Source organism: Muntiacus reevesi, chromosome 7, assembly GCF_963930625.1.
Source record: "Muntiacus reevesi chromosome 7, mMunRee1.1, whole genome shotgun sequence".
Classification (NCBI taxonomy): Eukaryota; Metazoa; Chordata; class Mammalia; order Artiodactyla; family Cervidae; genus Muntiacus; species Muntiacus reevesi.
This window is the reverse complement of record NC_089255.1, coordinates 28,455,362-28,527,450: the sequence shown is the minus strand read 5'-3', so window position 1 is coordinate 28,527,450 and position 72,089 is coordinate 28,455,362. Positions and strand designations below refer to the sequence as shown.

General features: G+C 41.6%; 1 protein-coding gene across 1 annotated transcript; it reads right to left on the bottom strand.

Annotated features, from left to right (window-relative positions):
• Positions 1–38,364: 38,364 nt before the first annotated feature.
• On the bottom strand, positions 38,365–53,265 carry LOC136172422 (transmembrane and coiled-coil domain-containing protein 5B). The gene is made up of 11 exons (XM_065941782.1): positions 53,231–53,265; positions 52,407–52,556; positions 51,985–52,102; positions 51,646–51,696; positions 50,994–51,062; positions 49,645–49,701; positions 49,096–49,155; positions 48,461–48,525; positions 39,987–40,062; positions 39,679–39,722; positions 38,365–38,563 (listed from the first exon to the last, which is right to left on the bottom strand). Exons 1-11 carry the CDS (start codon positions 53,263–53,265, stop codon positions 38,365–38,367), a joined length of 924 nt encoding a protein of 307 aa, XP_065797854.1.
• Positions 53,266–72,089: the final 18,824 nt, after the last annotated feature.

Genomic DNA, 72,089 nt, shown 5'->3' with positions numbered 1-72,089 from the left:
GAGGAAATCACCGAAGAAACCATCTTAGCCTGGATGAGTGTGAACAGACACTCATATGGGCAAAAACAGAACCACCAAAAAATAAATAAATAAAAGAGAAAGAGAGGGGAAAAATCGACAAAAACAAGGCAACCATAGCTAAAGAAGAGCAGCCATGCCCTTCTCCGTTGGTTGGATTTTTAAATACTAGTCTGCAGGACATCTTGTATTCTTCGTGCTTCTTTCACAAAAACGTGCTAGAGAGCTCCTACTGGGATGGCAGTACTTATACCTTGACAGAATTGTGTGTTGGAGAAGACTCTTGAGAGTCTCTTGGACTGCAAGGAGATCAAACCAGTCCATCCTAAAGGAAATCAACTCTGAATATGCATTGGAAGGACTGATGCTGAAGCTGAAGCTCCAATCCTTTGGTCACCTGATGTGAAGAGCCAACTCATTGGAAAAGACTCTGATGCTGGGAAAGGTTGAGGGCAGGAGGAGAAGAGGGTGACAGAGGATGAGATGGTTGGATGGCATCACTGACTCAATGAACATGAGTTTGAGCAAAATCCAGGAGACAGTGGTCAGGGAAGCCTGGTGTGCTACAATCCATGGGATGGCAGTGTTGAACACAACTTGGCAACAAAACCACAACAACAGCAAGCAACATAACGTGTCCCCTGCCCTGCACTCACAGCCTTATCCACCACCTGCCCCTCGGTCAGTCTTCTGACTACATTTGTGGCTCATCCTTTAATGCCTACATTCTGATGACCCACACAAATATTAAAAAGTCCTGCCTACCAATCTTCATTCTGGTTGCTGGATAGGGTGCTCAGAAAATTCCCTGGAATACCTCATGCCATCACCAGGGATGCAGAAACTGCAGACCAGGAAATTCATCAAATTGACATTGCCTGTCCTCGTTCTACCATTCAAGGATGCTTCAAGTCCAGTATCTAGAAATCTTTTGGACCCAACTGTCCTCTGGACTCAAAAACTGGGTTTAGAGTTTGTTCTAACCATTAATCTTTGTTTTCTCCTCATTTCCAATGAAACGTCCCTTACTAAGTGGAGCATTTATCACACTGTATAGAGGCCTAACTTAGGGGTCACCTTACTCCCACCTACTCTACCACCTCCTGAAATGAGACACAACTGTTTACCTGAACTGACCTGTTCCAGGACTGAGAGAACGACTCAGTGAACCAGGGCACTGCTTTAAATCTGTCCTTTTCTTCTTTCTCATAGATTGTTCCAATCTGTGTTGTTACTCTTGTTTTCTCTCTCCCTTTGTGCATCTCTAATCTCACAAACCCAAACCAGAATCTCCTACAGCTACCAGCTCGATTTTGATATATAAAACCTCTTCCAAAAAAAAAAAAAAAAATGAAGTGTTAAAGGGCAGAATGAGGGGTACCAGAATATGCTACTGCAAAATATGCCTCTTTGGCATGTGGATTACTTTGAGTTAAATACCACTGAATTAAAAAAAAAAAAAAAAGCCACTGAGCACCAGCAGATGCAGGAAAACTCTAAAACCAATGCACATGTTTTCCTTTTATAAGGAAATTTACATTTGTATAAGAAATTTCTGTTTGAAAAAGGTATTTCCTTCTCTCACAAAGAGAACTGTTTAAAATTTTTTTTCAATATTCATTGATTAGTTGTAACAAATGTACCATAGTAATGTAAGGAATCTAAGATGTTACTAATATGGGAAACTGATTGTGGGGCCTATGGGAGCTCTCTGTACTACCTTTACAATTTTTCTGTAAATCTCAAATTGTTTCCAAATAAAAAGTTCATTTTTAAAACAATGCTCCAGTTAAATCATCCCTAAGGCCATTACTGTCTGCAGTTGTTATTTAGTCGTGCCTGACTCTCTGCAACCCTATGGACTGTAAGCCGTGAGTCTCCACTGTCCATGGAACTTCCCAGGCAAGAATACTGGGGTGGGTTGCCATTTCCTTCTCCAGAGAACTCAACTCTTACCAATGGAGAAATTACGGACTGAAATCTGCATAACCTTATTAAAACAACCCTCGTTTACCAAAACTTTTCCAGGTTACTTTCTCATAACTTGCCTCGCCCACCCAGAAGCCCCAAATTCCTTTTCCTTTAACCTAAAATGATCTCAAGCCCAGGTTCTAACTGCCCCTTGGGGTAGCTCATGTCTGAGTCTTCCCATATGTAAGCTCCACACACATCCTAATAAACTTCTGTTTATTTTTCTCTTGTTAAAAAAAAATTCTATCTCCCTCCAAAATATTTCCCCCAATAGTCTGTGACTCAGAAGACCAAGGTAAAATGCATTTAATTTGAAAGATGTTGGTCTTCAACAATGATCTGACAATTTAGAAAGGAGAAACAGATACAGCCCTAATAAGATGGAACATAATACAGGTCAGTTTCAATTAAGGTAAGGATATAGATGAATTGGTTTAAAAAAACAAAAACAAAAAACCTAGCCAATAGCCTGCTTTCTGCAGAGGTGAATTACAGAGGACATTTCAGGAAAACAGTGAGTTGAAGTGGCCTAAAGGAAGACCAACTCTCTGGCCTACCCTAGCCTCATACAAAACTCTGGTATCAGGTGTTGAAAATCTAAAGAAATATAGAAATAAAGATTATTCAGGGACTCATTACACATCTAGCCAGAGAACTTGAGAAAACTAAGTGGGAGGGAATAGTCCATTTCCCAGAGGCTGGCTTTCATATGTTGACAAGGTAAGGAAGTTCTTAGCCTCCTTTCCATCTTTCCACTCTAGCAGTTATATTACAGGGCATACAGACGACTGCTTCGTTAGCACTTCTACACAGACACTAAACACAGGGATGTTTCAATTCCCTCCCATGGCCAGCCTGTTGGTGCAAGCTCACATTTGCTCCGTAAGGATACAATTCCCATGGTTTAGCATCTTTACAAGATCAAGCAAATCAGATTAATGGCTATAACTTCAACAACCCACAGGCTGGGACCTGCTGAGAATAAAGGTGATTTTTAACACAGTGCCTCTAAAAATAATGCTCCTGTTAAACAAAGTCCCAGCAAGAGGCTATGAGCAATCCCTAAACATGATCTACCAACAGTAGAATCACTGTATAGTATTAAATATCTCTGATAAATTTTCACAAGTATACACATCAGGTTTTAATAAGAAAACCATTAAGGGCAAGATCATCTAAAGTACCACTGCCTGGGATGACAGGAATGAGTCCAAAGCTTTAACATAAAATGATTTTGAATCACCACATGTGAGGCAGGAGAGGAGTGTTTCTGAATCCTCTATCAAGGATATTTACCTTCATCACATCAAGCTCTAGTCTGTTCCCATTCTTCCCAACCCTCCTATTTTGGGGACAGCTCTACCAATTTTATGTCTAGAGAGTAAAGAAGCAGATACACCCCCAGACAATCATAGGACCCAAAGGACCCCATCCTCTTAGCCAAGACCTTCATTTTAAACAGTTAAGTCTGTTACCAAGGACTGATGGATCACAGTTCTTCCCTGTGGATTCACTATGGAAATAAGGAGAAGGGGATTATCCTCAGGTTACAGAGCAAGATGGATGTGAATGTAGACATTATGAAGGCACTGAGAAGACAGGCCTGTGATAGGAAGGAATAAAGCCAAGACAGAAATAAGGGCAGAAATAAAAGAATTCAAAGGTATAAAGAAACAGAATGCAAGCTAGCAACCAGAAAAGCATTCGAATCTCAGAAGCTGGGTGTAGACCAACTTCCTCACCACAACATTAGAGTCTGGTCATGGCTCAGTTATATTAGCCACAGTGTTCATTTTTGCTTAGAATTCTTTCTAGCTGGGTTTCCATCCTATACAACAGAAAATACCCTAATGAATATTGATAATATACTCTAAATTTCAAAGTATCCCCAAGAGCAGTTAAGACTGTTAACTTCTCCTTCTACAAAAGAAAACTAAACCACAAAGATGTTCATGTTTTTTACATGAACAAAGAAAAACACACTATTCTTAGAGAACAAAAATACTGTAAAATACAAATTCTTCCATGCTGGCAAGTTAGAATTTCTTCTATTCCCAGGGGCATTTTTGAAGTAGTTTTGCTTTTTCTGGGCAGAAGCCAATGCACTCACTAGTGATTTTGTGAAAAATGCAATTTACCAAGTCAGTGCATTGAACACCCTGGGGAAAATGAGCAACCTAGGACAGGCCCAGAGGTCCAAACACTTTCTCTAAAACTACATCTCTAATGTGTCTTAACAGAGCTTGCTAAGCATTTGCTCAGGTGGAGAGAGAAATATCTGTCCAAACACACGCCACTTCTCTAAGATAGTCTCATGAGGAGCCTGAAGAGTGCCATCCCCCACTGGGATCATCTCTGAGACCAAAAAAGGAGGGAGAAAGACAATGGGGTAAAAATGTACTTTTTAGGGACAGAACACTGGCCTTTATTATCCATGTTGGTAAGTATTATTAATAAAATGTACATTCATTCTTCACTTACAATGTGTCAGGAACTAATGAGCATTTTAACAACATCCCCTATGAGGCAGGTAATATTATGCTCATTTTATAGACAAGAAGCTAAAATTCAAAAGGTTAGTGACTTGCCAAAACCCACTCAGCTAGCAAGTGGTTGAATCAGGACATGAACCCATGTGACAGGTCTCTAAGTTTAACCGTTATGATGTTAACCGTTATGATGCCTTCCAAATTTTATCTATTGTTTTCCTCCAGGGATGACCCTCTGCTCCTTTGATCCTGCAGATATCTAAAGCTGTTTCATTCATGGGTCCTACTGCACTATAAACAGTTGAGAAAAACAAGACTAATGATTATATATGGCTGCCCAAGAAGATCTAGACTTTCATAATACTTTTAAGGCACTATCTTCCATAATGAGTTAATCTGATATGCAACCCTTCGCTTTGCTGTCTTTCCTCCTAATAGTTAAGAAGCATGAGAGCCAAGTGATCTTGGGGTTAGCCCTAAGAACAGCTGAGCAACGATTGCTGAAAACCAGCAGCGTGCCCATAACATAAATCTCTCCCCAGGAGTTTCAATCTCCAAGAAGACACGGTGCATGATGGCACATACCCCGTACAGAGCCACTGCAGAAGAAAGTCAGACGCTAAGCTACTTGACCTGGTCCTCCTAAGGGATCTGAGCATTCACCTCTCCATGACTGAAGCCCCCATACTACACAGGCCTGTATCACTGGTCCACGACTCTGCATTCAGCCCATCAAGAATGTATGAATGCCAATACCAATGTCAAATTCTCCAGGAGCCAGCAAGCAGTAGTGTGAATGATTAAAACAGAGGGTTTTCTGTGGCAATCTCAACAACCCAAAGGGGGATAAAGAAACTCCTCCCATTCAACTCCGTTCCTAGCTACTTGTCCTTGAGTTAAAGGAGTACTTGGCTCTGGCCTCAGGTGGGGCAAGGTCATTGCTTATTATTTGGGGGTCAACACTTACATGCCTGAACAGAGTCTGCTTTTGCAGAACTTGAAGAGCTCTGATGGAGGAAGAGAAATGTTGATGGCGGTGGTCGTGGTGCTGTTGATGATGATGATGATGATGAAAGAAGAAAATACTGATGGTGAATGCCACCTATAAATATAAGCACAAAGCAGCAACAGATAGCCTCCTAGTCACTCCTGGTCAAAACCAGGAAGCAACTTCCGTTCCCAAACCAGCCCCACTTAAGTACTCCCCCTCAGAACTAAACACATCCAGCTTCAAAATACAGCGCTGCATCGCTCCCTCCCCCACCCGCCCTTCCACCCTGCCTGTGCCGAGGTGAGAACGAGACAGCGCTGGCGGGTCGGGAGGGCTGGGAGTTAACAGACAGTTCTGTAATGAGGAGCGTTAGGAAGACCCGGCTGGAGGGCCCAACAACGCACTTCGGAACCTCTTAGTTGCGGAGCTGGAAGAACGGACGCAGTAGGGGAGAGAGATAAGGTAACCGGGCAAAACAGATTTGACGCCTCTTTCCTAGAGCCCTTATAGTCTCAGGAGGCGGAGCAGGCAACCTTCGGTCGGGAAGGAGAAGAGGCGGGGCAGACCGCCAGCAGGACGGACAAGGCTCTCTTTACCTGACTAGGTGCAGCAGCGGTAGCCGCAGCGAGGATGCTGCGCTTGAGTCCGAGAGCGAGAGCCTGAAGCTGCCGCTGTGCCGGCCTCCGTCGAGGCCCCGCCCCAGCCCCACCCCCAAACGTGAGGCCCCGCCTCCCTAGCACGCGCTCGCCCGACGGGCTGTTTGGGGGAGGTAAGCTATGGACTGATCGGCAGGGCTGATGACCAATGGAAACGCGTAGCGGCTCCTTGGAGGGCGGATAGCAAGGTGGGGTGGAAGGTTACAGCGCCCAATCAGGAGCAGAGCGGCAAGATTATTGGGCAACGCATATCCAGGCAGCTGGGTAGGAGGTGATGGTCTCAAGGCTAGATCTAAGGTAGACCGCAAGGGCAACAGCCAATCGCTGGCCACGTGTCCCCAGCTTGCCAGCTCTGGGTTGCCTCTCAGGTGCACGCCCTAGACTGATTCGAAGCAATAGGGGGAAGGGAGCGGGTCCATGGCAACCACGGTTTCTGAGATTCCCACGCCTCGGAGACCCCACAAGGCTGTGCTGCTCCGGTGATCAGGTCACTGGCCACTGCCCTTGCAACCCTAGCCACCCCAGATCGTAAGTGCTAAGAGGAGTCAAAGCAGAAAACTCTAGAAATAGAATCTACAGGTAAACACAAGCTCTTAATGTTAGTTTCCCTCACACTCCCAGTTCCCCATCCATATTGCTTTTTAGCCAGAATCCATGGCAGGTAAATTACTTTGACCATTTGAAAATAAGAGCTAACCAGGTTTGGGCAAACATCTGAACAAGGGGACTTGGCAGTTCGGGAAAGGAAGACTGAGTCCAGATGTCAAGAGGCCTCACAGTGGAGGATACCTGCCTGCTGGCGTTCTGTGCTGGAGAATCAGCGTATTTAATGCCAAGATAAATTATTTTTCCCCTAAATAAATGTAATTATTACTGGAATGAACTACTCTAAAACGTTTCATAAGAGGATTTGAAGCCTGAAAGATACAGTGATTTGCTCTGTGATTTGGATGGCCTATCTGTTCCAAGTGGGTGGACAAGAAGGGGCATTGCCTTTAATCTGCTTCCTGATAAATGCAAAATGTATCATCCTTCCGGGACTTCAGAAGAGCATTCTATCCCAAACAAATTCTGTGCAGATAATATTCTCTTCAAATCATAAATAAATGTGAAAAAATTTGGAATGATATTTTAAAATGATTTTTATTCTTCAAATTTTTTTTCTAGATAATAGTTTATGGACACTGTGATGGATTCTTACTTATATTAGTCAAACACTGATAGGCACTTTTTAGTTATCTCCTTCAATCCTATCTATCTTGTGTAAATTCCACCTTTTAGATAAGAACACCAAGGCCAAGGTCAAGTAACTGCCCCAGGATCTTATAACGAATTAGGAATTGAGTCAGTACTTCTTTTTAAAGTCCATTGTTATCATTTAGAAGAAGAACAGAAAACATTAACACTACTCATTACTTTAAAACTTTTTTTCTTAACCTGAAAAACTGTCCTGCTGCTGCTGCTGCTAAGTCACTTCAGTCGTGTCCGACTCTGTGCGACCCCATAGACGGCAGCCTGGATTCCCCAGGCAAGAACACTGGAGTGGGTTGCCATTTCCTTCTCCAGTGCATGAAAGTGAAAAGTGAAAGTGAAGTCGTTCAGTCGTGTCTGACTCTTCACGACCCCATGGACAGCAGCCTACCAGGCTTCTCCGTCCATGGGATTTTCCAGGCAAGAGTACTGGAGTGGGGTGCCATTGCCTTTTTAGAGGGACCCAATTCTCACACTTTCTGAAACTTTGTTCAGAAGCACTTCCGAGAGTGAAGCATCACCTCTGAAATGTATTAGAAGCAATTGCAAGTTAGCTTTGCTCATAGAACACAAATGGATTTGATATTGATGGGGAGGGAGTAAACTTTTCCAGGGCTTGAATGTAACTAGATTTTAACTGAAGTAGGAATCTTTTAAAGTAAACCAACATGATAATAACATGGCCATAAGAGCTTAGTCCTGGAAAGAAAAAAAAGAGTCTATAACCCAAAGTCTTTCTCCAGCATTGTTTCAAAAGCTCCCTGGAGAGATTAATAAATCCTATTCTAACCTTTAGTCAAACTCAGAAATATGCAAACTGCTCTAAACTTGGGAGGGAGGAGTGTGTAGGAAATGACTTAAAGAGAAAGAAAAATATTTTTTCAAAAAGTTTACTTATAAAGACAAAATATAAACAAGTTCAACGTTGTAGATAATAGAAAGGTGCACACTAATTAACAGGTTAGTGGTATAGACGTTTAGGGTTGTATGTGCTCCTTGTTTAATAAGCAATTGCTAAGTGCCTAATAAATGTTAGTGGCTGTACTAGACTCTGAAAATGTCCATTTCAATAAAACCAATTTCGTGACCTCGATGAAGCACAGCTGAGTTGAGGACACACAGTCTGGATCAGGCTTGAAGAGATCACTTTGTAAACATCATTGCCAGTCTTCACAGTCATCTGGCAAGGTGAGCATTATCCTCATTCCAAAGATAAGAAACCGAGATCAGAGAGAAGGATAACTCACTTGAGGTTACACAGTTCAGAAAGTCTTCATTCCAAATCCTTCAGACCCAGAGGCCCACATTTTTACAATACACCATTCTGCCTCCCTAAGGGAAGAAGCTATCTCTAATAAGCCCCATAGAAATGCTCCTCTCTCTGAAATACGTGGTATGGATTTTAAAATACTGAATTTGGTCAGTTTATCAAAGTACTCCACTTTCTAAAGGGAAGCAAGAAAATACAAAAGATGGTTCCTGCCTATTTGGGCTTTGTGTAATGTTTACACGTCTTTTTTTAAACCCTTAGTATTGGTGGAAGGTTTTTATATAACTCCCCATCAATTTCAAAACTCTCTTTATTACCTTCTAGTTCACTTCTGGTGAAATGAGATAATGACATTCACTCCAATCAATGTATCATCAGGTCAACATCACCTCAAAGTTTCTTGGAAATGCAGAATCTCAGAGCCACCCCAGACCTACTGAATTGGAAGCTACAGTGTCATAAAATATCCCAAGTGATTCCTATGCACTCAAGTACTGTTTGTGTAAAATGTATTTAATAACTCAAGCAGCTTAATGCCCAAAGATGACTACTCCTGACCTTGGACTGGGGAGGGGAACATCTGCAATGTACCTGTTCAATTATGCTTCCACCATAAACTGTAACAGAAAGAATCATTACTAGTGCTCACTGATCATTAACTTCTCTCAAAAGATTAAACCATCCCTTTCTTACAAGAAAGATGGATGGATCTTCAGATGGGTCCTCTATATACCTGATGCTTCTCAGTCTTACTGTGACCTGCTATAGTCAATGAAAACCACGGATGTCAGGTCATCCACTAAGTGCTTCCATTCAGAGAATGAAATAAGCAGTTCCTTCCTCCATTATGCTTCAGCTTACAAGTCACTTCCTCCCTGAAGCCTTCCTTCCTTCCCTGTCAGAGTTCATGTCCAGTTTTATGCTTCTGTAGCACGTTGTCTGCACTTCTCTTATCCCCTCGTCCCTCATAAAGGGCTGCAGACATATTAATGTTTGTTCCCTCCTTTGGGTTCAAAGCAACTTGAGGGAGAAGATTGGCAGTGATTTACCTCTTTATCCCCACGTGTTAGTCGCTCAGTCATTTCTGACTCTTTGTGACCCTGTGAACTTAGCCTGCCAGACTTCTCTATCCATGGAACTTTCCAGGCAAGAATACTGGAGTGGGTAGCCATTCCTTTCTCCAGGAGATCTTCCTGACCCAGGGATCAAACCCAGGTCTCCTGCATTGCAGGCAGGCTCTTTACTGTCTGAGCCACCAGGGAAATCCTTTATCACCATCATGCCTTGCATAAAATAAGTGATCCACTATGTTTAATTACATCTCTCTCTTTCCCTGAGGTAGGTGACCTCAGTGGCAAATAAAAATCAGAAGTATTTGAAAAAGAAGCAGAGAAGCCAGGCACAGAGAAAAGGACGTAGACATTTTGGTGGCTCCCTTCAGAAAGATGCCACTCTACACAGGGAACAAGGAGATGAGATGTGGCAGGTGGCATCATCTGGGGCTCAGAGTCCCATATCCCACCCTCCCATCATGGGACCAGGCAGAAGCAAGGAGTTTCTTGTATTGAAGAACTGATGTCAGAGAACAGGCATCTGTGGATCTCCTGTGTGGATGCCAAGGGGAGACCAGTTGGAGTGAACATGGGGACTAAACACTGCAAGTGCATTCTGGAAGACTTGACGGGAACACGGACAGGAAGAGCCCCCCAGTGAGCATTCCCAGGGGAAAGGATTTGCCCTTCAACAGAAGGACCGTGCTCTGACAGGATACAGCCGCATAACATCATTCTAGAAAGGGTTACACTTTCAGTACACAATGTGGCCCAAAGCACCTTAGTCAGTCTGAATCTCAGTGTCCTCGCCTGTCCCAGACAGGGGGTGACACAATTATCTGAGAATGCCAACCATAGGACCGTTGATTTTAAATGCTGCTCTTTGTCCTTACTGAGCTGAATTTCTACATGCCACATTCTCCAGGATAGATTTTGTCTTTATTTCAACTCCGAGAAAAGCTGTCCATGGGAAACATTAAACCAGTGATCGCATCCCTCGGAAATGTAGGACACAGGGAGCAAACCTAATCTCCAAGATGTTTCCACCTCATTTGCCCTCGGCTGTGTAATCAGCTTTTCATCTCAGCACCGGATAAATGCATCTTGCCTGCTGCCACATTCATCCTAATATAGATGCTATTCTGTCAATTGATACCTGCTCATCACCCCCAAATTTCCTGAAAATACTCCATGGTGCTAAGATGCCAATCTCTGTAGCACATCCAGGGATCTCAGACACAGGAAAACAAGGCTCTGTGCTGCAACTTTGTCCTCTAATGTGGATTCACAGTCTGAGAAAACATCAATCAGCCATGGAAAACCAGAACTTAAATAAACAGTGATATTATACTTATACCCCCATTTAGACCACCAGAATCAGAGCTGTTTAGACTGAGGGGGCTCCATCCCTTCTGATGTATCATCTGTATTTATTTATTCTCCAACTCATTCCAAAAAGGATTTGAAATGACAAATAATCCTTGGAATGTTGCCATGTATAGGTGAGCATGTGTGGAGGCTGGTAAAATATTAACAGGCTGCAAAGATTTTTTTTTTAACCTGCCTGCCAGAAGTATTAAAAATATCTCAAATGCCACCTGAAGTGCCATATGGAGAAATTACTCTCACTAAGCTACAACCATTATTGCATTTATGCTGTCAGCTTGTAGGAAGAAAGTAGGAACTTGAGTCTCAAACTGAAACCATTAACTCTCTCATATTAATTCCCTGGAAAAGATAAGGTTTGACTCAACAGGAAAAGTCATAATAACAGTAGGTTTTGGGGTTTTTTTTAATAAAGGGGAGTGGAGTGAAGTGATGTGTGATGGTTTCATGCCAAGGGATATATCCTCAGACACTAGAGCAGAGCTTGAACTCAGTCAAACCCCACTGTCTCATTGTTAGCTGGCAAGACACGCTTTGCACACAGTTCTGTCCAAGAGTCATCTGCTGAGTCATGGGAGCAACCAGGCTGCACCTCTGAGGGCAGGAAAGATGTAACAGCAGGAGTCCAAAGCCTCTGCTTTGTGGCCAATAACTCAGAGGTGATGGGCAGGGAAGACTGTCTCCAGCTGGGGAAGAATTTCAGACAATGCAGCATAATCCTGTTCCATGGCTCAGGCTAGCCTAGAACAGTAGTAGTCAGAGGAATCAGTGCCAAAGGCAGCAGGCTCTGCCGAGAATAGCTGCAGCCTCAAAGGAAAGGAAAAGCTTTTAAAAAATGATTGTCTTTTTATTATAAAAGTATCCCATGATTGTTGAAATTTGAAAAATTCAAGAAAGTACAAAGGAGAAAATTAAAGTGGGTTTTAATCTCATTTACTTATTTAATCCACAAGTATTTCTTGAGCCCCTCCTAAAACTAGGTCCTTTTCTAAGCACCAAAAATGGAAAGGTGAACACAAACCTGCTCTCTTTGAGCTTACAGTTCACCAGAGGAGACAGATGAACAATATAACCACGAAAAGAAGAGGATCAAGACTTACTAGGGTAAGTAGCACAAGGAAAGGAATATAGTCCCTAAAAGTAGAGTATAAGGGAGTGTGTCCAGTCTTAGGGGGTCCAGGGAGAGGAGTGGTGGTCTGAGAAGGCTTCCTGGGGAGGTGACTCTTAAACTGAGGTCTGTAGGATGAGCAAGAAATGATTGGTGAAAACATGGATGAAGAACCACCCAGGCAGAAAGAATAACATGCAGCAGGGAACATGAGGTGTGTTGCGGAGCTGAGAGAAGTCAGTGTGGATAGACTCAGAGCTGGAAGGAGAGATGGGACATAAGACTGGAGAGGCAGACAGGGTCAGACTCCACAGGGCACTGTTGGCTGACATCTAAGTCCTTCAACTATTTGTATGTATGTATATATACATGTGTGTATATGTATATATATATATATACGTGTATGTGTGTACACACACATACACACACACACACACACATGGACTTCCTAGGTGGCCCAGTGGGTAAAGAATCTGCCTGCAACGCAGGAGACTCAAGAGACACAGATTCAATCCCTGGGTCCAGAAGATCCCCTGGAGGAGGGTATGGCAACCAACCCATTCCGGTATTCTTGCCTGGAGAATCCCATGGACAGAGGAACTTGACAGGCTACAGTCCAAAGGGTCACAAAGAGCTGGATCTGACTGAAGTGCCTGAGCATGCTCACATGCATACATATATACATTTGTTTATATAATGTGTGTACATATATGTATTTGTATAGTTTAATCATCACCATCAAACTGCCAAACTTCCTTCCAGAATATATGTACCAGTTTATTCTCTTGCACTGTATAAGTGTCAGTTTCACTTCATCTTCAGCATTAATTATCTTTCTTCTTACCTTCCACATTTGGTAAGCGAACCATGTATCATTGAAGTTTTCCTTTAACAGTGAACAAATATTTATTGCCTGTTGTTTTTTTTTCACTTGCCTCTCACAGAGCAGGACTTTTCTGTCTGTGAAATAAGTACGCTCTTGTCAATGTCAGTCAAAGGCAGCAAGGAATAGCCCCTCTGTTGAAGATATCGCTTGCAAAGCTTCAGCCTGGGTACCTAATGGACCCTCATCACTCATCCTTGAGCTAAGGAATTGAAAGGTGAAAACAATCCATCAAATTAGTGTTAACCATTAGTCTTTGCACAAATGAGGGCAGGAGATTAATTTCCTCCTGGCCAATCACATGGGACAGCCCTGAGAGTAAAAGGGAAGTCAGCTGCGACCTGTTGAGAGAAGGGATGAGGCAGGTCTGGGCTTGATGGGGAAATGAGCCAATCTGAAGGAGGTATAGGAATAGTGGGAATAAAGGGCCCCCTGAGGAGGCTGCACACTAAGGAGAAATGGGTGGCTGGTAGGTGAGAGGAGCTGCAGAGAGAAGCGATTTGTACCCAAGTTTGACAGCTTCCTGGTTCTGCCCAGGGAGCACGGGCGTTCATGAAATGCATCAGGTGTGAGACCGCCTCACTTCTGTGCTTCAGTCCCTTCTGCACAAGCTGAGGGTGCGTGAGGGCTGCAGGGGCTTACCCATAAATCGTGTGTAGTATATGTGGCATCTTCTGGGACTGAAATCACACCATGGCTGACAAAAGCCACACCTGTGGGAGAGGACGAGCGAGGCGTGGGGGTGGGACAGGACAGTTTACCTAGTTTCACACACCTGGGTCACCAGAATTTTGCCAGCCATGATCAGGAAGGACTTAGTCCAGAGAACAGCACTGGAATAGTTGTATAACTTGAGAACTTTATGAAACGAGGAGAGAAATGGAATTCTACATTTATTTTACTGTATAATCCATATGTCACAAACTACAAATACAATGAAATGTACTTCCTATATACGCTTCCACTTTCAGCTGATGAAGGAGGCTGGGAAAGGGAGGCTACTGTTCTCTCTTGTGGATGCACTGGATTCCTCTTCTCTTGCCCAGTTCGTGTTCTTTAAACGGCCCACCTCGGGTCTCAGTTCCATACTATAAAGGCAAATCCAAGTACAGCTTCGTGGGCACGTGGCCTGCATAGTCATATGGGGCCCCAGCGAGGAAGGCCCACACTTTGTGCTTTCATCCTTTCTGCTGCCTCTCTCGCTATTTTTGGTAATTTTTGGAAAGGGACCTCACGTTTTCACTTTGCACAGAGTCCCGTAAATGTCGTAGCTGATCCCAGTCGTATCCTGTTCCCGAGGCTCTTGTTTCCAAAACGGACACATTTTATTTATTCTTTAACTTTTTATTTTATGTTGAAGAATGGTTGATTGGGGCCTCCTTGGTGGCTCAGATGGGAAAGAATCTGCCTGCAATGCAGGAGACCGGGTTGGATCCCTGGGTAGAGAAGATCCCCTGGAGGAGGTCATGGCAACACACTCCAGTATTCTTTCCTGGAGAATCCCATGGACAGAGGAGCCTGGAGGGCTGCAGTCCATAGAGGTCACAAAGGGTCGGACAGGACTGAGAGACGAACACTTTCACTTTCATAGTTGACTAAGGATGTTCTGATAGTTTCAGGTGGAAGCAGTGATCAAAGCTAACACACTTCAGAGGGTTCAGTTTAATTGTGTGGTTAGAGGATGTGTTTGGAATGAAAGAGACCAGGGTTTATGTCTTAGTTCTGCCACTTCCTAACAGGGTGATTTTGGAGATACAAGACCTTGGTAAACCTCAGTTTTCTTATCTGTGCTTTCCTCATAATATGACTTTTCTGTTTTTGTTTTTAATTAAAATGTGACAAAGTACTTAGTACTCTGCTCAGCACAATGCATGAATATCAGAATTGTACACATTTTACTTTACTTTTGTGTAGCTATTTTGCTATTATAAGAAGACTTTGCTTCCTTACGATGTGGCTAGCAAAATATTTGCCCCTAATTGCCAAAGTAACAGCCTATCTGATGGTGTGTATTTCCTCTCTCCATCCCCGTCTGTCTCAGTACTCTGCCCACCTTGTTACCTAAGCAAGTTGCTGCTGGGTTTTTTCCACATTTGGCATTTTGCATTCTTTTCGTGGCCATGACACTTTAGGCTGAAAGTCTAACTCCCACATTTGATTCTAGGCAAAAAATGGATTCTGAGCCCCCAAGTCGCTCCCCAGAATCACCCACCTCACCCCCATCCCTGTGTTACACCTGTGTTACATGACAATTCTTGTGTAACACCACCCAGCTTTGGTTCTACCCACAGTAATGTAGCTTTTTAGGAACCAGAATGCACATTCACAACCTTCCAGATCCCGCTCTTCTGGATTTGCTTCACCTCGGATAACCTAATTCGTTCACTAACAGATATCACTCCTACTTATTTTGGGTTTTTGGCTGGATTTCACAATGGACCTTCTTTCAGATAAGCTGTTCAGATTAATTTTTCTCATTTAACCCAGAAGCATCTAATGCCTGGACACTGGAGTCACGTGAGATAGGAGGATGCTCCCAGTCAGGAAGAAGACAATGCTAATGATTGAGCTGGAACTTAGATTCCCTGTGGGAAAGGGAAAAGATGAATAAGAGCAAGGACCACCTAATGAGGATCTGATCTTTTCTTCTATCCACACTTCCTACAAAGGACTGCCATCTCTAAACCAGCAGGTGGTTTAGCTTTCTACTATAGCAAAACTATGCAGGTCAGAAACAACCGTTAGAACTGGTCATGGAACAACAGACTGGCTCCAAATCGGGAAAGGAGTACATCAAGGCTGTGTATTGTCACCCTGCTTATTTAACTTATATGCAGAGTACATCATGAGAAATGCTGGACTTGATAAAGCACAAACTGAAATCAAGATTGCCAGGAGAAATATCTATAACCTCAGATATGCAGATGACACCAACCTTATGGCAGAAAGTGAAGAAGAACTAAAGAGCCTCTTGATGAAAGTGAAAGAGGAGAGTGAAAAAGTTGGTTTAAAACTCAACATTCAGAAAACTAAGATCATGACATCTGGTCCCATCACTTCATGGCAAATATATGGGGAAACAAAGGAAACAGTGAGACTTTATTTTTTTGGCTCCAAAATCACAGCAGATGGTGACTGCAGCCATGAAATTAAAAGACTTTTACTCCTTGGATGAAAAGTTATGACCAACCTAGATAGCATATTAAAAAGCAGAGACACTACTTTGCCAACAAAGGTCTGTCTAGTCAAAGCTATGGTTTTTCCAGTGGTCATGTATGGATGTGAGAGTTGGACTATGGAAGAAAACTGATTGCTGAAGAATTGATGCTTTTGAACTGTGGTGTTGTAGAAGTCTTGAGAGTCCCTTGGACAGTAAGGAGATCCAACCAGTCCATCCTAAAGGAAATCAGTTGTTAATATTCCTTGTAAGTACTGATGCTGAAGCTGAAACTCCAATACTTTGACCACCTGATGTGAAGAACTGACTCATTGGGAAAGACCCTGGTACTGGGAAAGATTGAGGGCAGGAGGAGAAGGGGATGACAGAGGATGAGATGGTTGGATGGCATCACTGACTCAATGGACATGAGTTTGAGTAACCTCTGGGAGTTGGTGATGGACAGGGAGGTCTGGTGTGCTGCAGTCCACAGGGTCATAGTCAGACATGACTGAGTGACTGAACTGACAGCAAAAGGAAAACGTGTTTGTTCCTGCGACACTGGTATGCCAGCTGTTTTACCAAATGTGGTCACCAACAAAAGTACAATCCTGTGTGTGTTAGCAGTTCTTTTTTTAAAATTGAAGTATAGTTGATTTGGTGGCTCAGATGGTAAAGAATCTGCCTGCAAGGCAGGAGACCCAGGTTCGATCCCTGGATTGAGAAGATCCCCTGGAGAAGGGTATGGCAATCCACTCCAATATTGTTCCCTGGAGAATTCCATGGACAGAGGAACCTGGCAGGCTACAGTCCTTGGGGTCACATGATGGGGCGACTAACACTCACTTTCATAGTTGATTTACGATGTTGTGTCAGTTTCAGGTATACAGCAAGTGATTCAATTATGTATATTTCAGATTCTTTTCCATTATAGGTTACTGTAAGATATTGAATATAGATCACTGTTATACAATAAATCCTTGTGAAATGAAAGTTGCTTAGTTGTGTCTGACTCTTTGTGACCCCATGGACTATACAGTCCATGGAATTCTCCAGGCCAGAATACTGGAGTGGGTAGCCTTTCTCTTGTCCAGGGGATCTTGCCAACCCAGGAAGCAAACCGGGGTCTTCTGCATTGCAGATGGATTCTTTACCAGCTGAGCCACAAGGGAATGCCAAGAATACTGGAGTAGGTAGCCTGTCCCTTCTCCAGCGGATCTTCCCAACCCAGGAAGAGAACCGGGGTCTCCTGCATTGCAGGTGGATTCTTTATCAACTGCGCTATCAGCCTATGCATTTTATGTATAGTAATCTGTTAATACCATTCGCTGAATTTATCCTCCCCCCCTTCTCTAGCCTCCCCACCTTCCCCCTGTGGTACCCATAAGTTTGTTTTAACCTGTTTGTTTTCAACAATCTGTGGGTCTGCTTCTGTTTTGTAGATTAATTTATTTGTATACTTTTTTTATTCCGCATACAAGTGATATTATGTAATATTTGTCTCTCTGTCTGCCTTACTTCACTTAGCATGATATTCTCTAAGTCCATCAATGTTGCTACAAATGACAATATTATATTATTTTTATGGTTAATATTTTATTGTATATATATATTTTTTTACTCTAAGGATACTAAATTCATAAATCTATTCCACTTTTGAAGTGATAGGCAAAAATCCACCTGATCAATGGCACACGCTTCTCAATTCTGGCCACTAAGCTACACCCTGAGTTAGGATGAAAATAATGCAGCTTTCAAGCTTTAAAATGCCTACATTTAAATTGCCAAAAGAGTCATGAGGTTGTCTGCGCAGGACAGCATTCTCCATCACTTACAGAGTTATATTTGGCATGTCAAGAAGAGAGAACATAATCCCACAGCAGCAGCCATTTAAAATAGAAGGAGACAGTCACTAGGATTCATGTAGAATATTTTAAATATTCCCATTGAGCAAAATGATTTAATTGATTTTTGTGCAAGGGCAATGCTCCTATATGCATCCTCTGAAAAATGAAAGATCCTAGAGTAATGTCTTCCATGTGGGACATCTTAAAAGATAATATTTTGGTTTAGTGAGTTACACACCAGTCATTGATCATTTAGCAGGTCTGTTTAGTGACAGATTTTATTTTCTTGGGCTCCAAAATCACTGTGAATGGGGACTGCAGACATGAAATTAAAAGACACTTGCTCCTTAGAAAGCTATGAAAAGTCTGGATAGCTAGCGTATTACAAAGTGGAGATATCATTTTGACAACAAAGGTCTGTATAGTGAAAGCTATAGTTTTTCCAGTAATCATGTACATGTGAGAGTTGGGCCATAAAGAGGGCTGAGCACTGAAGAACTGATGCTTTTGAATTTTTATATATATCACATTTGCTTGAACCAATCAACTCTGGAGTATCATGTCTCAAGGGATTTTTTTTTTTTTTTTAAATATTATTTTATTAGTTGGAGGCCAATCACTTTACAACATTTCAGTGGGTTTTGTCATACATTGACATGAATCAGCCATATAGTTACACGTATTCCCCATCCCGATCCCCCCTCCCACCTCCCTCCGCACCCAACTCCTCAGGGTCCTCCCAGTGCACCAGGCTCAAGGGATTTTTAAAAAACCAAGCTCACACCTGGAATAGTGGAGGCGGGGTAGGACTAAAGTGACCAGGTATCTCTGCTAATCATCAGATTTCTTATCTTCCCTAGTACATTCCCCTGGCTCCATGCTGGAGCAGAGATTCATTGGCTCCTTGCCAGAGCTCACCATGACTTGAAATATCCATATCTTGCACAATTCTAGAATATGAAAGAGAGAGATGAGATTAATTGACTGGAAGATAGTCCTCACTCTTAGAATTTCCTTTCTCATCAAGTTTTATTTTAGAGATCTGTGTATCATTGATTTAGGACTGCAATCTAGAATTAGTTCATCCTGATCTGTTAAACTCTAAGACAAGACTCTCTGTGACCCCATGGACTGTAGCCTACCAGACTCCTCTGTCCATGGGATTTTCCAGGCAAGAGTACTGGAGTGGGTTGCCATTTCCTTCTCCAGGGGGTCTTTCCAACCTAGGGAAGGAATCCGGGCCTCCCATATTGCAGGCAGATGCTTTACCATCTGAGCCACCAGAGACTGAGGAGACTTTATCTTCACTATATGAAGTACACACATTCAAAAAGACAGGAGGGCTGGGAGGAGCCTCCTCCTTTTGTTTCATTTTCAGTAATTTTCCTCAATAAGCTAATGGGTTTATTTTAACTTAATGTTAAAAGTGTTCTTGCAATCTGAGTCCTTGGAGGAAATGACTGGGGAGGTTTACAAATTTTAAAAAACCCCACGTAAAAAAATTACATTTACATAAAGTTAGTAGTAGGCAGAAACTTCCTAAAAATAAACTTCTTTTATAGTATGTATGTGAAAGATTAGAAAGTCACACCATTGCACCAGGCGGAAGCTTTTATGTTGGTATAGTTGAAATGACTCGCTCTTCTTTACCCTTCATCCTCATAATGTATAAGGGGAGATGCTGCATTTGATCTTTGAACTCCTGGGAACCTGGAATCTGCCTAAAGATGAACCTGGTAAAACTGTACGTGTAGCCCTAAGGCTTACGTTATTCAACCACCCCAACAATCAGTGCTCCGACTGAGCTAGCAAATCCATTTGAAGTTTAAGTCAGCTATCCCAAATCCTTCAGAAACCAAATTCAGAAGGTGACTCCAACTGGCTAATTTGAAACAGAGACACTTGGACAAAGACCTGTGAACCAGAATGATGCACTTTAGAGGACAGTTGTGCCACAATTTGACTTGTTTGGGGGGGAGTGAGGCTTGATTCTGTGTCATCTTTGTGCTTAGTTTTGTTCTGTAAAAAGATTTTACAGTTGTTGTTAGAAATAAAAACCTGAGTAACTTTAGGTTAGGGACCATGGATTGTACAAGGACATAAAGAGTGAATATTTGCTTAGGATGAGAGAGGCTTGGGGAGGGACAATCTTATGGTATTAACAAAAGCAGTTCCCAGGATCCTCCAGAACCCATGTCCTCATCCAGAGAGTCAGAGAAAATAGCCCCTCAATTAAGATTAATATCAAAGCACATAAAGGATAATGGTTTCATTGAACATTCAGTTATAAGGACACTCCTTCTTTCTGACTGGGAATGCCTTGTCAATCTCATTAAGAATTTGACATCAGAGAGTAAGGGAACAAGTGCAGGCTAGACTAATTCATAAGAACAGAGTGGAGAGGATCCCTATACTGGTTTAGCTGGAGAAGGAATCCAAGGAAAATGAGCCGAGGGTTGGGTTTAGAAGTGTGTGTTTTTTTATATAACATTCAAATTAGGTCATAGATCATTACACAAAATCTCAGCTGTCTAGGGAGGTCATTGAGTTCATTTCCTTGACTTTGGAACAATTCTGGAAAATCATTTTCATGTTTTATATATCTAGTTGTCTCCTTCTGAATTTTTAAGTAAATGGTATATGAAGATTAACTTAGCCATATTTTGTGCAGAGTTCTTTCTCTGCACCTCACACTTAGCCATTGTGTTTTCAGAAATGTGATTACATTATGATTTACATTAGCCATTTCATCATGATGTTCTTTCACATTTCATACTCACATGGTATTAAGAATTTTCTATAACAGATTTATTCATAAACTTGTTGTTCTTATTTTCTTTGCATTTCACCTACAAATAAGTCAAACACACCAAAGTTTTCATTCTGCTGGAGTTTAATGTCAAGTCCCTGTGAGTGAAATACATATACCCAAGACTGTGGATCTTTGGCTCTTCCATTTATTTCCCCACAATTTTAAATAGGATTCAACTTAATCATGAATAACAACATGGTCATCCATTATGGCTAATATTGTTAAAAACCTGCTATCATCCAGTGAAAGTGTTGGTTGCTCAGCTGTGTCCAGCTTTTTGCAACCTCATGGATTGTAGCCCACCAGTCTCCTGTCCTTGGCATTCTCAGGGTAAGAATACTGGAGTGGGTAGTCATTCCCTTTCCAGGGAATCTTCCCAACCCTGGGTTCAAACCCAGGTCTCCTGCATTGCAGGCAGATTCTTTACCATCTGAGCCACCAGCCAGATACTATATTTCATGGGAGAAGCAATCTGCCATGTATTCTGAGCATCCCTGCATGTTTGCTGAGTGTGCAGAGAATGCAAAGCCAAAGCCATTCCTCAGAGTTGTGTTTGTAGCACATAACCTTGAGTTCTGAGGTAGTTACTCCCCCTGGACCAAGAGCAAGTTTGCTTCTGCTTATAAGAAAGTGGTAAATCCCCAAACTTAACTTAGTGGTAAGTCCTGCAACTTAACCCATTGTGTGTGCAAGTGTCCCTCACAGGCCTTGTGTTGCCCCCATAGGACTTGGAGAACAGAGAGAACCAATCCAAATGAACGGGAAGTTCTGGATGAGTAATAAAGGTGACAATAAAGTAAAAAATAATAAAGTAAATAATAATAAAGTAAAATAAAAAAATAATAATAAAGTAAAAAATGTAATAAAGTGAGTAGTAAAGGTCTCTGTTTTTGACTTAAGAATCTTGTCACTTCTGCCAGCAGGCTAACTGGGTAGCTTTTAAGCAGGGTAAAATTGCAGACCCAGACTGCACAGCGTCCACCAAAGTTTTGTATGTTATCACATGTAACGCTCGTGAAGCCCCTACAAGACTTTTCCCCCCTGACTTCTCTGAAGTTATTCTTGACAAAAAGTTAATCAATGGTCATTCTAAGAAAGAATGGAAAATTTTATTTGTACCACCCTGACGATTATAACCTGGGAGACAGTCTCTCGGAAAGCTGCGAGGACGGTTCTAAAGAAGTGAGGTGAGGGGGGCAGCACAGACACGATTTCGGCAAAGGGGTGTGTGCAATCACGCACACGTCTTGGCACAATGGTACTTCTATTTTCAAGAAGCATATATCTTAGTTAATGGTTTTAGGGCTTTTCTACTTAGGGGAAGATGCAAGAAACTGGGCTCGTAAAATTTTCTCCTAAAAATAGTCTGAGGGCCTGTCCTGCCAGTTTTCCTGGAGCACAAAGTGTCTGCATCATCCTGATCTTGGCCCTGAATTCCTTTCAGAGAGTACTTATTGTAGGTCAATGACGTCAAGCCCTGGAGAGAACTGGATGGTGGGCAACATTCTTTATTTCACAATCCCTTCCCTTTCGGTCTTAACTTCATCCAGGGTGTGGGAGGCATTTCATGACCAGTTTGTCCCACGATGCCAAAGTGTTTAAGCTAAAAACTTTCACTGGGTTCAGCCCAGCATCTCCCCAGGTGGTCTGACACAGTCAGTTCCATACTATTTTCTACCTTTAAAGGAAATTATTTGTCAGCATTGTACTTATGGTTCACCAAAGACATTTGCACATACAGGGCTAGTAGTTTGTCATCGTGACCTCAGACAGGATTGAGAAAGGAATGCTATCTTCTAAGTCATTACATTGCTGGAGCCAGAAGAGCAGGCCTGTCTGCTACTGGCGAGGTTTGGTTAATGCATAGTGCAGCTGCCCAGCGCATGCCAGAAGAAAAGGCAAAAGGTCCAATGAGCAGGAAAAAAAGGAAAAAAAAACAAACCTCTGATATTTCTTGTCTGGCCTTAAAATATGAATTTTATTTCATCACTGTCGACACTCTACTGACCGCATTTTCCTTCATCACTAAGTCTAGAATCCAGTCATTCTCTTGTCAGCACCCTCAACTTCATATGCTTCCCCTGCAAACACCAGGTACAACCCACGAAGCTGGACAATCCCAGGAAAACTTCTGTTTTCATCTGCAGACAGGGGGAGTCACCTCACGTAGCCTGACTGAGACATCTCTCACTGCTCTTTGCTTGTCTAAGGAGTGTCTCCACCTCTGATCCTCCTCAGGCCCTAAACTTAACTCTTTCCAGCAATCTCTTCCTCTAATTCCTGGACTTCAGTGTCCTATTTCACAGAAAGCATAGATCTTCTTGGGAAATGATTTTATCAACTCCCGTACACACAGACCATTAAAGGTATGTTTGTGAACATGGTCCCCACAGCTTGCATTCTTAAAAACCCAAGCTTTTCAAGTCAAATGTTTCCCCCCAACTCATGCCTTTGATCTAGTCTCTGCCCATCTATTGAAACAGCACATAAAACATTGACAAGCTTAAACTGGTTTTGCCTCCTTAAATAGGTTGTTGATTAATCAAACTTTGAGTTATTTTACAGAGACAACACTGTGCATGCGTAAGATAACCTCAGAACCAAGAATTTCCATCTATAGAACTCGAAGAAAAGAATTATTAAGACCACAGACCTTTATAAATCAAGAGGCCCTTCATTAAGGAAAATCTAGCTTCCAGCAGTGTGGTATCTTAAATGGACTGATTCAAGACTAGCCAATCAGCTTCTCAGTTTGACATTTCCCTAACCCTTTAAATTGTCATCCTGACCCTGAATGCCAGAGACAGATCTAGAGACTTCCTTCTTTTCTCAAAAGCCAGTGTCATAGTATTGGATTCTGTTGCCAGTGGGCAACTCTCTCTGGCCCACCAGTCCAATTATGCTTGAACAACCACACGCTATAAACATTCTCAAATCCCTAGCCTTTACACAAAAACCTTTCCTCAAGACTTCTCCTCTAGGATCTCTTCCTCCTTTTCTATTCCAGCAAAGACTACTCTTCCCTGTCTTTGTTCCTCTTCCAGGCTTCCATCCATTGCACCTCATAAGTACTCTGACAAAATTTAACTAAGATTTTTTGATTGCCCAGTCTGGTGGATCTCTCTCTTCTCTATACATCTAAGCAACAGGACAAAGTTTACCAGAACCAGGGAGATGCAGGGTTCGGTTGTTCTGCCCTGGTTAAGGGACATAGCCAGAGGGAGGTAACCTCTCAGGGAGTAGCCATGAGAATTAATACCCTTGTCTCACTTTCCTCTCTCCCTCTTATCTGTCTTGGGTACTAGACCCAATTGAAAGTAGGGGGCCCTTACTGATGCAGCCTGAACAAACCAACCCCTAGGACCAAAGAGAGCCAGTGAAAAATGATGAGCGTTGACCAGACGGGCAGATGGAGGGCACATAATACAAGCCAGCACAGCACACTCTGTGAGAAGGGCTTAGTCATATTTTTTCAAATTTTTAATAACCTAAATTCTTGTCTTGGAGACAAAAGAGCAGAAGGCATATATATAGCAATCAAAACAGGACACAGAAACTAAAATTACAGATGAAATAAATGACTTTAGATTTTCTCCATTTACATAGGCCCAAGCACCACTTAAACGTCTAAGATGGGCTCAAACCACGAGACTGAAAGGTTATTCTTAAATGATTGTAACAGGCCAAGTATTAACTATAGTAGGAGTTGACATTTGAAGAAGCTTGGGAGAACTGATAGGTAATTTAGAATAAATGACCTTCAAATAGGTTTTGTTGGATCATTTGTTACATAGGGAAGGGAAGAGTGAAATTTTTTTTTTCAGTTTCAGGTTAACTTATTTGCATCATTTTTGGATACTATTTTTATTGTGTGCTCATGTGTGCTGGGGGAGTATGTGGGATAGCCACCATTGCTGTTTAATTTCTTTAGAAACTTAAATGTTTAGCTTGAAGTGCAAAAATCAGATATTCCATGGCCCCATGACATCCTTTGGCTGAGCTCTGTTATTTAATCAGTTGGCAACACCTTCCCCTGTGATGTCTGCCAAGGACAGACATCAAATGTAAGAGCAGTAAGGACCTTGAAGATTACTGCATTTGACACCAAAATTTTACAGCTGAAACTGAGATCCAGGGATGCTGCAGGAATTATCCAAGGCCAAGCAGCAGCTATAGGAGAGATTAAACCAGAATCCAGTTACTCATAATACTTAATAGTAAGTCTGCTCTTATTTCTACTTTCCTGGTGTTGCATGGAGCCACTGTAAGTGTGGAGCAAATCTTCTCTTAATGCTGTTCTGTTGACTAGAGGCTCCTTCACCTGGAAGCAGCAGGGAGAGATGTCCAGTGCCCACTGCTGAGCATTTGGGCACCCATGTCAGAACCCAACTTTGACCAAAAGCATACATGCCCTTTTTCTCCTACTGGGCCTAAATTTCTTCTTCTGAAAAAGAGCAAGGGAGGGGGGTTAGGACAATATTCCTACGGTCTCATTTGGATCTATTTTTGCACAAATGCAAAAATGAAAGCTTGAGTTACTGCTGTGAAATTTTGTTTTATGGAAATAAAGATGTGGGTGTACTATATCTGCAGGGCGCTTTAAATCTCTCTACAGATATTCAAGGAGATTTCTAAGAATTATGATTTATCTTTTAAGTGGATTATTTTCTTATTTCTAAAATAAGGACACTTACTGAACTTTAATAACATCAGATTGGAATCACAAAAATTGCTATATATCCACTTTCGAAACTGGCACACTTTGACCCAAACATTTTAGTGCACATGATGGGAAAGGATGCATCATTACATGTTCACACTTCTGTCTATCCCTCCTGAAGGCTGGAGCCTCTTACTTAGATCTGTACTGTTCTCACGCCTTAGTCTTCCTGCTCTGGAATAGATCTGCCTTGTATTGGAGACCTTATTGCTAACTGCAGGAAATGTGTATGCTCGAAGGCCAGTAGTCATGGTTCAAATCATAGGTTCAAAAGTCATAGGTTTTAGACAAAGTATATAGATATAGTTCAAAGTCATAGGTTTTAAATCTAGATTCTCATCTGTAGTTAAAGTGCTTTCCTCCAATTTCTCTCCTTTAAATGCCCACTGCCTGTTTTTTGTCACTTGGGAATGGGTTGCAAATAGATATAAGCAAAATTGGTCATACAATTTTTCTTAGGTTCTTTTTAACAAAACAACAACCAAAAGGTAGTCACTAAAAAATTAGAGATGACCAAGGATTAGCAATCCTCAGTGGCTGAAAATAACCAATTTGGAATCAAGCCTTGAGTCCATACAGAATGTATAGACTGCATGCCTCCCTGGATGCTTATACCCTCTGTTCATGAGTGGATAGGAGGTGGATTAAAAATGTCTTGGCCAGATTTACTTTCATTAAAGAGAGGGGATGATGCAGGGATAGAATTGAGAAAATACTTTTTCATTTTATAATTTTTAATATTTCCAGGTCACGTTTCATCTTGCTTTGCATGTCCCACTTTTATAAATGCATTTTACATAATAGGTATGCTTTTAATCTCCTTTATAAAATATAATTAAGACATATTGCCCTTTGGCCTGTAGAAATCATTTGGAAATCTTAAAAAATGTTGCCAGTCACAAAACTAAATACCCTTCATTAACAGTAAAAGCCAAATTTTTAATATTCAAACCATTTAACTAGTCATTAGTTTTATAGATAAGCTCATTTTTGAAATTTATTTCATTACCCAAGTTTCTGGTGTTGATTGGTGATGGATAATAGAAGTGCATGGAGTTGCTGCCTTCAGAACATGGGCTCCCTTTTTTGAAAATTTTGTTGGAGTATGGTTGATTTACAGTGTTATGTGAGTTTCAGGAGTACAGCAAATTGAATTAGTTATATATATATACACATATATCTGCTCCTTTTTACATTCTTTTACTATACAGGCCACTACAGAGTACTGAGTAGAAGAACTTTGACTTTCTGATTAGATGCTAGCTGACCCTCAAGGCCAGCTGCATTCATGACTGCAACACCAGCTGAAGCTGGGCTGCAGCTTAGCGCAATCTGATACAGACACATAATAATATCATGCCATCCATGCTGAAGTAATGAGGTAATTTCTTTCTCTCTGAGGAACCCTGAGGCTCTTCTTTCTATCACGCCTCTGTCTGCTACAGGGATGTGAGCTGGCCTTAATGTATTTCCACTGTTGACAAGAAATGCCTTCCTCCCTTCCCACACTTCCCCCTTTCTCCCCACGTCTCTTCCTTCCTCCCAGCTCCCCTCCGAGTAAAGCCAGCTGTTTCCTGCCTCAAGGCTTTGCCCTTGGTCTTCTTTCTTCTCGGAGTACTTTCCCCTTGGCCCTTAGTTGCCTAGCTCTTGCTCATGCTTTCGTTCTCAAGTTGAATGTCACGTCAGCAGAGGACCTTTCCAGTGTACTCATCAAATTCATCTGACCTTTCTCTCCAGCTACACTGTATAACATTTTTCCTGCTTATATCACCTTTCACATGTTTTAATTTTCTTGTTATTTGTTGTCTTGTTAACAGTCTGTTGCTTTAACTGTTTCTTACTCATTGCCTTGTTTTCAGAGTCGAGAGGGCAGGTACTATGTTACCGTGTTTACTCCTCTCCTTCATTACTAGAGTGGTACTTGCACCCAGTAAAGTGACAAAGAAAGTGAAGTTGCTCAGTCATGTCTGACTCTTTGCGACCCGATACCCTGTAGACTACCAGGCTCCTCCGTCCATGGGATTCTCCAGGCAAGAATACTGGAGTGGGTTGCCGTTTCCTTCTACAGGGGATCTTCCCGACCCAGGGATCAAACCCGGGTCTCCTGTATTGGAGGCAGACGCTTTACCTAGTAGGTGATCATTAAATATTTGCTGAAAGAACAGACATGGTCTCACCCACTGAGCAGGAGAGGGGGACCTCTAAACACTTTTGCTTATAGCAGTCAGGGTTTTCCTGTTTATTCATGTCAGGCTACCAAGGGCATTTTGTGGGTCTTCAAAAAATAAATATTCTTTTACTTATCACTAGAGCTTTTATCCTTCATGCTCAACAAACTCCCTTCACTCACTATCTACGAAAATAGGATTGCTCAGTTTATCATGCTATAGCTTGTGTAAGTCTTTTCCCACCACTCACCTAAGTTTTTTTTGTCCATTATAGACTAGACTCTAAGCTCCAAGTTCACCCTTTTTGCCTTCCCTGTGAAAATGGATCTTAGCCCCTCAAGTACTGTTTCTTTGCCAACTGGCCAACCGTAAATTTTGCCAGTAAAGGACACTGGAGAGACGCTGCAGGAGGAAAAGATTTTGGTTCCTGGTTCCTGGTTTGCTGTGCACAGATTCAGCAGAGCCTATTAACCTTGTAGAATGTCTATTTATCCATGGCTGGAGACAGGAGGCACTGAATAAACATTATCGTGGAATAACACTGGGTTGTTAGCATTAAATTCTAGCGTAAGAATTCAGCATTTCAAGAGAACCCTTGTGTCTGTATGGATTGGTGCCAAATCATTTGTTAACAAAGCTTCTTCTAACATATCCAAATCTATTGACAATGTGGCAGGGAATGTGAACTCCTGGTTCCTCCAAAAATTGCCCAGTTTCTTAATAGCTCTGAAAAGCCTAATTCATCAAAAGAATCTATTAAGAGGCCCTAGGCCATAAGATGTCCAATAGACACTACGAAAGAATATGAGATGAATCAAAGCTAAAGCCCTTCATTAAAGTAGAACAATTATAAGGAGCACAGCAAGTGCAAAGTGACGTATTGGATCCATGAACAGACGAATGGATAAACAAAGTGTGGCATATACGTAAGTGAAATGTTATTCATCCTTAGAAAGGAATGAATGAGCCTTAAGGACATTATAATAAGTGAAATAAGCCAGACACAAAGTACATAATTGAATAATTCCAATTAGATGGGGTATAAAATCAAATTCATAAAGATAAAAAGTAGAATGATGATTTCCAGAGGCTGAGAGGAAGAGAGAATGGAGAGTTATTGCTTAATGGGTGCAGAGTTTCAGTTCAGGAAGATGAAAAAGTGCTCAAGATGGATCATGTTGATAGTAGCAGAATATTGTGAATATACTCAGTGCCACTGAATTTTACACTTACAAATGGTTAAAACAGTAAATCTTATGTTGTGTGCATCTTACTGCAATAAAAAATAAAGTGACATTCCAAAATGAAAACCTAAAAGTATATCTTGTCCTGATGCCTTCTACATCCACACTCTCTTCATCCTGATTTTGTGAATATCATACTTTTTCCTCAAGGAAAATGGCACAAAATAGCTCCATAACTACAGAATTGTGCTGTTTTACCCAATAGGCGAATCACTCACATGGTTTAAGTCAGTGGTATCCAACAACAACAGAAGGTGAGGTATGTGTGAAATTTTTAATTATTCAGAGGCCACATTAAAAGGTAAAAACAGGGCTTCTCTGGTGGTCTAATGGTTAAGAATCTGCCTGTCAAGGCAGGGGACTTGAGTTCAATCCTTGGTGCCATGGACCACGACTACTGAGCTTGTGCCTGTGAGCCGAAACTCCTGAAGCCTGCATGCCCTAGGCCCCACGCTCCTGAACAAGAGAAGCCTCCACAGTGAGAAACCCATGCACTGCAATGAATAGTGCCCCCTCTCTGCAAGCTGAGAAAGCCCATGTACAGCAAGGAAGACCCGGCAACGAAGACAGTCAGATAAATAAATCAATCTTAAAAAAAAAAAAGTAAAAACAAACAGGTAAAATTAATTTTAGTGTTGTAGTTATCTAATTCAAAAAAATCCAAAGCATTAAATCATTTAGTTACAAACCAGATTTCAAAGGCTTAGAATGATTTTTTTTTAAAGTTAAATATCTCTAGTAATTTTCTGTATGGCTTATACAGTGAAGTGATATCCATATAGGTATGTGAATATTTATTCTGCCTCCCACATTTGGAAAGGCATAAGTCTCTGCTTTACCCTGATCTCTGTACTCTCTCTATGGAATAGAAAAACAATAAACAGGCTGAAGAAACTATGAAAGAAGGTTGAGTGCCAAAGAATTGATGCTTCTGAACTGTGGTATTGAAGACTCCTGAGAGTCTCTTGGACTGCAAGGAGATCAAACCAGTCAATCCTAAAGGAAATCAGTCCTGAATATTCATTGGAAGGACTGAAGCTGAAGCTCCAATACTTCGACCACCTGATACGAAGAGCCAGCTCATTGGAAAAGACCCTGATGGTGGGAAAGATTGAAGGCAGGAGAAGGGGATGACAGAGGATGAGATGGTTGGATGGCATCACCGACTTAATGGGCATGAGTTTAAGCAAGCTCCAGGAGATGGTGAAGGTCAGAGAAGCCTGGCATGCTATAATCCATGGGGTCACAAATAGTCGGAAATGACTGAGTGACTAAACAACAACAAAAAGAAAATATTCTTATCAATTCAAGGTAAAACGCCACAAACGTCGACCCAGGTGGAACACACCGAAGCAATTATAAATAGGAAAGGAGAATGATCAGATAGGTGGCTTCATATTGAGGTGAACTCTGTTTTCCCACATAGAGATATCCCTGCTTCTTCTTACTTACTTTCTCAATTTGGAAATAGATGTCCACACCTTTCTCTTTGCATAAAGAATCTGGAGGTTACTCTAAATGCTTTTAGAACAGTGGTTCTCAGCCTTGGCTATATATTGAAATCATTTGGGGGTGAGAGTGGAGGCTTTTCAAAACTATCAGTGACTTTAAACAAAATCAAGGTAGCTAAGGTTGGGGCCCCAGGCACTAATATATTTAAATATCCAGAGACACAGAGGAGAGGCCATGTGAAGATGGAGGCAGAGACTGGAGGGATGAGGCCAAAAGCCAAGGACACCTGGAGCCACATAAGCTGGGAGAGGCTGTAAGGGCCCTCCTCAGAGCTTCTAACGCCTGCAGGGAGCCCAGCCCCGCTAACATCTTGATTTTAGACTTCTGGCCTCCAGAACAGTCCATGTCTGATGTTGCTGCTGAGGCATTTTGTTCTTATTAAATATATGTATATATCCCCAGGTGATTCTAATGTATTATTCTCTAGTGGGAGTCTCTGGTGTAAAGAAGTAACTGAATTTCTCTTCTGCAGACTCACAAAATGTCTTTTTCCTTTTCTTTACTAAATAATGTTTCATTTTGTTCTGAGTATGTCTGGGAATTACTGGTTTTAAAGGTTTAAGAATTTATAAAGTTCGACCAGAGAGGGGGTCAGAGAAGGTCATGAAGAGGACATAACTACCAACTGACCGACTAGCTGGACTTGGGCAATCAGGGCTTCTTACCCCTCCCCTGTCCTTGGAATGCATGTTTCACCTGTTCCCCCACCCATTCCACCCCACCTCACCCCCACACTAGAAGATGCCTCAAGGATGCTGCTTTGAGAGAGTAATATTTTGTTGAAACCATCTGGATGGTACACGTGACCAAGGCCCATTTAAGGCCTCTACAGAAACTTTGAGATCTGTTGGTTGGTGTGAAGATCTCCTCACCTTTTTTCGCCTAAGACAAACCTCCTCAGTTTCTTGCTTATTAAACTGCTGGCCGCCAACCAGGAGTGGTTTTCTTCTTCTGTCTCTCCTTGCCCCTGGTGTATGCAGGCTAGTTTGTGAACCAACAGGGGATGCTCAGGGTTATCTGGGAAATTTGCCCTCCAATCAGGTCAATATTTAATCCATTGAAGACAGATGTTACCTGAATCCGCTTTGGAACTCTTTCTTGAGTACCAAATATAAGTGAATAATTAATAACATCTCTTGAACAATTAGTAATCAAGTAAACTGCTGTTAAGATTTTCCCTCCTGGGAGAATTTTCTTTCCAAGTTGAAAGGATTAGTGGAGCTCAACTCTTTCCCTGGGCTTTTTAGATGAGTTTATTGACAAGTCCAGGGAGTATCTGTATCACCATTTCTCGTCTTCCTTTAGTTGGAAAGCCCTTCCTTTGTCTCTGAGAGTTGAAATCTGTCTCTCTGCCAAAGCCTATACCAAATGACACCTCCTCATTCGCTCCTTCCTGCTCTAGATACAATCTATTTCCTTTGAGTCTCCTTGACACTCTGTATCCTCTTTTTTTTTTTAATTTATTTTGAATCAGAAGATAATTGCTTTACAACATTGTGTTGGCTTCTGCCATGTAACATGAATCAGCCATAAGTATACACAGATTCCCTCCCTCCTGAACCTCTCCCCCAAACCCACCCATCCCACCCCTCTAGGCTGTCAGAGAGCGCTGGGTTGAGCTCCCTGTTTTATAGTGACTTCCCAGTAACTATCTTACATATGGTAATATATATGTCTTAATGGCACTCTCTCCTTTTCGCCCCACCCCTCTCCCTGTCCCAAAGGCTGTTCTCTATGTCTGAGTCTCTGCCCTGCAAATAGGCCCTTAATGGCCCTCACCTCACTTAGCTTTACTTTACAGTTACTTAGTACTTTCTTCCCTTCGCTAGTAGATTATAAACTCTTTCAAGGTAGAATTTAGGTAATCAAATACACAATTCTGCTATGTGCTAGGTAGGTAAAAGAGACACGAAATATTGTTGAACTGACTCGTTTTCATGTAAGATTGGTCAGGGGTGATCTTCCCAGTAGGACAACACCTCAAGGAGAGGATATGTTTCTCATGACATAGGAAGTTACTGGTATACTGGGCTCCCTGCTTTTGTTGACTCTGGTCTAGTTTCCTAGACCAGAGATGCTCAGACCATGCCTCGAGAGGCAGGTGGATCTTCCAACACCTTGTCTCAAATTTACCTCTGATTTTCAGACTGCAGCACGGACTGTGAATTGCACAGTTTACACCGTCATATGGATTTGTTTAAACTTGACTGAAAATATAGTTCTAGGCCCAAGAGTCCTGGAAGGTAGAGAATCTCCTAACCACTTACATTTGCAGCAGGAGAATTCTAGCAAAAGGAGAGATCCATAGACAAGAAATCTATTCCCCTCTTCATCAGACTTTCTTGACATTCCCCTCTGCCAAGCTGCCCTAGCCTTCACCTCCATCCTGTCTCACCGCCCCTGAATTGTAACCCTTTCAATGCCTGCTGAAAGTCACTGCCTTTGTTCCCTTCACTCTTCTGTGAAACAGCTGTATGGAGTTGAGAAAAGCCTCAGTTTAGATCTGGGCTTCACCAATCTTCCAACAAACCTCCCAGAAGAAAAACAAATTCTGAGCTCCAAGCATGGATCAGTCTTCTACAGACTGTTGGCAAAGGGTGGACAGTCGCACACTAGGGCACATGTGCCAGCTGAGCAGGAAAACCTCCTACCTGCCCAGGCAAGTGGACGGAGCGGCACCCGCTCATTCGTGGTCCCTGTCACAGCCATGAAATTAAAAGACGCTTACTCCTTGGAAGGAAAGTTATGACCAACCTAGACAGCAGATTAAAAAGCAGAGACATTACTGTGCTAACAAAGGTCCGTCTAGTCAAGGCTATGGTTTTTCCAATGGTCATGTATGGATGTGAGAGTTGGACTATAAATAAAGCTGAGCACAGAAGAATTGATGTTTTGAACTGTGGTGTTGGAGAAGACTCTTGAGAGTCCCTTGGACTGCAAGGAGATCCAACCAGTCCATCCTAAAGGAGATCAGTCCTGGGTGTTCATTGGAAGGACTGATGTTGAAGCTGAAACTCCAATACTCTGGCCACCTGATGCAAAAAGCTGACTCATTGGAAAAGACCCTGATGCTGGGAAAGATTGAGGGCAGGAGAGGAAGGGGACGACAGAGAATGAGATGGTTGGATGGTATCACCAGCTCAATGGAATGGGTTTGAGTGGACTCCGGGAGCTGGTGATGGACAGGGAGGCGTGGCATGCTGCGGTTCACGAGGTCGCAAAGAGTCGGACACAACTGAGCGTCTTAACTGAACTGAACTGAACCACAGGGCTGGCAGCTCTTGAACTCAGGGACCATAGAGCCCACTGAACTCCCAGAGGGAGCCACTAATGTTGGTCTTTCAAGCTGGCACCCCCACACAGGGGGTGAATGACATAAAGGCATAAAGACAAGGATTTAAAAAGATCTCATGAAGTTCTAACTGGTGAGTACATATGGTGTGTCGGAGAATGATCCACCAGGAACAATTCAACTGGGCTTTGCAAGAGAGCAATCTGCAGGGGACAGTGGCACCCCTGGACAGACTCTGGTTCCCTGCAGGTCCAATTATTTTGTACTAAAAGATGTAACATGAGAGTGGCCTGGTTATACGTGAGAACTAAAGCTTTCAGGTGGCCTCCCCAAGGGCTGTCTCAGGCAAAGCTGCTCTAGATAGAGTTATTATTCTAATACTTACTTCAGCTTCCCTGTTACTACCTTGATTCAATACCCTCACCCACCTTCAGGTGACAATGGCCTTAATATTTCTTTCAGGTTTTCCCTTCCCCTTGTAAAATACAGTTCTTCCACTTTGTATTTGTACTAAGATACAAATGGCCCTCAATCCCTTGCTAAAACATTTACCCAAGTTATCTTTTATTTTAATGGGAATCATTAAACTAGAGGAATAATTCAGCTCCAAAGGAAAATTTAACACAGTGAAAGGAATTATACTGGATCTCAAGAAATAAGTAATGGAAAAGTAACTGATTATGAGTACTGATTCAATAGTTCTAATACTCGGCAGATTAATGTTGTATTCAAAAATGACTTCAGGGGTCTAGATTACATCTTTCTTAGTTGCATTGCATGTGTCCTAGAGGAGCCCAGAGGTGGCCCGTGAGCTCTGGCTCTGCCATTTACCTTCTGGATAATATCAGGCAGTTTACCAAACTAGGCGATAGAGATCATAGGCCCAAAGAGGGTGTGTGACTATTGGACTTGTAGAAAATCAGCTACATAGCAGAAAGACTGGGACTAGTGTCCAAAGCTTATTTCTTTATTTAGTGCTTTTTCCTAGACAACATGAGTTTGCGAAAAGATATTATAAAGTGCATTTTTTAAGGACACTTTTAGTGCTATGTTTGGAATAGGAAATATGAAGGGTGGGCCACTTCTTTGGGCATGGGATATAATGTTAAAAGATAAAAGTCTATTCCACTTCAGCCTTCTCTATCAAAGAAATTGATCTTTAACATGGATAAGAAAGACAGTCCAAAATAGTTAACAGGTTCAAGTTTTACAATAGGTGAAAAGATACAAGGAAAGTGCTTAAGCCATTTAACTGAATTCAAGCCTTCAGCCCCAAAGACATTCCATTTCAGAATACTGGAGGAAAAAACTTGGTACCTGCTATAACAATTTCCTGAGGGAGAGTGTAATGAGCTACTTTAAAGCCAGGGTTAACTAGAGACCTGGGGTCAACAATCATTACAAAACCGAAGACTTCTCTCCATCCAAAGTTCAGCAATATTATTCTACCAGGTGTCTCTGGTCATTAAATGGACCAGTAACTCCTTCATATAGTCGGAGATTGCAACAGACTGAAAGAAAGCATCCAAACCAACAAATGAAATTTAATAAAGCAAGCGGTGAGTTCTACATGGTTTTTAGCATCATTTTGTTAGTAGGATTTTTGGTAAAATCTGTACAAATAAAAAACAGAGAAGATGTAAAAATAGTTCATGTCCAAAAAGGTTAAGAATCTCGGTTGACTCCGAGCTCATATTTTTGAGAGATACAGCAGCCAAAATGACTAATGAAATTTTAGGCAGTATTAGTAACGTTATAGTTGTTTAAACTAAAGGGATAATAGGGATACAGTATTCTTGCCTGGAGAATTCCATGGACAGAGGAACCTGGCAAGCTACAGTCCATGAGGTTGCAAAGAGCTGGCCACGCCTGAGTGACACACACACACACACACACACACACACACACACAGAGTGCCAAACAGATCTCATCTGTAGTATAATCTGTTCACCTCAGAAGGTGCCAGGGAGGGGTAAATCAATCAGATAATACAAGATCTAGAAGCCATGTCACGTGGCAGCTGAGAGGACTTGCGAGTGTTCATTTGGAGAACAGAAGGCTGTTCGTTTTAGTGACTAGAATATACGAGAGGCAGTCACTTTGCTGTGTGGCTATGTGAAGTTAATTGCTAGATGAAGGCAAACTCTCATATAAAAGAAAGGGAACTCGTGTGGTTGAATGCCCACCATGTGCCCTTTGCTGTGTTAGGTGTGTTGTTATCATTTTGTTACGATCTTTCAGAAACTGATGGATATGTGAGGGTTGGATATGATACGCTCCCATTTGCTGGAAGTCCAATGTCCAGTTCAGCACTGTTCATTTAAAGCAGCAGTAACCACTCTTGTTCTTCCCAGACCTTTGAATGTTTTCCAGGCCCTTCAGGACTCAGCTTCCTACTTGGAGCCAGGCTCTCCTAGTGGCAGAAAAGGTCGCTGTGCTTCTGCAATGTGAATTTCCAATACAACTTTAAGGTTTCAGTCCCCAGTGGATCGCTGACTACAAATGAGGAGGTACCTAGCCACAATTTTCCTAATGTGGTATTTCCTAGCCAGTCTTGATTGGGATGGGCCCACATCTATCTAGGATGTGATATGGGAAGGGCTGGGTATTGGAGGGGCACCTAGGCATTTCATGCACTTGTAAGGGACTGTGTGACCAGAGATGGGAATGACTCAGGAAGTATTGTTCTGTGGATACATCTCTTGGCCAGCTGCAGGTATTTTCTTCACATACACCTGTAGTTTAGAATCAGCCCAGTGCTGAAATCCTCCAGCCTAGGGCATGTGTCTGGCCAATGAACAGAGGATCAGCCAGGATCTTGGTAGGAACCAGAACTCAGCTTGGAAGATTCCAATGAAAAGAGTTTAATGAAGGGATTATTAGAGAGGTGTGAGCAGGAAATCAGCAAAGGAAATTCAAAAGCAACAAGAGGCACACTCCACTTTCTAGGCCAGGCACTTGCTGTCTCCTAGTTGTCTCAGCCACCCACCTTGGCACCCACATGCCTTCATTTCCTTCAGGTCTTGGTTATAATGCTACCTTCTCAAGGGCGCGCTGTAACTGCTGTTCATCGTTTCTTTCCTCATCCCCCATATCCTAATATCATCTGATATTTTTATATTTTAATAATTTCTTATCTGACTCTACTCACTACATCTTCCCAGGTGGCTCAGTTGTAAAGAATCTGCTTGTAACTCAGGGGATGCAGTTTTGATTCCTCAGTCAGGAAGATCCCCTGGAGGAGGAAATGGCAATCCACTCCAGTATTCTTTCCTGGGAAATCCTATGGACAGAGGAGCCTGGTGGGCTACAGTCCATGGGTTTGCAAAGAGTTGGACGTGATTTAGTGACTGAGCATGTACACACCCACCGCAATGAGAGCAGAGATTTTTTGCTGTTTCATTCATTGCTGTAATCCCAGAGCCTGGACCAAGAAAAAGGTTAAATGACTATTTGTTGAATGAATGAATGAATGAACACTAATTGAACTTCTTAGAGCTCAGAGAATTGTCCAAGACCCATCTTTCTGCTTTAAGTTGTTAATCACACGGCTGCCTTTTGGAGGGAAGCCCACTGAAATGCAATAGAGCCTGTATTTGGCCACAAGAGGGTGGTGTTGATCAGTTTTTCATTTTTGTTTAAGGTGTCTTGAGACCTTTCATTCACTCTCTCCTCCTTAGACCCCCAAAAGAAAATGTGGGATAGGGTCATGTCTGCAGCCAAAGTGAACACACAATGTGTCTCTCCCACCTTGGCTTTGCTGTGCAAGTGAAATTCAGTTAAAACATTTGCAAGAGAATGGTTGTGGAAGGAGAAAAGTCACCAGAAATCAAGGGCCTCAGAAATGCATAGGAGGAAGCAGCTGCCAAAGGAAGATGCCTCCACTACTCAGCTTCAGTATCCAGTAGACACCGCTCTCCAAGGAGTCTTTGTAAAGACACTATACTTGGGGCCGTGTGTACTGACACCAAATCTAGGTATCAGAAGCCCAACCCTCAAGACAGTAAGGATACTGCAAGGCAGAAGTGGGCAGACCAGTAAGGGAAGCCCGGAGAAGGTGGCAGCAGCATTTGGAAGGATCAGAGGAGGCATTATGGGAGGGAAGGCATTTGAATTACAACTTGATTTTATTATAGCACTTGAATTTTAGGGTAATTTTTTTCTCAATTGAGAATGAGAAACCATTTGTGTACATGTAAAAGGTCAGCTTTTCAGGCTATCCTACTCCTATAAGACATAGAATAATATAAAATAAGAGAACTTTAGGGAAGATAATGTATGGTCATCTTCCCTAAAGGACCCATGAACCAAATTCTCGGAGCAACACAGTGAACTCTGATCAAACATATGTTTTATTTGAAAGAGAGACACTCTGGAGAAAAAGCGTGGGAAGAGAATGAAATGAAGAGGTCAGATGTCAAAGCAGAAGCTCTGAGTCGAGCTCCTACTTCTTTCCTGGCCCATTCCCCACTTGGGGGCCATAGCCATGCCCTCCTCTCCACTTGGGTGCAGTGTGAAGCCCCCAGGTCAGTCCAGACTAATGTGGTAGAACTTCTTCCACCTCTAGAGTGAGGAAGGGAAGTAAGACATCTCTCAGCCTCTTCAAGGTATCTCTGCTCATGACCACGGGCAGGGCGTCCACAAGGAGGTCTGGGTTTATGTACTGCAGGTAGAAAAGCACGTAACCCAGCAGCCTAAAGAAGATGATGACCATGAAGATAAAATATCTGAAATGCCTGCAGAGAGACATTCATCGTTAGCACGCGGGAAGACAGCCCAGGAAGCAGCAGCAGGAGGCGAACCTCACCTTCATAAATGACTGTAAATCACTTTCTTTGGGCCAGCTTGACGGGGAAGTGGGGCATGCAGACATAAAGGGTGAGGGCAGGGGGTAGGTGACAATAGAAAAAGATTGATGTGGTGGTAAGGACTGGAATACAGCCCCCCTGACTTTTAAGCCCTCCAACAAAACGGATGGCCACACAGAAGAGCTGGAGATGCAGAAGGATAAGACCTTCCAGGTACTATATGTGCAGGCCTTTGTGGGGGTTGTCAGAAGAGATCCAGACCTGCACTCCTGAGAGTCTCATCATCAGTGGTCCTCCTCACTCTACTCTAGTAAGAACTTTTAGAATATGAAATGTGTCTGGGCCATCTCTGACATTAACATCGACAGAAAATGATTGGGTTGCAATTTTTTTTTTCTTTGCTAAACATCAAGTGCCAAAGGAAACCAACTCGGGAATTCCCTGGTAGTCCAGTGGTTAGAGCTCCATGTGGGCTTTCACTGCTGAATGTGTTTTCCAAGAAAATTCCACCCTGAAAACTGGCCCAAGGCTTTCCATCTTTAACTACACTAAAACGTCACAAATTGAAGCTTTTCATTAAAGTGCCACATGGAGCATCTTAGTCTCCTTGTTTCAAAAATTTAAAAAGAAAAGGCACAGAGTTCAAGTGATTTTTTTTTCTCTAAAATTTTACAGCCTGCAGTAAAAGAACTAAGAAAATTAATGCACCTTGAACTCTCTTTCCAGTAAAGAGGAGAGCAGATTACCAGGTTCAGGATCTGAAAAATAGAAAGGAGCCCTACTATGAGTCTTAAGAAATTGAAATTAAAATGCAAGCTTCACCTTACACGTCTCCAAAACAGCCATTTTCTCCAGGCACCAAGTCCTACATAACTCTGGTTTTCAGAAAAGAAGGAAGGGAGAGATGGCAGAAATCTGGGGCTGCCTGATATTTTCTGGTTGGTGGATGTGTTTATCCTTATTCTACATGCTCTTACCAAGTCACTTACTGCTACAGAGTGAACGTGACCTAGACTAGGGAAACACAAGATTCAACCACTTACCGGTACCAAAAGATTCTCTTCTGTTTCTTAATGATGGTCTTCTCCTGTGGGAAGCAATAAAAGCCACAGGTGTGCCTGTCCATGTGCTCATAGAGAGGCAGTGTAGGAGGGTGGCTAACAGCTTGACCCAGGAGTCACTGGCTCTGCCACTTCCTAGCTGCTGCGGTGTGAAGCAAGGTACTGAGCCTTATTAATTTTCTACCTCTAAGGTTATTTCAAAGAAGGGAAGGGGGCCAGGGGGCAGGAAGGGGGAAGCCAGGGTAGGAAACAACAGAGGAAAACTCCAATTTGGGACAAGGAAAACTTACCATATTGCTTCGGATGGTCTCCACCAGAGTTGACCCTGGTTTCACTACTTGGGCGGAGTTGTTCTGGGCTTTGCATCTGGGTAGCAAAGAGCAGATCCAAGAATTAAGTAACATATCTGTGGGACCGATGAAAGGTGCCTTTCTAAGTCATGCAACGTGTGGTTTATTTCCTAGATTCTTGATAACATTCACAAAGTTCAATATTCAAAATGCGTAATTGGTCAATGTACAAAGAAACAGGAAAAAATTAAGAGAAAAGACAACCAATGAAGAGTAACCATGACGCAACCCTGATACTAGATTCACACTGCAAAAAGTCTGTCTCCTGCTGACAGTTCAAACTTCGGTTCTAGACTGATATCTTCAGCTGGCCACAGAATGCCTTGGGAGTACATGGTTTTGGAGGTCAGCTTGTGATTTGGTCAGAGTTTAGATAAAACTTGAGACTCTCCATCTCTAGCTCTGTTTTTTAATCCAGCAGTTTGACTATGCTGGCCTCTGTCCTCTATTTTCTACCCCAGAAAGACTGTATGGTTCCCTCAAGACTTTTAAATTGACCTTCACGTCAAGTTCAGCTTGCCCTCAGACTCAGTTCAGTTCAGTTCAGCCGCTCAGTCGTGGCCGACTCTTGGCGACCCCATGGACGGCAGCACACCAGGCTTCCCTCTCCATCACCAACTCCCGGAGCCTACTCAAATTCATGTCTATCATGTTGGTGATGCCATCCAATCATCTCATCCTCTGTCATCCCCTTCTCCTCCTGCCTTCAATCTTTCCCAGCATCAGGGTCTTTTCTAATGAGTCAGTTTTTCGCATCAGGTGGCCAAAGTATTGGAGTCTCAGTTTCAGCATCAGTCCTTCCAATGAACACCCAGGACTGATTTCCTTTAGGATTGACTGATTGGATCTCCTTGCAGTCCAAGGGACTCTCAAGAGTCTTCTCCAACACCACAGTTCAAAAGCATCAATTCTTCAGCACTCAGTTTTCTTTATAGTCCAACTCTCACATCCATACATGACTATTGGAAAAACCATAGCTTTGACTAGATGGGCCTTTGTTGGTAAAGTAATGTCTCTGCTTTTTAATATGTTGTCTAGGTTGGTCGTAACTTTTCTTCCAAGGAGCAAATGTCTTTTAATTTCATGGCTGCAGTCACCATCTGCAGTGATTTTGCACCCCTCCCCAAAATAGTCTGTCACTGTTTCCATTGTTTCCCCATCTATTTGCCATGAAGCGATGGGACCAGATGCCATGATCTTAGTTTTCTGAATGTTGTTTTAGGTCAACTTTTTCACTCTCCTCTTTCACTTTCATCAAGAGGCTCTTTAATTTCTTCTTCACTCTCTGCCATAAGGGTGGTGTCATCTGCATATCTGAGGTTAATTACTGAGTTTTCTTCCAGCAATCTTGATTCCAGCTTGTGCTTCATCCAGCCTGGCATTTGTACTCTGCATATAAGTTAAGTAAGTAGGGTGACAGTATACAACCTTGACATACTCCTTTCCTGATTTGGAACCAGTCTGTTGTTCTATTACTTCTCTATGTCCAGTTCTAACTATTGCTTCTTGACCTGTACACAGATTTCTCAGAAGGCAGGTCAGGTGGTCTGGTATTCCCATCTCTTTAATAATTTTCCACAGTTTGTTGTGATCCACACGGTCAAAGGCTTTGGCATAGTCAATAAAGCAAAAGTAGATGTTTTTCTGGAACTCTCTTGCTTTTTTGATGATCCAGTGGATGTTGGCAATATGATCTCTGGTTCCTCTGCCTTTTCTAAATCCAGCTTGAACATCTGAAAGTTCATGGTTCACATACTTTTGAAGCCTAGCTTGGGGAATTTTGAGCATTACTTTACTAGCCTGTGAGATGAATCCAACTGTGCTGTAGTTTGAGCATTCTTTGGCATTGCCTTTCTTTGAGATTGGAATGAAAACTGACCTTCTAATCCTGTGGCCACTGCTGAGTTTTCCAAATTTGCTGACATATTGAGTGCAGCACTTTCACAGCATCATCTTTTAGGATTTGAAATAGCTCAACTGGAATTCCATCACCTCCACTAACTTTGTTCATAGTCATGCTTCCTAAGGCCCATGACTTCGCATTCCAGGATATCTGTCTCTAGGTGAGTGATCACACCATCGTGATTATCTGGATAATGAAGATCTTTTTTGTATGGTTTCTGTGTATTCTTTCCATCTCTTCTTAATATCTTCTGCTTCTGTTAGGTCCATATCATTTCTGTCCTTTATTGTGCCCATCTTTGCATGAAATGTTCCCTTGGTATCTCTAATTTTCTTGAAGAAATCTCTAGTCATTCCCATTCTATTATTTTCCTGTTTCTTTGCACTGATCACTGAGGAAGGCTTACTTATCTCCTTGCCATTCTTTGGAACTCTGCATTCAGATGGTTATATCTTTCCTTTTCTCCTTCGCCTTTAGCTTCTTTTCTTTTCTCAGCTAATTGTAAGGCCTCCTCAGACAACCATTTTGCCTTTTTGCATTTCTTTTCTTGGGGATGGTCTTGATCCCTGCCTCCTGTACAATATCACGAACCTCCATCCATAGTTCTTCAGGCACTCTGTCTATCCCTTGAATCTATTTCTCACTTCCACTGTATAATCATAAGGAATTTGATTTAGGTCATATCTGAATGGTCTAGTGGTTTTCTCTGCTGCTGCTGCTGCTGCTGCTGCTAAGTCACTTCAGTTGTATCTGACTCTGTGTGATCCCATAGATGGCAGCCCACCAGGCTCCCCCATCCCTGGGATTCTCCAGGCAAGAACACTGGAGTGGGTTGCCATTTGTGGTTTTCTTTACTTTCTTCAATTGAGGTCTGAATTTGGCAATAAGAAGTTAATGATCTGAGCCACAGTCAGCTCCCAGTCTTGTTTTTGCTGACTGTATAGAGCTTCTCCATCTTCAGCTGCAAAGAATATAATCAGTCTGGTTTTGGTATTGACTATCTGGTGATGGCCCTCAGACCAAAAATGATCAAATGAGAAAATCGCCTCTTGCCTTTCCCGTCTTCCAATTGTCAACACCCCCTCCAGAATTTGCTTGGTGTTATTCACTCTCCAGGGCCTTCTGATTGTTCATTCATTTGTTTTATTTTGTTGCACAGAGTTTAGAACTGTTTCCTGCCAGAGGGTCAGTTCCAGTAAAAACTTTTAGGCTTTTCATGGGAATCTTTTTGTAATCATCAAATACAGAAGAAAGGGGAGAAGCGGCCCAGATTTCAGGATCTGGCCTTGATGGAATAGTTTGTACCAGGCTAGGCCATCTCTACAATCAACTATAAAAACTGGACAAAGTACATAAAACAGCCATTTGAATGAACTAAAGAATGCAGTCAGAAGATGAGGGGATACATATCCTGAGCAAAGTAAAGCATACTGCGACAACCCCCTCATTCATCCAAGGCCTTCCCCCAAGGGCACTTGTCAATTCGTGGTACAGTGAATAGAGTCCAAGCAGCAACTGGCAGCATCAATTGGCTGAGGAGACAGAGACTGGAGTTTAATTCCCTAAGGGGGAAAACCCAAGGAAAGAAGGAACCAAGAGCAATGAGTTCAAATATCTGCATGAACTTCCCTTAAGGTGATAGCTGGCTCTTAAACTCTATATGAGTAGCTCAAGATTCCAAGAACGCCCAGAAAGCAGGAGAAGCCTCAAGAGCTGAGCAAAGATGGGAGTAGTCATGCTGTTTTGGGAAGTAGAATTTGGAATTTGAGACCTGTTACACTCAGACCCTGATGCTGGGAAAGATTAAAGGCAAATGGAGAAGGGGTGATAGAGGATGAGATGATAAGAGAGCATCACTGACTCAGTGGACATGAATTTGAGCAAACTCTGGGATTTAGTGGAGGACAGAGGAGCCTGGCATGCTGTAGTCCATAGGGTCGCAAAGAGTCGGGCATGACTTAACAACTAAACAACAACACGCATGGAGACAGAGACTGGAGTTTAAGACTATGAGAGGGAAAATCCAAGGAAGGGTTTCAGTCCTGAATCTATCTATCTGAACTGTTTCAGCTTCCTGCCCTTCATGGATCCTGTTCCGTCTCTCACTCATGTCCCACTCTTTGCAGCCCCATGAACTGCTGTGTGCCAGTCTTCCCTTTCCTTCAATATCTCCTGAAGTTTGCTCAAATTCATGTCCATTGAATCAATGATGCCATCCAACCAGTTCATCCTCTGCCACCTTCTTCTCGTCCTGCCCATAAGCTTTCCCGGCATAAGGGGGTCTCTTGCAATGAGTTGGCTCTTCACAACAGGCGGCCAAAGTAATAGAGCTTCAGCTTCAGCATCCATTCTTTCAGCGAATGTTAAGGGTTGATTTTCTATAGGATTGTCTGGTTTGATCTTCTTGAAGTTCAATGAACTCTCAAGTGTCCTCTCCAGCACCATACAGATTGAAAGCATCAATTCTTCGGCAATCAGATTTCTTTATGGTCCAACTCTCACATACATACATGACTACTGGAAAAACCATAGCTTTGACTATACAAACTTTTGTTGGCAAAGTGATGTCTCTGCTTTTTAATCTGCTATCTAGGTTTGTCATAGCTTTTCTTCTCAGGAGCAAGTAACTTTTAATTTCATGGCTGAGGTCACCATCTGCCATGATTTGGGAGCCCAAGAAAACAGAATCTGTTTATACTTTTCTCCCATCTATTTGCCCGCCACTATGAGGTGATGGGACTGGATGCCATGATCTTTGTTTTTTGAATGTTGAGTTTTAAGCCAGCTTTCTCACTCTCTTCTTTCACCCTCGTCAAGAGGCTCTTTAGTTCCTCTTCACTTTCTGCCATTAGACTGGTATCATCTGCATATCTGAGGTTGTTGATATTTCTCCCAGCAATCTGTCCTTGGGTGGGTCATTTATCAATTCCTTTGCTTTTGAGGGATAGTAGTACATGAATTTTCAACTGTGAAGAGGACTTGTGCCCCTAACCCGCACATTGTTCATTCTATAAATGAATTGTATTTCTATATACTGTTAGTAATGAATTAGAAAATCAAATTAACAATTATCTTATTTACAATAGCATCAAAAATATCAAATATCAAACCTAGGAATAAATCTGATGAAAGATGCACAAAACACTACAGAGAACTACAAAGCATGTTTATGAAAAATTACATAAGATCTAAATACATGTAGGGATAAAAATGTTCATGACTTGGAAAACTCAATGTTGTTTAGATATTGTTAATCTCCAAATTTATCTATGGGGCTTCCCTGGTAACTCAGACAGTAAAGCGTCTGCCTACAATGCGAGAGACCCAGTTTCGATCCCTGCGTTGGGAAGATCCCCTGGAGAAGGAAATGGCAACCCAATCCAGTATTCTTGCCTGGAAAATCCCATGGACTGAGGATCCTGGTAGGCTACAGTCCATGGAGTAGCAAAGAGTCAAACACGACTGAGCGACTTCACTTTCACTTTCAATTTATCTATAGATTCCATAAAATTACAATAAAAATTTCAGCAATATTTTTTTGGTAGAAATTTAGAAACCAATTTTAAAATTTATATGGAAATTCAAAGAACCAAGAATAGCTAAGATAGTTTTGAATAGTCTTGAAGAACAGCAAAAAGTTGCAGAACTTAAGATATGCTAAATCAAATTATTTATAAAACTAAATTGTAATTGTAATCCCTGTCAGTCAGTCAGTTCAGTTGCTCAGTCATATCCGATTCTTTGTGATCCCATGGGCTGCAGCACACCAGGCTTCCCTGTCCATCACCAACTCCCGGAGCTTGCTCAAACTCTCATCCATCGAGTCAGTGATGCTATCCAACCATCGCATCCTCTGTCATCCCCTTCTCCTCCTGCCTTCAATCTTTCCCAGTATCAGGTCTTTTCAAATGAGTTAGTTCTTCACATCAGGTGGCCAGAGTATTGGAGTCTCAGCTTCAGTATCAGTCCTTCTAATGAATATTCAGGACTGATCTCCTTCAGGATTGACTGATTGGCTCTCCTTGCAGTCCAAGGGACTCTCAATAGTCTTCTCCAACACCACAGTTCAAAAGCATCAATTTTTGGTCCAATTTGTATGATCCAACCCTCACATCCATACATGACTACTGAAAAACCATAGCTTTTATTATACGGACCTTTGTCGGCAAAGTAAAGTTTCTGCTTTATAATATGGTGTCTAGGTTGGTCATAACTTTTCTTCCAAGGAGCAAGCATCTTTGAATTTCATAGCTGTAGTCACCATCTGCAGTGATTTTAGAGCCCAAGAAAATAAAGTCTGTCACTGTTTCCATTGTTTCCCCATCTATTTGCCATGAAGTGATGAAACTGCCATGATCTTTGTTTTCAGAATGTTGAGTTTTAAACCAGATTTTTCACTCTCCTCTTTCATTTTCATCAATAGGCTTTTTAGTTATTCTTCGCTTTCTGCCATAAGGGTGGTGTCATCTGCATCTCTGAAGTTATTGATATTTCTCCTGGCAATCTTGATTCCAGCTTGTGCTTCATCCAGCCTGGCATTTCACATGATGTACTCTGCATACAAGTTAAATAAGCAGGGTAACAATATACATCTTTGAAGTACTCCTTTTCCAGTTTGGAACCAGTATATTGTTCCATGTCCACTTCTAACTGTTGCTTCTTGACCTGCACACAGATTTGTCAGGAGGCAGGTAAGGTGGTCTGGTATTCCCATCTCTTTAAGAATTCCAGTAGTCTATGCTTGTAGTCTATGCCTCTATCCTTGTGTAGTATTGGCACAAGATAGAGGCACAAACTAATGGTACAGAATAAAATATCCAGAAACAGACTCACACATATCTTAATATGTCACCTTACTTATAAAACAAGACACTACTGAAAATGCATGCTCTTTTAAATAAATGATGCTGGGACAACTGGCTATCCACACATGGAAAAAAATGTATCTTGATCTCTACCTCACACCACAAAAAAAACAAAAACAAAAAACAAATTTCATATGAATGTTTACATTAATTTGAATGTAAAGGGGAAAACAAACAGAAAATTCTTTGGGAAGGCATTAAAGAATAGTTTTATTACTGAGAAAAAGCACTGAGCAAAAAAAGAAAAGAAAAAACTTTCATGGATTGGATTTCCTTAAAATTAAGAAATTGTTTATCAAAAGATTCCATTAAGAGAGTAAAACAGAAAAGCCATAGAAATGACTGTAACATATATATGTGTGTGTGTGTGAGTGTGTATGTCCGTCCATATCTGACAATGGACCTCATGAAAAAAATATAAGGAAATCCTATAAACCAATAAGAAAAAGATGGATAATCTCCCAAATAAAGGTAAAAGACTTATTATAAAAGCAGACAACCAAATTTCAAGTAAGCATTTTAAGGTATATATATTAATAATCAATAGTGAAATGCATTATTAAAATAAAAATTAGATAGCACTATACTCTTGCCAGAGTGGTTAAAATTAAAAAGACTGTAAATATGAAGTGAAAATGAGGAACAGAAATAACTTGAACTAGTATAGATTCTCACTGGAGGAGATTCTTGTAATCTACTTTGGTAAATCATTTGACTTTGTCTGGTAAAGCCACAGATATGTATACTCTATGACTTAGGACTTCTACTCCTTGGTATATAACTGACAGAAATGAGTATATATGTTAACCAAAATACATGCACAAAAATGTTTATAACAACTTTAACTGAATAACCCCAAACTGGAAATAACCAAAGTGTTCATCAATGGTAAAATAGATAAATTGTGCTACATTCCTACAATAGAATACTATATACAGCTAGGAAAAGGATGAGCCACAGGGCCTTGCAGCAATGTAGATAAATGTCAGTGAAAGCCAGAGACAAGTGAGAACATCCTGAGTTCACATGAGGTTCAAGATCAGACAAAACCAAGAAAAAATGATAGAAGTTAGAATCACGGTTACCTTTGCAAGAAACGATGACTGAGAAGAGAGCACAGGGAGCCTTTGAGCCTTAGAACTCAGAATGTTCTATATCTTTATCTGAGTCGTGTTAACACACCACTTGAGATTTGTGCACTCTCTGTATATTGCATAATACAACATAATACATAACACGGTTGAGGAGTATAAGCAAACAAGGGAAAGTGTGTCAAGTCCTAAACCATGCAAGTCTACAAATACAGAACGTATGTAAATGGCTATCACTGGGGCCCCCAGTGGGGGTTCACCATGTCCTGGGAAAGGGGTCAGCACAATCAGTTTTTTCAAGAACAATACTCAACTGAGGATGCATGAGAAGAACATAAAAAAGAGACCTTTTAAACACCAGCTGCTGAGAAAGGCAAGAGAGAAGCCTGAATGCTGATGATTTTTCAGCACAGAACATGGAGCAGAAGTTGACAGGGATGACTTGATGGGGGCTATTTATAGTGATACAAACTGGTCTGAGAAGTACTCTGCCCTTTAAGGACCACCGGGGATTATAGCTTCATCCCACCAACGAGGTCATTTTCCCAAACTTACACTTCTTTTTCGAGAAGCAGCATCTCCTTTTCCTTTTCCATCTGTCTCAGAATTTCTTGGTATTTCTTCCCATGGAAATAAAAAAAATATTGATCGTAATCAAGAATTTCTGTATATATCATTTCAATGTCATTGATAAAAGATTCTCTTAAGACCAACTCATAATTTTCCAAATGGTGCATGCAAGGATGTACACGCACAAGTATGAAGACATTCTAATAAAAATTAGGATATTAGTGACTGGATGGATGCATATGGATTAAAAGGGAAAAGAATTCTCTCTTTGGATCCTGCTTGTAGGAAAATCCCAGCTCTCACACTTACTATCTATGTTTTTAGACCACATTACCAAACTTCTTTGAACCTGTGTCTTCTTGATCATAACAACATGATCCTCAAAGGGTTACTGGACAAACTATTTGAGAAAAATACTGTATGTTGATTGCTTAAAAATGCTATATGTGCCAGTATAAATAAATCTTTAACATACATCTGGTTCTTGTTGTCGTTGTTACTGCTGTTGTATAAAGGATATTTCCCCCAGTGGCAGATTTTAGCCTAAATGAGAAGCCAAAGAATCCATGGCACTGGAAAAATTCTGCCTCTACTATGAATTGTCCCCAGAGGCTGTGTACCTTTATGTAGTGGGCCTGATCCTCACAGAGCTGATACACAGATTGGTAGTCACTCTCTATCTAGAAAGAAAAGAGAATCAACAAATTTCATGGATTAAATCACAATGAAGCCTGGGCTGCTCCTAACTGGTGCGTTGGCTATTTGGCTGGTTACCTAGCAACTTCTTACCAGGGAAAGCAACTACATCATAAAGCCGGTGATCTCATCATTCATGGGCAGGGTCTAATTTTGAGCAAAGAAAGTTGTTTTCTCAGGTTCTCATATGCCTTTTACATGAGACATCAGGAGATGTTTCAGGGCACTTAGATATGGGCTTCAACAACAGTGCTTGAGTATTTGAGGTAGAGGGGTATTTAAGGAATGGCAAGACCAGTACTTTTAATATAAGCTTTCTTTTCCTTTACCTGCAGGTGAGTCAGAAATTCACTTGCCAGATATTCTTGCTCCTCCCCTTCCCGTGCCTCCAACTGTTCTGTTTCTAAAACCTCTGGGGTTCTCTCTCATTTGTATCCTGGACAGACCCTCAGGGGAGGAGACTCCACCTCTACCTTGACCAATTCCTCCTCTTGACTGGCGCAGGATTCTGTTGACTTCTGTAGTTTCACCTGTTGAAGACAGCAGACAGTTGAGAGCGTTCTTTTGTGAAAGCAGATGGGTAATATTCCTCTTCCCCCAGACAGGCAATGAGCATGACAATGGTGGTGCTGATGGAGCTGGCGGTGGTGGTTTCGTCTCTAAGTTGTGTCCTTCTCCAGGGGATCTTCCTGATCGAGGGATCGAACCCACATCTCCTGCATTGCAAGCTGTATCCTGCATTATAGGTGGACTCTTTACCGCTGAACCACCAGAGAAGCCCAGGGCATGATAATAATGGCTATCATAGAGTGAGGACAGACCATGACAATCTGGAGTGGGCAATGTTATTGGCCCATTTACAGATGAGGAGGAGACAAAAGCAAGGAGTGGTTAAGTGCATGACTTATTTAAAATCACACAGTGGCAGAGTCAGCGTTTAAGCCTTGGTTTTCTTATTGCCCAGTCTTTGGACCTAATCACCCTTCTTCCTCCAGTCCTACTGACCAAAGTGCCTGTTCCTCCATCTTATACTCCACTGGGTGCACTCACATGCAGCCTGAATCACGGAGCAAAAGAGAAACCTTCTGCCTTTTTTTCAGAGAAAAACAGAACAGGAATGCTCTGGCATGTTGGGCTCAGCCAAATGGTCATATTTGCCACATAAAGCTGCAGAGAGCATCTTAATAAGATTTCTGCCCTCTACTGGGCATCCAATTCATCTTTTCATTCAACAAATATTTACCAGACTACTACCATGTGCCAGGCATTATTCTAGGCACTGGGGAAATAGGTGTGAAGAACACAAACAAAAATTCATGCCCTCATTGGGTTTGCCACCTAGTAAAACATTCAATTAAATAAAAAAAAAAAAAACAAAAACTCCCTTAAGTTATAAACAATGGGTTAGAAAATCAATTACAATTGTTGACCTATCCTTCTGCAATTGTGGAAGTCAGTATTCTCTTCTTCCTTGACTATCTGTATTTGTGTGTCATTTAGATAATAAATTTTTAGAGGGCATTCAGAATGTATGTTTTATTGGCTGATGGATGAAGAGGTCTTTGGAGCAATTCCCTTCACTTTGGGGCATTGTAGACATCTCTGCCAACAGTGTGACTAAAACTAAAGTTATGAATGCTGCAAAATAATTTATGAGTACCGCTCAGGTCAGGGGGTAAAGCAGAGGGAATAAAGGACACTGGCTTACCTCTGTGAGCATACAGACAGACTTAGCCTGGTGGATTCTTGGAAGCTATTCCTCCCCAAAATTAGAATGACTCCACATCTCCCAGAAAATCAGTAGATTTGCTTTTCTACTCACCTTCAATTCTGCCAACATCTGCTTTAGGGCTTCTTTATCCAGGCCAACATTCTTAAATTTCTTTGAAATCTGAAATACCATCCCCCAAATTGTAAACTGAGTAAGGCATCCGGACATGAAAACGTGGGATAGAGTCAGACTTGAAGGTCTCAAAGTAGCAGAACAGTGGTTAATTAATTCAGATCCCAGATGGAAGCTTAATAGAAAAGTGTATCTTCCTTCCTCTGGAATCTGCCTGACTCCATGCCAGCTGAAGAGACCTTTTTGTTCCCAGAGCCCATGAAAAGTACGGCACAAAGGAGGCAAGGCAGGTGGGGGAGAGAAGGAAGAAAAACTGGTGCATCGCAGTTGTGGGAGGGAGGGACAATTCTCTCCTCTCACATTCCTTTAAACTTCCCATCCCAGAGCTGTAATTCCCAGAAGACAAAGGATGGTATCAACTAGCCAGTTTGTCCTAAGAGATTTGGAAGGAAGATTGGGAGGGAGCACACACATTTTGCCAGTTCCTCCTCCTTCTGTCTTTCTGATTGGGGAGTTCAGAAAGATGATGGAGCCTATTGGGACTATTAAGAAATGAGCCTGCTTTCAAGAGTGGGCTTATTATCCTGCAACCATCCCCTCTCCCCCCAAAAAAATGCAGGGCCCACCTTACCTCCTTCTGCACCTCTACCACACTCCTGCTTAGAATTTCCTTATTTTTTTCCTGGGGAAAGAAAGAGGTAAAGGATACAAACCGCACCCTGCTCTCAAACCCTCTTCCTCACTGGGTCACTGAAATCCCATCCAGGGACAAGGGCCCCACACAGAGGACCTGGGAACAGAGCCCAGGTCTCGCCCCCATGCCAAGCACATGATGCCCAAAACACTTTGTTAGACAGCTGTGATTTCCACAGACACAGCAGCGACCAGCAATGATGGTCCCCTGGGAAAGAGAGAGTGGTGGACTGCCAGCAAAACGCATCACACTGTCCTTTTCTAGACACCTCCTTACCAGCTTTGCTGTCTCTAATTCCACGTCCCGTAGGGCTTCCTCCTTCTCAGATATGAGGTGGTTCAGCTCCTCCTTCTCTCTGGCTTGTCTGACCGACAGCATGATATCTCTTTCCAGACTGAAACATAAGTCACCCAGGGGTGGCTCAATCCAAAGGAAGCTGCCAGGGTCCCAGCTTGAGAAGCTACTGCCAAGGTCTCAGGGAGCCAAAGTGACCACCCAATGCAGTGGCAATAAAATAATGACTTAATGTGGAAATGTAGTGAAAAATCTGTACATAAAACCTTTTGAGGGCACCGCTGTTTATGGTTCAGAATTTAAACAACTTGCCTCAATTCATGGACAAAGAAGTAAAGTTTCCTCCCACCCACCTCTTGATCCCAAGGGGCATTAGGATGAGGAGACCTTTCCCATCCAACTACCTTTGAATAGTTTCTTCTTTCTCTTGAATTTTTTTGAGAAGAACCTGATTTGCCTCATCCATTCTCTGTAGGTCCTTTTCAAGGTCTGAGTTCAGAGAGTCCAGATACTGCTTTGTGATTTCTAGTTTCGGTATTTCTATCACCTCCTGCCTGGAGGAAAATCATCTTCATTACCAAACTCAGGACAGGAAAACATAGCAGCTGTCATCTCTTTTATTGCCCCGTCTTTTGTTGTCACTATGCCTCACCAGCCTTACATTATCATTGTCCACAATAAATTGATTTCTATGATGTTTTGCATAAAGCAAATCCTTGGAGTCAAATCACATTTTAATTTTAAATATTATAAATGGAACCCATTACAACACAAATCTTTTATGAAGCAAGAGAAATTTTTTTTTTCATTTGAATAATTATATTCGAGCTTACTTGTTTTCAAAACTTTATACAGAGTATGTGGACTCCACGCCACACCCATAAAGAATTCAAGGAAGAGGCATGTTTGCAGTCTTCCTTTGTTATAGTCTACTAAGGAGTTTATTATATTGAAAACCTTCTGCAGTAGTCATGTAGGAACATGAACTGGGTAAGGGGCAGGGATGGGGGCCTTTTCCCCCAAATAAGACTGATTTGCTTTTGGAGACATTGGCTATCTCTACAAACCCCACTTCTAGTCTGATGAAGTCCAGAGAACTGAAACCAACGCCTTTCCTCCCCAGGAAGGCTTCCAGGCTTGAGGATACTATTCTGCACAGTCACAGTTTTCTTCCTTACTGGGTTGCAGTAGATGCTTCCCATACTAGTTTCTCATTCTTGTTACTTACACATCATCCAATAGGTCCTGTCCAGCTTCTTCCATTGTAGGTCTCCTATGTTGTTAATATAAACATGTGTTATGAAGACAAAGCTTCTAGTGTTCAACACAATCATTAGCCCAGGAAGGAGCAGAGAAAAGGTTTGACTAGACAAGACAGAACCAAGACTAAACCTGTGCCTCCTAGACCCTTTTCATATTTCAGGATCAGTAGCAATATTTTGCTAGATTTCAGTAAGCCAGATCATATCTCTTCAATGAATCTCATAAATGAATCCCACTGGAGTACAGAAATCTTTTTGTTTTCACAAAAGTGCTTTTACACTTTGGTTACCTTGCCCCTTTCTTGCCTGCACATTGGCGGGTAAAGTGCTAGGAGAACTCAAGTTTGTGTCTATTGGCAAACACACCAAGAGTTTATATCTAACCCTGACCTTCAGGGAGACTTAGGAAAAAAGAATAATAGAAAAATTGGAGGATATAAAAGAATTGGTTGGCTGATTTCTGTTGGTCTATAGCCATCCTACTTTTTTACAAACTCTAGATATTATGGTTGGGTTGATCCTGAAATGGGAACAGATAAAGCAGCCTGAGCAACAGGATATAATGACTGAAAGGGGTTATTTTGAAAATGTCATGTTCTCAGGGATGGTATCCGCTCCACGGCATCAAAATTAAAATTCAGGACTGAACCCAATCTAACAAAAGGAGAACACCAAATCTCCTTTCACATTCCATCTTCTCTTCCTTCTCTCTTTCTTTGAAGCTTTTTTTGTTTTGGTTTCAATTCCCCTTTTAATTCCTTCTTGTACCTTCTTCTCCTTTCATAGCCCTCCCTGCATTTCCCTTTTCTTTCTACTCTCTTTACACATTACGAAGCCCAGCTTGTGATGATGCCCTTGAGCTCACCCTTCTCTTCCCAACAGAGATTCTTTCCGCTCCCACTGAGATTTCCAACTGAATGTCACAAGTTTCAGAAAAGGTATCTCCTTGATGATGGCATTCTCCGCATAAACTGGACCTGTCATCTCTAGCAGGGTGGGGCAGCATGTCATAGTAGATAGGGGTGGGTGGGGTGAAAGTAACTCCTTGTCATCTCTGTAGGCAGAGTGAAAGCAGAGTTCAGAACTTTAAGACATTTAAATATTCTTCCTATGGGACTAATTTCTGGACACAGTTTAAACTGCTCTGAAACAGCACTCATCTCTATGGGACACATTTCTTCATTTCCCCAAATCCATTGACCCAGCAGTAGTTGATATCATGCTTATTTCCTTCACAACCTCTGTGTGGTATATGAACAAATTACTGCACCCAAATCCAAACCAAGCACCTCTAGTCAATGCAGTCAAGAGATGAGAGGTAGGAACATCTGAGAGCAGGGTAGGAAGAATATGAAAAATGTCTTATCTATGAGCCAAGAAAATCCTCATTCTTAACCAAGTTGGATTTTTGGAGCGGCAAAACAAATTTCTTTATTTTTCCCAAGGAGGCACTGCCAATTCATTGGAAAGGAAAGCCTGATGTTTCAAAGGTAGTTGAGTACGTGGAGGTTGAGCTGCAAGGAGGCAAGAGGAGGGTTAGGTGCAGAGACCCTACTCAACTGTTCACTTATAAAGAATTCTATCTTCATTTTTTTGAGATCTTAAATTACTGGAATAGTAGATGGGATTTTACATTATCAGTGTCACTCTACTAACCAGTTCTAGATTCTTCTCTGTATTGGTGGAGGAAATGAGGCGAGACACAGAATTGGTGAGATATCTATAAAGGTGTATGCTTAGACTTTGTATCTTTCATTTCTATCCCTCTTACTTATCCATCTTCTCCACGATGTAAGTCTAACCTTTTCCAGTTAAATTATACTAATCTTAAGTCCTTGGAAAGGCCTTACAGAACATACCACTCTCTCTCCAGGAAAATCTCTCTCCCACACAATTGTCTGACATTAGCTTATCCATCCTTCCCAGCTCAGCTCAAATGTCGCTTCTTCTACACTCTTAGATACCACACCTTCAAATCCTGGCAGAATGAGTCCCTCCAACCTCTATCCTCTTTTGTTATTTTACGTTGTTTTTAGGAATGTGCTCACAATGGTCCTCACTCCACAGTTAACCTATAAACTTCTTGAAATAGCGCATTTTAATCAAAGCCATTTTGATTTCCCTCCTGATTTGTGCTCCAGGGGTACCATTTGCAGAATTCAATAGGAATGGTGCCCCCTGGAGTTGTTCAAGAAGAGGATGACCCTGAAAACAGAGAGTGGGTTAGATACAGTAAGCACGCAAATCAAAGCCAAATTTCATTGGCTTTCATTCTATCCTGGCACTGTGAAGCTGTGGTACCCAGGACATTACTTAATCTCTCTGAGGTCAGGTTTCCTGATCCGTAAGATGTGTGTTATTCCTGCTTCACAAAGTTATGTTTGTTCAGTTGCTTAGTTCTCTGCAACTCTGTGGCCCTATGGACTGTAGCCCACCACGCTCCTCTGTCCATGGAATTTTCCACGCCAGACTACTGGGTTGGTTTCCACTTTCTACTCCAGAGGATCTTCCCAACCCAGGGATCAAATCTACGTGTCTTGCATCTCCTGCATTGGAAGGCAGATTTTTTTACTGCTAGTGTCACCTGGGAGATTAAATGAACTAACATATGTAAAACTCCTAACCTTATGTGTGGCATGCTTAAGTACTTAATTCTCATCATTAGCCAACACAAAATATGTTTCCGTTTTCTTACATTACCTTTGCACATGACATATGCTGAATGTTTTTAGAATGAATGAGTGAAAGAATGAGTGAATGAACAATTCATTCCACTCCCTTCATCTAGAACAGTAGATATATCCTCCCTGTCCTTTCCACCCTCCTGGGAGACGCTTACCTGTACACTCCCATCCGTTTACTCTCATCGGCAGTACAGCACCCCACAGCAGAATTCTCAACAAAGGGCCACACCCCCCAGAAGGCCAATCTGTAATCACTGGGGATGCAGTTCGAAAGCCTCTGTTAAACTCTTTAGAGCAGTAGGCGCCTCTGATTGAGAACATATTCTCTCCATTAACTGCACCCTCCTTTCCTTAAAGACACCACACAAGAACTTCCTTGGTGGTTTAGTGGTTCAGACTCCACAGTTCAACTGCAGGGCACATGGGTTGTCTCCTGTATTGGGTTGCAATTATTTTTATTTTAGCTATTCTAATTGATTTGCAGTAATAGCTCATCACCGTCTTGACCTGCATTTATTTACCTAATGATTAATGATGGTGAACATTGCTTAGTTTACCATTTATATATTCCCCTTGGTGAGATGTCTCTTCATGTTAGTTGCCCATTTTCTTCTTGGTGAGTTTGGGTAATTATTTATACATTTTAAGTACAAATCCCTTGTCAAGTATGTGATTTGCAAACATTTTCTTCGAGTCTATAGCTTTTCTTTCATCCTATTAACAGCTTTCACAGAGCAAAATTTTTAAATTTTAATGTAGTTTATGGATATTTTTTCTTTGATGCATCATGCCTTTATTTGATCCAAGCCCTAAGCCCATAAGTTATTTTACTATGTTTTCTTCTAATTTTATTTTTAGTTTTCCATTTTACATTTAAGTCTATGATCCATTTTCAGTTAATTTTTGGTATGAGGTTTTATATTGAGGTTCATTTCCTTGTCTATGAATGTCCAATTCCTCCAGCACTGTTTGTTGAAAAGACTAACATTCTTCCAATGAATTGTTTTTGCACCTTTGTCAAAACTCTATTGGCCAAATCATGATCTTTCAACAGGCTCACCTAGTTATATCCAGTTGTGGTAATATAACATTTAGCTCCTAGGTAAATGCTGTTGTAAGTGAAAATTTTTTTCCTTTTCAAAGGAAAAGTAGAACTATAGAGTTAAATCTCTTTTTTTCTGGGTTTCTCAAGTAACTCTATTAGCATTTGGGCTTCCCTTGTGGCTCAGATGGGAAAGAATCTGCCTGCAATGCCGGAGACATGGGTTTGATCCCTGGGTCGGGAAGATCCCTTATGGAGAAGGAAATGGCAACCCACTCCACTTAATATTCTTGTCAGACATGACTGAGCAGCTAACAAACAAGTAACTCTCAGCATTTAGCAAGTGCATATATATGACTAATTAGTAAAGTGTATTTGGGTCTTTCTATGGAATAAAACATAGTTTGAAGTCCTGGGACCCTGTATATATAAATTTTTAAGAGTGTGGCCCATATGTTCTATTTCCTGGCACAGTGTATATTCCATGAATGTGAAACACTTGCTGTGAATACAAACCCAAATACATGCCTTCTTGATGTAGTTCTGTTCATGTGACCCTGGCAAATAGAAAGAATGATATATGTATCAAGAAGATAAAGACCTATTTAACACGTCAGTTTTTTTTTTTTAATGAATCTAAAAACAGTTAACTCTTTAGATTCCCTATGGCACCCCTTACACCTAGCTGTCCTCTTGTAAAGAGACACCAGAGAACTCTAAGCTTCATCGGTTTAAGGAAACAAAGAATTGATAGTTTCTGTTTACTGTTTTGAGTCTGGACTGTTTATCTCAACAGCTTAGTTATACTGAGAACTGCTCCTGTTTTGTTCCAGTACCTGAGGCTATAGAGGAGGTGTATACTAATTTGCATGACTGCAGAATGCAATTTTAACCATCTTCTTAGAAATCCCACAAGTCAGAAGGATTTGTGCTGTCATGCTATTTTAGCTCCGTACAAATATCACAATATAGCAAGACAAATTGTTGCAGTGTCAAGAATTAACTTTGTTTTCTGATTAAGGAGAATTCGTTTTCAGTCATTGGATTGTATAATTGAAGAAGATAAGAAATGTAGCCTTAATACAGTTTAAAGATCTTGCATTACTCTCTTAACAAGCAGATATGTGAAGAACGAAATCTTTTGAGATTTAAAAGAGATTCACTTATTTTGCATTTTGTATAACTTTTCATAACATTAAGACTAACTTGTCAATCAAAACTAATAGAATAAAATAAAATTTCCTATAACATTATTAGAGCTCTTCACAAGGTAACAGTGAATTTGCACAATTTGTATTCAGAGTTTATGACATCAGGATGGTAGAGGCCTTGGGAATGCCCACGGAGGCTGGAGGCTGTGTGATGTGGTCTCTGACACAGCAACAGTGAATGTCCCTGCATAGGTCTGACATCAAGGGACGGGGTTCAGTGGATGGCTGCCCCTCAGTCCTCACAGCAGTTGGATGGGGAGAATGTCAGTAGGGTCAGTAGGGACCATGATGAATGGCTAACTCTTCTCTCCCACTTTCCTGAAAGAACAAAAGCTGAAGATCCTGGTTAGAATACAAGGAAGGGTGGGTGGCAAGGGGAAGAAGCGATACAAACACATTGATATCAGGCATCCCATTGATCTTTAAAAGGCAGGCTGAGGAACAGATTTGACTTGATGGAAAAAAAAAATGATCTTTTTTTGTACCTTGATTTCTATGGGAACATTCATTCATTCCATTTATGCAGTGTTTTACGGTGACCTATTTTGATGGGAGTTTTGGGCTTCCCTGTGGCTCAAGCAATAAAGAATCTGCCTGCAATGTGGAAGACCCAGGTTCAATCCCTGGGTCGGGAAGTTTCCCTGGAGAAGGGAATGGCAACCCACCCCAGTATTATTGCCTGGAGAATTCCATGGACAGAGGAGCCTAGCGGGCTACAGTCCATGGGATTAAAAAGAGTTGGACACAACTGAGCACCTGACACTTTCACACTTAAAATAACATCTAAATGTTTCCAGTTCCTGTCTTTCCTCCCATTCAGAAAAGAGAATCTTGTGTTTGCTATCATCTTCTCACTCTCTTGATCTCTGTTGATTGATCCCAGAACAGTTCCTATATTTGAACTGCCAGAGTAGAACCAGAAATGGGTGAGAAAAAGTGAGAGGGGGGAAATGGAAGAAGGTAGCTAAACTGAGCTTCATCATATCAATAAAAAGTGAGAGAGAGGGGAAGGGGAGAAAATGGATTGGGTGGAAAGGGATGGGGAGCAACTTGACAGGTAAATTAGCCTGAGGGCCAGGTGGTGGGAAGGAAATCAGTAGAGGACAGAAAGGTAAAGACCAGGGTGCTTCTTCATGAAATAAGACCTCCTCTTAATATTTAAAATTTATTTAATAGTTTTGACAGACACAATATAAAGAATTGGCATCGCTCTTTGGCAGTAGGTGGGAGAATGAAGTCTCATTTGGACCTGATGCTGATACTTACAGAAGCAAAGCAATGAGAATCCAGGACTCATAAGGGCTACCCCACAGCCTGGAATCCAACAGATTGAAACTCTATAGAGGGGACTTTCAATTAAGAGGAGGGGCGTGTCCAACTTTAGAACTGGGCAGGCAAAGGAGCAGATTCCAGTAGAACAGACAAGACATGGGTAAAGCTCTGAATCCAAAGGGAGTCGGTAAGGATGATGCAGATGGGAATGTGATCAACCAGAGCTACAGCACAAGTTGAGCGCTCTCTCCATTTCTCTACTGCCAACAGGGGTGGGAGGCTCTCATGCTTTGGAAGGAGGTCAGATGAAGTCAAGGAAACCCTGAGCTGAATTACTGCTGGAGTTACTAAAAGATCCTAAAAGGGAAAATATTTAGTAAATGTTTTTCTACTTATTTTCCTCACCTGACCTTGCCTCACTGCTGATTAGTGGGTGTTTATTTGGAATATAAACAAATGTTGATTTTTATGATTGCTGTCATGTACCATTCTAAGTATTGGAATTCAAATATATTCAAATTAAACTCATTTAAATTCTATGCATATTTGCATAATGCCTATTGTTTATATAGTATTTTAATTTTGCTGATTGTGCTAATAATATTCTTACAGCAATTTTTCTATATCTAGGATCACACACTGCATTTAGTTGTCCATGTCTTTTTCTTAATTATTATTGAAGTATAGTTGATTTGCAATGTTGTGTTAGTTTCCAGTATGCAGCAAAGTGAACCAGTTATACATATACATATATTCACTGTTTTTTTAGATTTTTTCCGCATATAGGTCATTACAGAGTATTGAGTAGAGTACCCTGTACTATACAACAGGTCCTGACCGATTTTATGTATAGTAGTGTATATGCCAATCCCAATCTCCCAGTTTATCCATTTCCTCTCTGGTAACCATAAGTTTGTTTTCTATATCTGTGACTCTATTTCAGTTTCGTAAATAAGTTCATTTGTACCATTTTTTTAAATTCCACATATGAGGAATATCATATGGTATTTGTCTTTCTCTGTCTTACTTCACTCAGTATCATAATCTCTAGGTCCATCCATGTTGCTGCAAATGGCATTATTCCCTTCATTTTTATGGCTGAGCAATATTCCACTGTGTATAGGTACTACATCTCTTCATTCATTCCTCTGTTGAGAGACATTTAAGTTGCTTCCATGTTTTGGCTATTGTAAATAGCCAATGAATATTTGGCTGCAATGAATATTGTGGTGCATGTATCTTTTCAAATTATTATTTTCTCTGGATATATGCCCAGGAGTAGGATTGCTGGATCATATGTTAGTTCTGTATTTAGGGATTTTTTAAAAATTTGTTTGCTTTTTGCAGGCCACCTAGCTTGTGGTATCCTGCATACCCACCAGGAATGAACCTGAGCTCCCAGCAGCAAAAGTGCAGAGTTCTAACCACTGGACTGCCAGGGAATTCTCTATATTTAGTTTTTTAAGGAATCTTCATACTATTCATATTGGCAGCACCAATTTACATACTCACCAACAGTGTTGGAGAGTTCCCTTTTCTCCACACTCTGTCCAGCATTTATTGTTGGCAGATTTTTTTGATGATGGCCATTCTGACCAGTGTGAGGTGATATCTCACTATAGTTTTGATTTGCATTTCTCTGGTGCTTGGAGAGATTGGGGGCAGGAGGAGAAGGTGATGACAGAGGATGAGATGGCTGGATGGCATCACTGACTCGATGGGCATGAGTTTGAGTAAACTCTGGGAGTGTGTGATGGACAGGGAGGCCTGGCATGCTGTGATTCATGGGGTCGAAAAGAGTCGGACACGACTGAGCAACTGAACTGAACTGAACTGAATAATTAGTGATGTTGAGCATCTTCTCATATGCTTTTTCACTATGTGTATCTCTTCTTTGGAGAAAAGTTTATTTAGATATTCTGCCCATTTTTTGATTGGGTTGTTTTTTTGATATTGAGCTTCATGAGCTGTTTGTATATTTTGGAGACTAATCCCTTATTGGTTACTTTGCTTGCAAATATTTTCTCCCATTCTGAGGATTGTCTTTTGGTTTTGTTTATGGTTTCCTTTACTGTGCAAAATCTTTTATATGGTCTCATTTGTTTATTTTTACTTTTATTTTTATTACTCCAGGAGGTGGATCAAGAACTATCTTGGTTTGCAGTTGTTGTGCCTTTGTTGTCTCCTTTTATATGAAACAGTTCTGCCTTCTTTTGTCTTCATGACCCTGATATTTTGAAGACTATAAGCCAGTTGTTGCATGAAGTATTCCTCATAGTACATAATCTTCTTAATATTAAGAAAGCTACAGATAGAGAATATTATTGTTCAAGGAATCTGCGAAATTACTCCACATTGCTTAATTTTACAGATGAGAAATCTAGTCTGTAAGCTAATTTAGAGCTAATTTTATAAGAGTACTCCAGACATTACAATTTCATTAGGCAGTTGACACATATAAAAGGCCTGGTGGGGGCTACAGTACATTCAGAAGGTCCAGTGAAGGCATCTGGAGGTTGAAGACTCACGAGACTTGGAGATAGAGAACACAGAGCATCAGGCCCCCCATGAACAGGACCCCTCAGCAGAAGGGACCACTTCATTACATTTTCTGAAGATGGCCATAATATGTCTTTCTAGGGCTTGGCCACTCCCTTATCAAGTGAGGAGTCCAAGTCCCTTCCTCCTCTAATCTAGCCAAACTTGTGATTGTTTTCATAAACAGAATGCAGTGACATTGAGTGGCTTCCAAGTCTAGGTTTGAAAAGTCCCTTCAACTTTTGCCTGGTTCCCCTGGAATTTAGCCACCATACTTTGAGGATGCCTGAGCAGCCCATGAAAAGTCTCAAAGTATTGGGCTCACAGGTCTGATTGGGTTGCTTGGAAACAGCCAGTGCCAGTTTTCCAGCCACATGAGTGAGAAATCTTGAAGGCAAGTCCTCCATCCTCCAATCAAACAGTCCCAGCTAACACCTTGGAAAAGAGACTAGCTGTTCCCATGGGAATCTGCCCAAGTTGTAGATTTGTATGAAAAAAAGGAAATATCTTAACTGTCTTCAGCATCGAAGTTGTATGTATGGTTTGTTGTTCCACAGATGTAGATAACCAGAACACTGTCTAACTTTCAGGTTCTGTGAGCAGGAGGCAAGAAACCAAGAGAGAGGAGCTTAGAGTCCTTCAGACACAAAACCAAGGACAGGATCCCAGGTCAAGCATACTGCAACTGCAGGTATGCAACCAGGAGAAGTTAAACAGAGGGCTCTTTCCATCTACTGGACCTCATGAGCAAGACTCAGTAATCACTCCGGAAAGATTGCAACTGAGAAACCCTGAGGGTCATCCCCAGTTCCCTGCGTGGCTCCAAGGAGCTTTGCTGGATTACCCTTCGCCTTCCTGCATGCCATCCTTGGCCTTCACACTAAACACCACATCTCATCTCTGTCCTGCTTCTCCAGTTTGTATGAGTCCCTTCCGTACACTCTCTGCCTCACCCTCGGTACTTAACTCCAGGGTTTTGAAACTGGGACACTTGAAACAGTGAATGGTAAGCAGGCGCCTCTACAGTATTGACCCAAAGTGTGCAAAGGCAATCAGAGCCATCATGCTTAAGACCAACCCACCTCCATAAGAGCCACTGCACCAGCTACCCAAGTCCTGAGACTGTCTCAGGAAGATAAAGCTAATCTATGGCAATCACTTCCCAAATGCGGGGAGAGGTTTTCTCCCACAGGTTGATAGCAGGCCCCTTGACAGCCATAGAAAGAGCTTTCAATCTTTCCTCAAATTTATTAGCCACTCATTTTCCTTTTCTCAAGTACATCTAGGGAGTAGTTGAAAGGCTTAATTGCAATTGATAAACTCTAATTAGGGACTTACGGTTTCTCTAGAGTTTAGGACCAATAGCTACAGACTCTTATTAGAAAATGTAATTAATGTATTCCCATTATATTTTCACTTACTAGTGGAGAAACCAGAACAGTGGTGGCAGGCTTTTCACAAAAATGAAAAAAGTTAGGTAAATTACCATTTTAAAGTCTCATTACAGAAGGAAGACACTCTTAATGCAAGCTTGTTCAGCTAAATGAGTAAAAATGCTTCTCCACACTTTTTTTTTAATTCCCATTTTTCTTCCTTGTTTTAAAATAAATTAAGGCTGAAAAAGATATTCCAGTTTCCAGTGAAATCAGCTCCTCATGGATTGGGAAAAATGTAAACATGGTCATAAAGGGCAAATGAAACAAAGATTCCCGTGGCTAAGACACAAAGTTAACATCTGATTATTCAAGGGAAGGATAATATTTCACAGTTCTGTCCATGCTATGAGAGTAGACATTAAAGTTACTGTACTAAGACATATCCCCACCAATCTACCAAAATGACAAAAATTCCACAAATAAAGATTCACTACTTTTCACTAAACCTTTTTGCAGTTGGAATCAACCTGTTAAAATACTATTACTCCTGGAAAGAGTACTATATCAATTATGACCAGTTATTGAGGTTTTATCTTAAACATTTTGCAATGAAGAATTGCTGCCTTAAAATGAGAAAGCAAATATCCTGAGTGAATGAGGGTACAGGAGAGATGCTTTGGATGTGAAAAGGAATTTCCCAACTTTTCAGGAAACCTGGTGTTTGTGGCATACAGAAAGTTGAAGTTGAAGAGCTAGTCTTCTCATCTTCTAGGGTTGGCCTTCATCTTTGTTAGCAGACCCAGAGTAAACTATGTTCTAATTGTGTGTTGTGTGTGTTAGTCGCTATTCGTGTCTAGCTCCATGGACTGTAGCCAGCCAGGCTCCTCTGTCCATGGAATTCTCCAGGCAAGAATACTGGAGTGGGTTGTCATACCTTTCTCCAGGGGATCTTCCCAATCCAGGCATTGAACCCTGGTCTCCCACATTTCAGGCAGATTCTTTGTCATCTGAGCCACCAGAGAAATCCAAGATTCTAACGACGTAAAAATAATGACGGAATTAAACATAATGAAAGTTTACTCATGCTATGCTTTTCCTCTTTAGCTGAAAGTCTTCTGCACTTTCTTCCCTTGTAAATACCTAGTCTCTTCTCGAAATGTAGCTCCTTTGTGAAACTTTACAGGAATCTCCAACTCCTAGAGAAATTAATTACCCTGTCTTATTTATTCTTACAGAATTTTGTAATACCTCCATTATAAATGTATAGCCCCTGTTAGAACATGAGCTCTTAATTTTTTTTGACCATACCCTGTAGCATCAGGGATCTTAGTTCCTCTGCCCGGGATTGACCTAGCAACTAAACAACAACTAAGGATCAAACTCCCATCCCACACAGTGGAACCGTGTGGAAGGTCAGAGTCTTAACCACTGGATGGTCAGGGAAGTCCCAGCTCCTAATACTTTGATGGTGCCTACAGGTGAAGAATACGCTTCGCCTGCCAATGCAGAAGAGATGTGGGTTCAATCCCTGGGTTGGGAAGATCCCCTGGAGGATGGCATGGCAACCCACTCCAGTATTCTTGCCTGGAGAATCCCACAGACAGAGAAGCCTGGCAGACTACAGTCCATAAAGTTGTAAAAAGTCAGACACAACTGAAGCAGCTTAACATGCACACAGGCAAACAGAAGAGTGTCTAAAGGTTAAGAGATGTGAGAAGCATTGTGGCACCTGTAATTTCTGTGCTATTGAATTCTTTTCCAATTCAAATGCAACCCATATGTTATTTTTCCTTCTGGAACATTCAGAATAGAGACAAATAGAAAGCATCAGCAATATGCAAATCAAGAAACTATTCCCAGTTAATGAGTATATATTGGCAGGCATTTTACCAAGCTTACTTAACAAAGCAAATCTCCTAAGAAATAAACTTGATGAGACTCTATTATATAACATCTGAACCTGTACATTTGCAAATCAGAAAAACAGAACTCTGAAATTAGCAACAAGTGCCTTGATACAAGGAAACAGCCATTTAAGGCCAGGCCAAAAACAGAACTCAGTAGAATCTGAACAAGCAGAAAAGGGTGCAGAGCCAGAAAGAAATAATTCACTAATTTTCTACAAGGATAGATTGGAAGTTAATCCTCAAATACCATGATATAACATTTTTATTTATTCTCTCTATCTATCATTTAGGTACTGAGTTAACAGAACAGTAAACTATTGTTTTTGTTCATCAGTGTGAGTTCAGGCATTCTCAATCCTTTGATGAAATTTTCAAAAATTAGAAATAATTTCTCAAGTATCATCATAGAGAGTTATCTCAGTCGATTCTATCGATCCAAAAATTGCAAAGGTAATTTGTAAAGGTAACCTTGGTATTCAGAATGAATCCAACAGATAAGCTTTTTTCATTACAGAATTTTCCCCTAAGAGGCGCATTTCTGTCTGATGTGCTATACAGCCTCCAAGCAGACATTCTAATTTTATACTCCTAAGTACTAGTACAGTGAGTAACATATGTGGGCACTCAATAAGCATCTGTTTATGAGTGAATCAAAGGGTGTCATAGTTCCTTTCAGCTAAACCCCAAAGGTGAAGCAGTTAAGTGTTTTACTGATGGGTACATAGTCTATTTTGCTGTTGATGATAAATATCACACAATAAACCTATTGGTACAACAGTGGCTTTCATTAAATCAAACTGTTTGTGTGTGTGTCCTGATTCTTTACCAGCTGAGCCACAAGGGAAGCCCAAGAATACTGCAGTGGGTAGCCTATCCCTTCTCCAGTGGATCTTCCAGACCCAGGAATTGAACCAGGGTTTCCTGCATTGCAGGTGGATTCTTTACCAATTGAGCTATCAAGGAAGTCCTTATGTTAAACAGCGCATGTAAATACTATCCTTTTTTTTTTTTTAATAGTGAAGTCTCTATAATTTTTTTTAAAAAATGTGTTTTTCCAGAGAAGATGGATCTAAATGGAGTCAATGAGAACTCTGAGATACTTTCTCACTTCTGGTTTAGATTGGAATCCAGAAAATAGTGGTAATGAAGATCAAAAATATGGGGTTTCATGCAAAAGAACATCCTTATCCAAATGAACATCAGCTCAAGTTTTTATACCCTATGTATGAAACTTCCCATTCTTCATCTCTAAACCAAAGTGAGCCCAAAAAGCTTTTCTGAATCAAATTCAGATTGATTTGGGTCAGTATCTCAAAACTAGAATCTGAATGAGTATTCTTCATGTTAAATTTTAGTTGTTTTTAATTAAATTTTAGTTATTATTTATTTCTTAAAGCCATAAAGTACCATATTTCCTCATGTGTTCCTTCCTCATGTGTTCCTCCAAAACTAGAAAAGTAGATATTTCCTTTTCTGACAAAGACATATGCCAAAGTCATAACTGCTACTTAAAATGGGGAAGATGGTAGGAAAAAATTAGTCTAATTAACACTTGGCAGAAATGCATCACTACACATATTTTTAATTAAAGTTTCTGAAACTAGACTCAGTGTCAACACAATCAGTAGTTGTCACCATTTGTATTGACACATCAAGGTAAAATTGTAACTCTGGGATCAAGGAAGAGTAATGAGTAGCGACAGTAAAGAAGTCTTTTATTAATTTGTAGGTTGAGTTATGCACAGAAAACTCTTCTTAGATTAGAGTCAAGAAATGGTGCATGCAAACACGATCAACTTAAAGGACTGAAATGCTAAATAGTTCAGCTCTCATTAGTTTGATTTAAATAGCATCTTTTATTCCTTAGAAAATATCCTGTCTTGGCGAGACCACATTTATTGTTCTCAGGCAATGCTTTTGTGCAGTGGCTCTAAGTAATAAAATAGTTCTTAAGTTGGAACCAGAAGTATGCTAGCTTGTGGGAAGTCTAACCCAGTTCAAACCAAGAGGCAGGAGGGCTCAGAAATGACCTGATAGCTGTAAATAGAACCCCTATCTATTGTCATACAGTCTGACCAGCAGAGAGAAAGGGTTGGCCAATTTTCCTATATTACTGTGCTAATTCAACCCCTTTATTATATGGAATGGAGATACAGTCATTGAGGTAAAAATAAATAAATAAATAAGACAGATCATATGGATACACAAGAACCAACCCTTGCAGTTCTCGGGATCTGAGGTAATTCTGTTAACCATGTTGTTGTTGTTCCACGGTTAAGTCATGTCTGACTCTGCGACCCCATGAACTACAGCACACTAGGCTTCCCCATCTTTCACTATCTCCCGGAGTTTGCTCAAACTCATGTCCATTGAGTCAGTGATACCATTCAACCATCTCATCTTCTGCCACCCGCTTCTCTTCCTGCCTTCAATCTTTCCCAGAATCCAGGTCTGTTCCAATGAGTCAGCCCTTCACAACAGGTGGCCAAAGTACTGGAGCTTCAGCTTCAGCATCAGCCCTTCCAGTGAATATTCAGGGTTGATTTCCTTTCAGAATGACTTGTTTGATCTCCTTGTAGTCCAAGGGACTCTCAAGAGTTTTCTCCAGCACCTCAGTTCAAAAGTATCAATTCTTCGGCACTCAGCCTTCTTTATGGTCCAAATCTCATATCCATACATGACCACTGGAAAAATCATAGCTTTGACTATACAGACCTTTGTGGGCAAAGTGACGTCTCTGCATTTTAATACACTGTATAGATTTGTCATAGCTATTCTTCCCAAGAGCAAGCATCTTTTAATTCATGACTGTAGTCACCATCCACATTGATTTTGGAGCCCAAGAAAATGAAATCTGACACTGTTTCCACATTTCCCCCATCTATTTACCATGAAGTAATAGGACCAGATGTTATCATCTTTGTTTCATGAATGTTGAATTTTAAATCAGCTTTGGTACTCTCCTGTTTCACCTTCATCAAGAGGCTCTTTAGTTCCTCTTCACTTTCTGCCATTAAAGTGGTATCACCTGCATATCTGATGTTGTTGATATTTCTCCTGGCAATCTTGATTCCAGCTTGTGCTTCATCCAGCCCAGCATTTCTCATGATGTACTCTGCATATAAGTTAAATAAGCAGGGTGACAATATACAGCCTTGACGTACTCCTTTTCCTATTTTGAACCAGTCAGTTTTTCCATGTTCAGTTCTAACTGACGCTTCTTGTTCTGCATACTGGTTTCTCAGGTGGCAGATAATGTGGTCTGGTATTCCCATCTCATTAAGAATATTTCAGAGTTTGTTGTGATCCACACAGTCAAAGGCTTTAGCATAGTCAATAAAGCAGGGGTTGATTTTTTTTTAATTCCCTTGCTTTTTCTATGATTCAGCATATGTTGGCAATTTGATCTCTGGTTCCTCTGCCTGTTCTAAATCTAACTTGTACATCTGGAAGCTCTTGGTTCACGTACTGCTGAAGCCTAGCTTGAAGGATTTCAAGTTAACCTTGTACTCCTTGCTTTCACTCTTGGCTTGTGAAACTGGCCTCTCACAAGGTCTTGCTTTACTGGGGCTATCTGTTTTATCATCCTATGTCCTTATTTTTAGATGAGGTGACTACTTCCTACTACATAGGACTATTGTGAAGATTAATGCATAAATTACTTAAAAGTACTTAGAACAAGTGTGCATTTTTAAAATCCATTCAGAGACTTCTCTTTCTTTCAACCTTTCAAACTTCCTGCCCCAATCTCATTCTCAGCTGATAACCTGCTGTATATTTCTACAAATCCAAAACAGTGAGAAGAGAAAATCCATAAACTCCCACCACCACCTCACCTTGCTAACAAGCCTCTGTGCCAAGCTATTCTGCCTCCCATCCTGGTACCACAGAGCAGGTCTGTCTGTGCACCCCTCCGCCATGCATCAAGCCCCCTCCCTCTTGCCAACACAAGGTCACCACACTTGCAATGTTCCTCTCTCTTCCCTGTATTATCATTTCCTCCTCTCTAGTGTATCATGCCCACCAGCATACAAACAAACCGTAACTTATCCTACCTTGACAAAATAAAAATCAAAGACCTTCTCTTGACTCTCGCATCCACCTCTGACTACCACCCCTCTATCTTTTTCCCTTTAGGGCAAAACTTGCAGAAAGAATTGTTTCCTCTTTTCCCAATTCCTCTTGTCATATATTGTATTGAAACCACTCCCACTGAGTTTTCACTCCCCCTTGGCTCCACCAAAACTGCTGCTCCTGAAGCCATTAACAATTCCCACACCTCCAAACCCAGCTGTCTCCCTTGGCCATCTGTAGCATCTGCCTCTTCTCCTCCTTCACTCTGCCTTCCCACTCCTTGTTTCCCCCCATCTCCCTGGGTCTCAAGCTCAATTTCATATCCTGGTGTTTCTTTACCTCCCAGACCTCTAAATAGTGGTAAGATCCAGGGGCAGTTATTAAACCTTTTTTCTTCTCTACCTACTTTTCCCTAGTTAGTCTTCTTCTGTGTCACATGCTGGCATTCTCAAATATATGCCTGAAGGACAGTTATCTCCATATTTATGCCTGCATTGCAAGAGACCCAGGTTCGATCTCTGGATTAGGAAAATCTCCTGGAGAAGGGAATGGCTACACACTCCAGTATTCTTGCCTGAAGCAAGTATTCTTGCCTGTAGCCTGGTGGGCTACAGTCCATGGGGCCACAAAGAGTTGGACAAAATTGAGCAACTATCACATTCACTTTCACTTTATGCCTAGTAAGCACCACAAACCTATATCCAGCTGAACATCCGGTCATCCCCTCCATGGGGGAAACCTGCTTCCCATGGTCTTCCTTGTCACAGGAAAAGGCAATTTTATCCTTCCAGTTGTTCTGTCAGTCTTGATTCCCCTCTTCCTCTGAACTCCACATATAAATGGTCAGCAAATTCTGTCAGATCCATCTTTAAAATATGTCCAGAGCTTACCACCTGCTTCTCACACTCTCCATGCCTCAGCTCCACCCTAGTCTCTATTGCCTGCCCCCTGGGGTGTTACAGGAGCTTCCCAGCCTCCTGGGCCCCAGCAGTCTGCTCTCAGCACGTCAGCCAGAGGGAGCTTTTAATAGAAGAAATCAGAATATGTCACTCTTCTACCTCCCACACCCAGGGATTCTCATTTGACTTGAGAGTAAAGGCTGAAGTCACTACAGTGACCTCTTAATAATGCCCAACACAAACCAGCCCTTCCCTCCACACATCAGCCTCCGTCCTTGTCTCATCTAGTCTCCTTATTCTGCAACCCAGCCTTTCTGGTTGCTCGGCGCCTTGGCACTGGCTATTCCCTGGGCCTAGAATGCTTTTCCACATGACTTGATACCCTACCTCCCTTTGGATGCTAATTCAAATATCACCTTCTCCAAGAGGTCCTCCTGATCACTGCTTTCAAAATTCAACTCTCAGACTTCTCTGGTGATCCAGTGGTTAAGGATCCATCTTCCAATTCAGGGGACACAGTTTTGGATTCCTGAGGATTCCCCATGCCCACAGGGCAACTGAAGCCCATACGCCACAACCACTGAAGCCTGCATGCCTAGAGCCCGTGCTCCACAACAAGAGAAGCTACCACAAGAAGAAGCTCATGCACCGCAACAGAGAAAGCCCGCATACAGCAGTGAAGATCCAGTGTGGTCAAAAATAAATTAATCAATTTTTAAAAATCATGTCTTCCTCCTGTCCACTCCCCTTTCCTGCCTTATTATCCTTCATAGCATTCATCACCATTTAGTGTACTTCTTATCTCACTTGTTTGAAAAATTGCCTCCATGTGAGAATGAAAGTTTCATGAGAGCAGGGTTTTGTTATGTTTTGTTTCTGCATTTTCAGCATGCGGAAAAATGCTTGGAACAAAGTAGGCCCTCAAGAAATATTCAAATAGTGACTGGCGCATGGTAAATGTTTCATAAACATCAGCAATAATTGTCATCTGCTCTCAATTGGCCAATTTTACTTCTCTGAGCAGAGGGCAGTTCATGGGGAAATTTCAGTTTCAAGAGGACGTGCCATGAAGAGGAATGAAACTGGATCATTTGTAGAGATGTGGATGGACATAGACGTTGTCATGTAGAATGAAGGCAGTCAGAAAGAGAAAAATAAAGGTTGTCTATTAATGCACGTATGTGGAGTCCAGAAAAATGGTACAGATGAACCTATTTGCAGGGCAGGAATAGAGACACAGCTGTAGAGAACAGACATGTGGACCCAGGAAGGAAAGGGGAGGGTGCAACGAACTGAGAGAGCAGCATTGACAATATAAACCAAGTGTGTAAAATAGATAGCAGGTGGGAAGCTGCAGGATGGCCCCAGGAGCTCAGCTCAGTCATCTGTGATGACCGAGGGGGTGGAATGTGGGGGGTGTAAGGGGAGGCTCACGGTGGGGGATGTATATATACTTATAGCTGATTCACTTGGTTGTAAAGCAGAAACCAACACAATATTGTAAAATAATTATACTCCAGTTAAAAAGAGAGAGAAAGGACAAGGGCTAAACAAACTCCCCGGGATTCTGTCTCTATGTTTTTGCAGAGCAGACAGCAGTCTGTTCATACTACAGCCAGGGCATTCCGCCCAGGCCTTCCACCTGAATTCCACCCTGAGAGGCTGGTGAACTGTGCACGCTGCCGGCCCCCTCTGCCCTGTCCCCCATTTGTCATCCCTGGATAGAGAAGGGAGGGACCAAGGACTGCTAAGTCACTTCAGTCGTGTCCGACTCTGTGCCACCCCGTCCCTGGGATTCTCCAGGCAAGAACACCGGAGTGGG

Excerpts from the sequence above, each read along its gene's own strand:
- LOC136172422 (XM_065941782.1), bottom strand. The coding sequence starts at position 53,265 with ATGGAAGAAGCTGGACAGGACCTATTGGATGATGT. Across the intron at positions 40,063-48,460 it reads CTGCTTCTCGAAAAAGAAGT|ATGCAAAGCCCAGAACAACT; the intron begins GTAAGTTTGGGA and ends TTTGCTACCCAG. Across the intron at positions 38,564-39,678 it reads AAGAGAATCTTTTGGTACCG|GCATTTCAGATATTTTATCT; the intron begins GTAAGTGGTTGA and ends GTCTCTCTGCAG.